Consider the following 72,089-nt stretch of genomic DNA (forward strand, 5'->3'; position numbering starts at 1 on the left):
TTTAAAATATCAATTCTGCTATATTTTAACCTATTTTTTCTTAATTGGTAAATATCTTGTAAATATCTGGGAGGCCTTTAATAAAGTCTATGCTTAAATGATTACTGCAACCCTTCAAATTTTCTTAGTAAGTTTAATTTACATTGAATCTTCTGGAAGGACTAGCGGGGTCAGTTTTTGTCCGAATTTAAATCTGAAAATTTCTAGCCCAGGGTTAGCTGTGCTTAAGATTCCAAATCTACCAATATTTGCCACTTTTGGACAATTCTACATTGCTTTTTCAATAATCATATCAGTTTGATTAAGCTTTATACAATCTTTAAGGTTTCAAAAACTGGAAACCTTACAATCACCCCAACTTAAGAATTTGAGATGCCCTCATCTCAACCGAAATTGGGAAAATCTTTGAGAAGAGAAATTCATCCTCCCAAGTGGCATCTTCGAAGGAATAACCTGTCCACTTTACCAAATGTTACTGATTACTCTAAGAGTTCTTTCTAGTTTCTGGTTGGAGTTGCTTGCTAGTCAATTTTTCCTCAAGAAACTCTTAGTGTTGAGCCCATCTTAAAAACCTTTACAAACCATTCGTATCATCTCAAAAACCAGGTTAAATCAATTCCATAAAAGATCCATATATCCATCTTGTCAACATGAACGCACTCGGTCTAACTGACCATTCAGAGCAATCAGTGTTCGACAAGTATTATGTATTTCAGCTTTGCCAATCTGAACACGCTCGGTGTGTTCTTGCCATTCTGAGCAATCTGTGTTCGGCACAAGCTCCCACCATTGCACCAGAGGTACCCCCTCTATGCTCTAACCTGGTTGACCAACAATATGTAAAGGTTTTTGAGAAGTATCATACCAAGAGTTATTTTCGACTTCCTATTAGTCTCGTACCTTAATACTTTCATATCTAGGTCATTTTCCAAGGAAGGTTATCGTGTGCACAAGAATGTGAGTTGGTTTCTTGATACTATCTCATTCTCAAAATTCAAATTCTTTTCATACTATCGGGAACCTCTGTCTCATTTGCTAGATCAATCCTTAATTTCTTGATTGAATACTAACTTAACTTTAGATTTCTTAAGTAATTTTAGAAAAGAAAATCATGTATACAATTATAATATATAAGTAACTCAAATTTTTTCATTATTGATTTTTAGTGATTTACAAAGCTCTAGGATTGCTAACTATGGCCAAGCGAGTGGCTCTTTTATCTTCCTCATTCATAAGGTTGGTTCTCCATGATTGCATAAGATCTGGCTCCTCTTGCTCTTCCTCTACCTCGTCCTCCAGTTCTACCTCCTCTTAGATTATCTCCTTGATTTTGAGGAATGGCTCTAGCAGTAGTTTGAGGGTTTTTCTCTTCAGGACAGTTATTTCTATAGTGCCCCATTTGATTGCATCCATAGCACCTAACATTTGGGAAGTTCTGCTCCAAGTTCACTACTGTGGCTAGTCCACGTTGTTGGTATCATTGGTTGAAAGTTACCCTGGCTCTTCCCCCAAAGTTATTAAATCCATTATAGTTCCTTATGGAGTTGGTTCCTTCTGCTACAAGAGGCTTAGCCCTAAGAAGGGCATCCTGTATTGATGTAGGCCTCATGGCTTCGAGACGTGTACTCAGGTGTTTGTTGAGGCCTTGATAGAAACGGGCAATTTGTTGCTCCATGGTCATCTGAGGAGCATAGCGTCGTAAAGACACAAACTTGGTGTAGTACTCCTCTAATGAAATTTCTAGCTGGCATAGACCAAAGAACTCGTTCATCTTGAAGCGTGATGTACAGGAGGGAGATAACGTTCTTTGATTGCCTGTTTCATTTTCTCCCAAGATGGCCTACTCGTGGGATTATCTCTGCAATGTTGCTTCCACCAAAGTTTGGCATCTCCGTTGAGACAGAACATACCCAACATTGTTTGGTTTTCTAGAGCAGTTCCTGCAAGCAGCTTTGAAATAGTCATCCATAGCATCTAGCCACACTTCGGCATCTTGCTCTAAATTGGGTCCCTCTCCCTTGAAAGTAGGGAGTTGAACTTGCTTTAGTAGTAATTTTTTCTCTTTACTAACAGTGTAAAGGCTATTTACACGAGTATTTCCCTGAGATTGAATTAGTGGAATTTAGTACCATATGAAATCTTTCTTACTTATACTTGTAACTTATCTCCTACTCAAGACTTTTGCACATAGGATGAAGACAATTGCCAAACCATAAACAAAACTACTTATAGCATACCCATGAGAACCATAGTATGTACAAGAGTTAATACAATTCATGAAGATCCTACTATGTACAAAGGTGACGATAGTCCTATACTAAAATCTTGAGGACTTTGGGTGGATCAGATATAGGATCAAAATATACAACATCTTTTGGTCCACTAAAACTAGGGCCTATTCCTATGGGCCTAATTCTACCTAGGTAGATTACTTTAGACACCTAATCAAACACCCATTGATTTTGTGATACTTGGACATCATCTATTACAAGGGTTTCTTCTGGATTCTCCATCCCAATGAAAAAGTATACTTCAATCACTTGAAGATCTTCGGTCCATTTGAGTCTCTTCATATTTAGTTCTAAACCTTCTAACTCTCTCGCATCAATGAAGGAAAATCCACCAGATCCTGACCACTTGATTCTCTAAGTGGAAGGAGAAAATCTATTATCTAGCCATTTCATCACGGTTTTTCGCATTGAATAGTCTCGGGATAGGCAAGCCCTTATAAACCTAATGTTGAAATTCATGAGTTTGAAGTAGGCCTGATGGAAATTTTCCTGCAAGGATGGGGATAATTCTCTCTCTTCCTTTCACTCCCTCTTTTTAATTAAAGATCTCTTTAATTGAATTCTTCAAGATCACTTATTTCAACCTAACACCTTAACTTTTCCCTAGGTCCAAGACTTTAGTTAACACATGCTCTGATACCACTTGTGACGACCCCAAACCCACCGATACCAAAAAGCGGAATGGGATCCTTGACAGGTCTATAGGTCTGATAAAAATCAGAGTCTCTAAACAAGAAAAATCCAAGGAATAGACCTTTACCATTGACAATGGCTTGGGTCTATAGCCTTAGAAGAAGACTTAGTTCTGTCTCGCAGCGAAAACGGGACAACGTATTAAAAGTCCAAAAAACTATTTCGGCCCTATAACTTCCATAAATTTGGGCTAAGGTATCCTCAACCAACGCTTTTTCCCCCCTAACAAATGTGAGGGCACAGCCGCTGGTGGACTCCTCTTCCAAGTGAAGAAGTTTTCTAAACGTTTTAGTGCGCAGGGATGGATAGTTACCTGACTAATCAGGTCCCCCTGTCCATGATTGACAACCTTAGTCAATCCCCACTTACCACCCCGCACTCACACATGATTCTTTTGTTATTTAATTACTACCACATTCTTATCACAATTAAAATAATGATTCCTTTTATTTTTCATAACAGGATTTTATTAAAACAGCCCTTGAAAACAGTGTTGAAAACATTCTTTTAGCAAACAGACATCTTTAAAACTTAAGACATGGTACTGTCAATCAAAACATTGTCCATAATAACTATGACCAGTACTCTTCTTGTCTCAAGACCACCTAAGGGTGAAAAAATGATACCCATTCCTTATTCATAATCCGGAGTGGAGAAACCCCCACCCAAGGTTCTGGGTGCCCATACACCAAACCAGTTAAAAAAAAAAAAAGGACTTTTGGTCAATTATAATTTCTTGACCTCACTAATTAACTATGGTATAATTACCACAAGTAGATAAGGATATTTTTTACCTTTGGTAATTATCTTATTATTTTTCAACTTAATTATATAATTTCCATCTTCAATTTTCAACTAATTAGGATAATTTGACTTCAATAAATATTTATACTACTTTTCTAACCTTGACATAATTATCACGGCCTTTTTATCATATAATCGAGCTCTGATAAATAGCATGTAATCATATAGTATGATTTACTAATTTTTCCCTTTAGTTTTTAGCTAGAATTAGTATAGTTTGACTTAGATAAATATTTATACAACTTTTTTAACCTTGACATAATTATCACGGCCTTTTATCGTATAATCTAGCTCTGATAAATAGCACATGATTTACTAATTTACCCTCAATAATAATGGTTTTCTACTAGGATAATTATCTAAAATAATTATCTGTGGTTAGGATAATTATCACGGGTTACTTCAAATGTAATTCACCTCTGATAATTATCTCAAAGCTTTTTGGGTTACTTCGCTAATTTCCCCTTTTTATTTTTTCCAAAAAACAGTGTAATTCTACTAAGCTAATTAGTTAAACTATCTATCTCAGGTTAAGATAATTATCATGGGTTTTATAAGATGTATTCTACCTCTGATAAATAACTCAAAGAATTTAGAAACAATTTGCTATTTTTTCCCTTTTAATTTGTGCAAAAAACAGTGTAATTTTGTTAAGATAATTAGGTAAACTAACTATCTGACATTAAAATAAATTAAGTAGGATTTCTAAGATGTGATTAACCTCTGATAAGTATCTTAAAGCATTTTGAATCAATTTTCTATTTTCCCCTTTTTAATTTGTCCTAAAAATAGTGTAATTTTGCTAAGATAATTAATTAAACTAATTATCTGAGGTTAAGATAATTTTCACGGGTTCCCTAAGATGTGATTAACCTCTGATAATTATCTTAAAGCATTTTGAATCAATGTCCTATATTATCTCTTTTAATTTGTCCTAAAAATAGTGTAATTTTACTAAGATAATTATATAAACTACGTATCTGAGGTGAACATAATTGTCATGGGTTCCTTAAGATGTAATTAATCTTTGATAATTATACTAAATCATTTTGAACCAATTTTTTATTTTCCCCCTTTTAATTTGTCCTAAAAACAATATAATTCTTCTAAGATAATTAGGTAAACTAATTATCTGATGTTAAAATAATTATCACAAGTTTCCTAAGATGTGATTAACCTTTGATAAATAATTCAAATAATTTTGAATCAATTTGATATTTTCTCCCTTTTAATTTGTCCAGAAAACAATGTAATACTGCTAAAATAATTAGGTAAACTAATTATCTGAGGTTAACATAATTATCACAGGTTCTCTAAGATGTGATTAACCTCTGATAGTTATCTTAAAGAATTTTGAATCAATTTGATCATTTTTCCCTTTATTTTTCTGTCTAAAACAATGTAATTCTGCTTAATTAATTATGAAAATTACTCAAAAAGTTATAAGATAATTTTCCTAGCATAATGACAGTCTAATACAGCTCTGATAATTATCTCAACGTAATCTAAATTTAATTAGTATAATTCCCATTAATTTATGGTTAAAATGTATAATTTCAGCCCTAATATGATATAATATTTAATTTGCTTAATATCCCTAAGCTTAATCACAATAATCAGAAGAGAATATTTAATTAAGAGAGGATTTTTTAGTATACATAGGATAAATCTTTAATTTATTAAGAAAATAGGTTAACCTAGCTTTGCTAATTAAGAAGGATTAGGCTAATTACTGTTTAATTAACCAATTAGAGCTTGATCTCTAGTGATTTCTGCGTAGCGATCTCTCTAGATGAGAGAGAGTGTGCCAAGGCTGCGAGTCTGCCCCAAATTGTGAAGCAAGGGGTCCTATTTATAGTTTTCTGGCACTCATAAGCTCTCACAGGCTGGAAAAAGAAATTTCTTGCAGCTCAAGCAGCCCTACAGCTCCAGATGGCACCCCTTGCTGCTAAATGATTCCCTAGCAGGTCAGTGATGACCCTCCCATTACCTGCCAGCTTTTAAAATATCAATTCTGCTATATTTTGACCTATTTCTGCTTAATTGGTAAATATCTTGCAAATATCTGGGAGGCCTTTAATAAAGTCTATGCTTAAATGATTACTACAACCCTTCAATTTTTCTTAATAATTTAATTTACATTGAATCTTCCGGAAGGACTAGCAGGTTTTGTCCGAATTTAAATCTGAAAATTTCTAGCCCGGGGTTAGCTGTGCTTAAGATGCCAAAAATACCAATATTTGCCACGGTCGGACAATCCTACATTGCTTTTTCGCTAATCATATCAGTTTGATTAAGCTTTATACAATCTTTAAGGTTTCAGAAACTGGAAACCTTACAAATTTCTCATTTGTGTGTGTGTGTGTGTGTGTGTGTGTGTGTGTGTGTGTGTGTGTGTGTGTGTGTGTGTGTGTGTGTGTGTGTGTGTGTGTGTGTGTGTGTGTGTGTGTGTGTGAGAGAGAGAGAGAGAGAGAGAGAGAGAGAGAGAGAGAGAGAGAGAGAGAAATGAAATGAACTTAAATGTTATATTAACGTCTTCAAAAGGCCAAAATGGTCTATGAGACCAGAAAAGTTACAATTGGTGAATCTGATACCATGTCTGAGTACGAAAATTACAAAGTTACAAAGAACTAACGCTAAGACGCTAAGGAGAAAGGAAAGGGGGGGGGGGGGGGGGGGGGGGGGGGGGGGGGGGGGGGGGGGGGGGGGGTGGTTTGTGGGTTCAGATGAAATTTCTCATTAGTCGTTGTCCGATCTCATCGACCTCCTCCATGGTCAGTACTCTGGTAGGGCGTCTTGCATGTTGAGCTAGAGTGATCTATATCTTTTGTTGCAGCCTTCGTCTGTAGTGGGAGGCCCCCGGAGGTCGTGGACGTCTGGATCTGCCAAGTTCCGTGGCTCGATCAAGTAGTGTACCTCTAGTATGAGTAGGATCTGAGATTTGTTGTAATGACTGCTTTGTTGTCTCTCCAGTGGCTGGTAAAAAGAAATCTATGATTCGTCTCTGAGACTGTCTTTCCTCTGATGTTCTCAGCAAGCTCTCCCTAAGTTTTCACAGCTCTAGCAGGAACAATCCAAGACACCTCTGATCCTTGTATCTCATGACTCTAGAAAATGGTCCAAACCCTTCTCTGAACAGGCAGTGGAAGCGGTCGCGTATCTCATAGTATGTCGAGCAGTGACGTGTAGTGCAGCTCTATCTCTGGCTCTAAGTTGCATAGGTGACATATCCTAGCTCCTGCCGACACCCCTCGAAATCGGCCAGTCTCGATTTGGAGCTGATGTCAGGATGTGCGTATCTGTCCAATAGCGCATCTTATCCCATGAGATAAGTGTGTGTCCATGTATGCAGGCCTAGTCACAAAGCCGTCCTCCGTGAGTTGGAGAAGATGCTCTCTGTAGAAGGCCATCTTCGTGCCCAACTCCTGTGTCGGCTGTATCCATGTGCTCCTGGTATTTAGCTGAATCAGATCCTGACGTATAAGTCTTGTGATCTTTGTCCGTGTGAGAGACAAGGAGGGTGCATCCAAAGAGAATTTAAGTGGAGGTAATCTATCCATCTTGAGACCATGCGACCGAAACCATCCTGTCATCCGCCCATACCAACATGCTGTATTGCCTTGTAGAGCTAGTTGTCGAGATGACTCCAGGGAAAGCCGAACGTATCTGTCCCTAGGGAGATCCCATAGACCGTGCATAAAAGAAACTGATCTCGTCAAAGACTCCACGACGAGGAGGGGGGGGGGGGGGGGGGGCTAGCTCGGCTCGGATAATCTCATGTGGTACTAAGGCCTTAGCCCGAATCATCCAAGCGATCATAGATACCAGAGGCCTCTCCATACATCTCCATCCATCTGTGTTGCCAGATCTCCCATGGTGGTCTACTGAGGGTCCCCATACCTGAACTCCATAGAGCATAGCTGGAGTCACTAGAGTGTCAAAAAGCCAAAGCTTTGTTCGCGGTTCCTGAAACTGAACCTGCGAACACATCCTCTCCAGTCCTCTCAAAGCTGTATATGCTCTCGTCAGTCTAGTCTCTGATGCCCTCCTTAGTGAAAACACCGGTCCACCGCAGACTACCCCAAGATAAGTATATGCATCTGTGTACTCCACAGTCTCCTGACCATACATAAATGTGGGTGCCGACCTCGGGTGCCCACCTCCTGACCCACTGTGGTGTGGTGTTGAACACCATAACCTTGGTTTTCCCCAGATTGACAGACAATCCATTGTCACAATCAAATGTATGCAAAGCATCCAAGTGACGTTGCATCCCCTCTGGTGAGTCAGAGATCAGCACAATATCATCAGCATATAGTAACAGCGGAATCCATGTCCCTGCTAGTTGAGCTCCCCTGTCCCCCTGATGCTCTACATAGTCCGAAAACTCATCCACATACATCCCAAAAAGAGTCGGGGATAGGGAGCATCCCTGCTTTACTCCAATATTGGAGAGGACCATGTCCGACATTCCCTCAGTGGTGCATACCCGCCCCATCACTGTCCTGTATAGAGCCAGAATCGCCCAAATCAGCTCTGTAGGCACACCCATGTCCTGTAATTTGCGTATGAGTTTGTCTCTCGGCACTGTGTTGAAAGCTTTGCAAAAATCCACAAAGCAACAATAGATCCTCTTGCCATGGTGTCTACCCTCCTCAATAATAGCTCTGAGTGTCAGAATCTGGTCAAGAGTGGAGAAACCTCTACTGAAACCTACTTGCCTTGGTGCTCTTATGCCCTCTCGCTCTGCCCATCTACTCAGCTCTTGTTCAAGAATGGATGCATACAGCCTAGCTCCTGGGGCGGTCACTTTTTAGAATGTGTATGATATCACGTGAGTTAACCGGAGAGGATTATTAAAAGACCAAAATGTATAAAAATGTATACATACAGAGGGGGGTGGGGGTTTTTTTAATAGGCTCACGGTGTAAGTATAGTATGTATATTGGGTTATTATTAATTACCTCTTGAGCGCACGTGATATAGGGGTCTTTTGATAAGTGACTGCCCCGAGGCCTAGCTAATGTGTGCCCAACCATGATGGTGCGATAATTCATGGGAATCATGGGATCTCCTGACTTAAAAATAGGCACAATCGTGGGCATACTCCAAGTCTTAGGGAAGCCTTCATACATGCCTCGATTAAACATCATAGCCAGGAGCATATCCCTGGCATGGATGAAGTGCTCTGCTACTAGACCATCATGATCATGTGTTCTCCTTGTCTTCATTCTGTCAATAGCTTTCCTTACCCTCTCGACAGTAAAGAAAGAGCATGTCTCTAGTGGGTCCGATAGAGGTGGTTGTCCTGGTGATGTGTAGAGAGATGTGGCATATTCCCCCCATGTCTCGGTGGAGGTGACCGCTGGTGGTGGTGAATGTTCATGGAATAGCCTCCATGCTTCACCCGAGTCGTGACTTATAAATAACTGATACAGATCTTGCTCTAGCTGGGATAAATAAGCCCGCACTAGGCGACGAAAGATAATCCGTGATTGTCTATGTGTGGTAATACCCATGAGCACTTCCCTCTGTAACTTGATCCTCATCTCTCTACACTCCTCATCATACCAATTGTTCTTGGGCATTTTTCCAGATCGTCTCCGTGTAGGCTGGTTGTGGGGGTATGCTTCGGATGTTGCATCATGGAGCGTCTCTGTCAGTATCTGAGTGAGTTCATCTAGTGGCCGTCCTGGCTCGTGGGTGCATAGCTTCCTGTATATCTCATCCATATACACAAAGTCCGTCTCCCTCATGAAGGTATATCGGATGTGTGTAGGGACCTCTCCTAATGGAGCTGTGCTGAACTGAAACGCCAGGGTGAAGGACAAGATAGCATGATCAACTGCTACTCCAACTAGCCTAGTGCCCACTATGAAATCTTGAAAGAATGGAATGAGACCTGGCTAGGCCATAACATAATCCACTGTGATGGCACCATGTCGGTGTGGAAAGCAAGTAAAACCTCCAGCTGTCGAAAATCTTTGTAGGCCATTCAAAATGGCCAATCTATGTGCCGTTCCCATATCTATCAAGTATCTACCATATTCCGTGTATTCCTCATCTTATGATAATCTGGATAGACCCAGCTCTATATCGTCCAACTCCCTAAGCATTTCCTAAATATCTACCATATTCCGTGTATTCCTCATCTTATGATAATCTGGATAGACCCAGCTCTATATCGTCCAACTCCCTAAGCATTTCCTCGAAAGTATCATAAAATATTGTCTGGTGGTGGGCAGTCCTAGCATTGAAATCCCTTAGTATTATAATGTCACCATCCTTAGAAAACTCCCATATGTCATTATCCAAAATAGCAAAGGGAGATTGTCCCCTAGGTGATGCATATAGTGACGTACTAGGAGGAAAGTAACAGAGAGCAATGTAGAGGTATTTGCCCGTCTCTGCCCTAAGCCTCACCCACATGTACCTAGCATGCTCATCCCTTAGCGCTATATATATCAATGGCTGCAACTCCTCCCTAAATAAAACTGCCACTCCCCTTGAGCCTCATCCTCGATGCTCCGATCTGGTCTCTTGTCTGCAGGCTGTCTCCCATCTATATCCGCTCACCTGTGGCATGGATTGCCCAGGGGCTTGATACGTCTCCGAGTAGAAGATGATGTCTCTCCCTGTGAAGCTATCCTCAAAGGCTCCTACATCAAGACGAAGTGAACCGTTACAATTCCTGGTTGCCATCTTTAGTGTGGTCCCATGAGTCTCGCACCGTCATGCGGGACGTCGCTCCAATATCACCACCTTTCCATCTCTATAAAAAGCAATCTTCCCCTTTTCCCTTGCGGCTCTAATTTCCGGCATTACTTCTTGCATATGAGCAATCTGCGAGAGGGTGAGGTCATCTCCAAGAAAGATGCCAGTCTTCTTTAGAGTCGGTCTCTTCTTCAGGAAATCCTTCTTCGCTTCCATGGATGGGAAGCGGAGAATGAGTGCCCTTTCCTTCGAGGTTTCTCCATTGCTTCCACTTTTCTTTGTGCCCACTCTCCAAGCCCTCGTATGCGTCTGTTCGTTGACCACCATTAGAGTCATGAGTTCTTTCACCTCTTCCTCCACATTATCTTGGTTTCTGAGGCCACATATCCTTACGTGTGAGGCCCGCACACGTCTCCTTTGCTCCTCTTCTAGTGTCAAGTTGATGATGGTTGGTGTGGGGGTGGGGATTATTTCCTTGCCTTTCCCTTTCTTGACAATTTCGATCCATTTTTTGGCCTTTTCTGCTTTTTGTTGGGTCTTTGTGATGACATCTACCACGAGGTCGTCATTTCTTTTTGTTGCTCCCCACCTTCTTTGATGGCCCGCACTTGTTCTTTAATCGTGTTAAGCTCTTCAATTGCTGAGGGCTGAAGCTCTCCCTCTTCGAGGACATTCTGCGATCGCACCTCTGCAAGCTCTTTCTTGAGTAGTGCGATTTCCTCATCTTGAGCCTTCACGCGATCCTCGAGTGTATTTATCGTGTTTTCCTGTGATGCCACGCGCATGTCGAGTATGTTGATAGTACCTAGGAGGTGGCGGTTGATCATGCTAATGGACTTGCTTAGTTCTTCTTTGCATTTTTGGATGGCATCCTCCACCGGGTCATCTTTGCCACTCTGCTTCCTCATGGTCGGAAGGCCGCCCCAGGAGAGGTAGAAAGTCTCCCCGCGGCTAAGATTTTTTTTTCCCCTCTCTCTACTCGGCTAAGTCTCTCTTTCTCTCTCTACGTGGCTAACTCTCTTTTTTGCTTTCTCTCTCTATGCGGCTAAGTCTCTCTTTCTCTCTCTACGCTTCTCACCTCTCTCTCTCTCTACGCTTGAAAAAAAATCCTCTCTTTCTCTCTCTACGCTTTTCTGTTTCTCTCTCTCTACGGAAGTTTCCCCCCTTCTTTCTCTCTCTATGCTAGGTTAGGGAGTTGCGGAGAGAGCGTGAGGGAGCAGGGGCAGGGGCAACACAGCACGAGGGGGGGGGGGGACAGCAGGGGGGGCGAGGGGTAGGGGCGAGCGAGAGAGAGAGAGGGTGCGAGAGCAGCAGGGGAGCGCGAGGGGCGGGCAGGGGGCGCGAGGGGCAGCAGGGAGCACGAGGGTGCGGGAGCAGCAGGGAGTGCGAGGGTGCACGGGGGAGAGAGAGAGAGAGAGAGAGAGAGAGAGAGAGAGAGAACAAGAGGAAGAAGAGAATTTTAACATTGTAGGAAACTATCCCAAAAGACCTAGCCAATGAGGAGAGTAGAACTCAAGACCTGGTATTCAAGAGGGAAATGGCATAACCAATCTTCCACACTTGGGTGATAGAAAGGTTATACCATTTTTCCCTTTTTGTTACCACACATATCCACACTCGCACACACACACAAACTCGAGAAAAAGAGAATTTTAACATCGTAGAAAAATATCCCAAGAGACCTGAGAGAGAGAGAGAGAGAGAGAGAGAGAGAGAGAGAGAGGGAGAGAGACTCCATGAGGAGAATTTCTAATATAAAAAACCTCAGGGAACTTAAAGATATATTTGACAAGTCGAACTCAACATTTGTCACTCAAAACGAGAGAGAGAGAGAGAGAGAGAGAGAGAGAGAGAGAGAGAGAACGCTCCTATATAGACAACTATATAAAAATATATATCAATATATAAGGTTTCTCCCATCTGCATCTCTCACACACACACTTCTTTTTGTAGTAATGTCCCTCACACACACACATGTAAATGTGTGTATGTATGTATTTATGTGTGTGTGTGTAATACATATACATACATACATATGTACATATTTGTAAGTGGGACTACACTAAAGCTAGGTTTTTTCAAGCATTAGAGGAGAGTTAAGCATTGCTTCTAATTAGTCGTAGAGGAGAGTTAAGCATTGCTTTTAATTAGCCGCAGCAACGCGCGAGTCACACACTAGTCCCTTTAAACAAAGGTATCTGTTTCACAAAGGCATCCCTTTCTTTGTTCTGCAAGACAAAACAAAAAAACAAGGACCCTTTTAGCTATCTGTTTCACAAAGGCATCTCATAATCATAAGTTAATGAAAGTCCGTCATGCACACAGACATTTTGTGTCTCTCTCTCTCTCTCTCTTCCCTCCACGTGCCCTTTGGACTTTTACTACTCCATTCACTTTACTTGCAAGAAAACAAAGCATCCTCTAAGATTCTCATTAATACAACCCCCAAAAAAGATTTCGGCCACCTATTTTTGACAGCTTTGATTTGTATGACAAGCTCCATGAAAAGACTAAAGAATCGATAGATGGCTCCTTAAATCGATAGAGTAATTTATTCCATCGTTTTGTTTGCCTTAAGCCATCTATTCTCTCACACTCCACCCAAAACATCTACCTCCCACTCTCCTCCACTAATGACTTTCCTTATTTTTCCCTTCAAACTTTCAAAGTCACGGCAGCATCTACGCTTTTCCTCTTCAATCCCCAAAATATAGCATCTTCTTCGATTCCCTCTAAAAACAAATGAAAAAGTCGTTTTGGCGACCTATTCTCTCACTTTTAAGTTTTATCTCTTGGCTTATAGACATTAGGGTTTTGGTTGCTTATAGGTTGAGGAACCTAGTTCCATTGTCTTTCACTGAGTTCAACTGAAGTCGTAGCACAAATCTCCCTTCAAAGCTGCTTTAGCTTTTTTCTAAAGCTCTCTGATGCTTCGCATCAACTAGTTTTATGGGATTGCAGCCACATCCGCACATCGCAAGGGTAGAACGATAGTGGACACGCTTTGAGCCCCTTGCCTTAACCACTAGGCCAACTCCCCTTGACAAGTTGCTTTAGCTTTTTTTTTTTTTAAAGAAAAACTCACAATTGTGAGTGAATTATATTGAACAGCCCAAAAAATTACAAGGTCTTGTCATGCTCATGTAAAGCCATGACAACATCTAGGGACCATAATTACATCGGCTATCAGGGAAGCCACCCCTACCAACCTGCCCCCTCATCCTTGATACACAAGGTCCATAATCTTGTCATTTTGAGATCTTTTATTTACTGATGGCCAAGATTTGCCCCCATCCTAGGCATTCTATCTGCTGACAACAAGGCACAAGTAGTCTTAAACCAATCCTCCGAGTGTTGCTTTAGCTTTTTAATATCCCTCTATTAAACTAGCAAAGAATTCCTTGCCTAGTGAAGCACACCTTTACTATTGCTGATTTGCAAGAAGTATTGAAGGGTAGAGTTCTGATCACATGGAGACATTAGAAGAGAAAACATGTTGGTTAATCCTCTTTTTTGGTCTAAGCAAAGATTAATTATTAGCCAATTGTGTTTTTTCATAGGCAAGCTGTGTTTTTTGGGCTAAGCAAAGATTCAACATTAGCCAGTTGTGTTAAATACCAACGCTAAGTGATCAATCAAAAAGCTCAATATTATAATTCCATGTTGGTATAAACTAAGTTATCAATCAGAAAGCCCTATAATTCCATGCTCGTATAAAGCATAACAAGATAAAGAGGCACGAAGGCCTGCTAAGTTAAGGGGAAAACGAGATTTACGGAAAGTAAGTTTAAATAATGTCTACAATCACATGAAATTTTTATTGTGTTTTAATATAAAGTTATATTATCCATTATACTTATATAATCACAAATGGTTTATATATTAGAAAAGGTTTCACATAAGTAATAAGGTGAAGATGCACATTGCACATTATCACTTGAAAACAAATAAAATGAAAAAATAAAAATAAAAATAAAAATATACATTGTATTATTCATTATACATACATTATGAATACACAAACTAGATTCACAAGAGTCAGCAGCAAAAACCTCGTAATCTTTCTTTCACCTCTCTCTTTTTGGCTTTCTAAAAGGTTTCAACCATGAAAGAGGTCAAAAGTGTCCCGACTCAAAAGTTCCTTCTGAGGAAACGGGAGAGAAAATGGGCTCAGCGCAAGGGTTCAAACTCGAGGTAAAAACCATCAAACACGGGGCTCCTCAGGGTCCCATCTGTGCGAATGTAAGTAAAGCGTCAAGTGCATCGGCTACTTGCAGGCCAAGTATATCATTTGCTAGCATACTCAAGGGACCTAACTCTTGGGATTTTGAAAAGGCTCAGTAGGAGGGATGTCAAGTGAAGAAGATATCAAAAACCTGCAGAATGCAAAAGCGAAACTTCAACAAGAGCTCTTGGAAGTCAACAAAATGATTGAGGCCGGCCCTAACAACAAAAGAACTTGCTCCCATTCAGAATTCAGTGGGCTCGTAAAAGACGGGTTGGCAGATCGAGCCTTCTCTGCTTTAAAAAAGTCTTTGCCACAGCAGGTGGAGGTTGCCAAGGCTATTACTGTAGCGATTCCACCAGCACTTATAAAAAAACAGCTAGCCAAACAAGCAAACGATATACCTGGCCTGCAAGTAGCTGATGCCTGGCGTCAAGCATTCAGTGGAAGAATCCCAAACAGGTTTGAGATGATCCAATGGCTTCAGGGCCCTCAAATTCTTCGTCATGGAGGAGCAGTTGAAAGTACTTCCTACCTAGCTAAAGGTCTTTCCTCAATGAGATTCAAAGAGGCCTCCGATGTGGAAAAGATCCTTGACAAAGGGCCCCTAGTATTTAATAGGACTACGGTGTGTGTGGTGCCTTAGGAGCCAGTGTTCGACTCACCTGAATCTTTGCAAGCGTTTCATCCGGTCTGGGTTGAGTTTGTGGGACTGCCTAGCTGGCTATGGGATAATCTCAAGATGCTTACTAGCCAACTGGGCACTCCCTTATTTATACCTAGCAAGAGAGGGTTTGGCAGAACCTCAAACAGGGTTTGTATAGGATGGGATGCGTCTAGAACGCCACCCAAAAGCATGGTTATCAATGTCGAGGATGGGCTTGTTACCATTCTGCTAAACTTTGGAACATACTTTGGGGCATGTTTTAAATGCAACAACTTTGGAACATACTTTGGGGCATGTTTTAAATGCAACAACTTTGGTCACTTCGCCAAGGATTGCCCCTTGAATTCTAATGGTACTGCAGCTCTGGCAGCACAGGCCCCCAATGAAATGGAATCCCCGATGGGAGGGCTGGAGAAGCAAGGAGACTATAACGAAGGGACAAATACAGGGAAGGATGAAGGAGGGATGGTATGTGAGAAAATGGATACAAAGATGCAGGAAAAGATTGTGGAGGAATCGATTCCCATACAACGAGCTTTTGAAGGTACATGCAATAATAATAGGATCATTACTCTCGCTGCTACCCCCAAATTTATGACAGTGACAACGGCGACGGCTGTCCAAGTCCCTGGTCTAAAAAGAGCCAAAAGAGTGAAGGCAGTGGCGAGAGATTCCAAAGTGCTACAAGTTGTCAGAACACTGGAGGTGAAAGGATCTCATTCATCCTCCACCCCTTCGAAAGGAGGGGGGTTCATTGTCCCTCTGCACAATCCATTTGCAACACTGCAAGAAAAGAAATCCTCTGACTTGGAACCCCCGGATTCTCCTGAGACCAAGGAGAAGGGGGGGGAGGGGAATGATTGGGATGCTGAAGAATTCGTTCCTCTATCCCAATGAACCCCGTATTAATGATGGAGTCTCTCACTATCCATTCTTGGAACATAAAGGGGTTGAAAAACCGTAAGAAGAGTACCCTATTCTGGGAGGAAATAATAAAGGAGAAGACAGTCAACTTTTGGGCCATCCAGGAGCACCACCTAGATGCCCATAGCAAGAGAAAGCAGGTGCTAGGAAAGAAACTGGTATTTTATGGAGAAGGAAATAACGGCTTCAGTGGCGTCCTCAACATTGTGGACAGAGAATTGGAGCCAAAGTTGGTTCTTAACCACCCATCTGGCACAATCCTGGGGATTAGAATCAGATGGGAGGGCATCCCCTCACCATTGTGAATGTGTACGGCCCTTGCAATGCAAAAGATAGAGCTAAACTATGGATGCATCTCAGAGATACCCCTATTGAAGGGGAGTGGTTGTTGGTTGGCGACTTTAATATGGTAGAAAAGAGCAGGGATAGAACAGGATCCTCCAGTGTGTTGGTTGGCTCAGAAAGGTCTAAATGGCAAATTTTGTGCAAAAAGTGGGCAATGATCGACTTATGGGAAGTTGGCCCATGGAACAGCACGCTTGGGTTCACCTACACAAGCCTTTAGTACGCCCGCATTGCTTCTAGACTGGACATATGCTATTGCTCGTACCAAGCTGACTGGATACTAATGTTGATGGAAATGAAGGTAGTCCCAACAACAATCCTCTTGGATCACACTCCTTTGCACATACATTTTAAGAAGAATAAAGAGGAGGAGCAAGCCCCAAGAGGTGAAAAAAAACTGTTGGTAGCAGGGGCACACCTATTCAAAGACCCTCTTTTCAGGAATCTAGCCAAGAAAGCACTGGGTAAGCTAAAGAAAGATGGCGTCCTCAACAAACACAATGCGTGGGACCTCTTTGCTCGGAGTATCCAGGAAGCAATCAAAACCTCGGGCCCCCGAATCAAGAAAACTAGGGAGGATCACCTTTTGCGTCTTACAACGGAGGTACAAAATCTTACCGCTATAAAAGCCAATGGGCATGCTACTGAGGTCAAACACAAACGATGGCTTGAAGCCAAATTGAACCTTGCTAATGAGCAGTTAGAAGATATCAAATAGGCTAGACTTCTCTCTAGGGAGACTCTTTTGCAACTGGAAGCCTCCAATCAAGCTCAGTTTTTTAGGGCTTTAAAAATCAAGAAGAGCCGGGGCCACGTCCAATCGCTCAATGATGAGAAAGGGACAATAGTTCATAACCAGGATGAAATGGCTGGTCTGATGCTGAGATATCTCAGTCAAATCATTGGACGGCCGGAGACCCAGTGCCAAGAAGTGGAAGAAGCCAGAGGGACCTTACTTCAGAGTGTCAAGAAGGAAATTCCCCACTCAGAAGCTAATAACTTGGAACAGACATTTCTGAAGAAAAATGTTCACTAGCATTGCAAGCCCTTGGCAAGGAAAAGTCCCCTGGTTGGGATGGGATGACAGTGGAATTCTATAGAGAATTTTGGGATGATCTCAAGGCCCCAATCACAAGTTTGGCCAATAAAGCCATGGTCGAAGGGTCGTTGGAGACAAGTGTGAAGAGAGGGCTTATCAAGCCGATCCCTAAACAGATCTGCTGCTCTAAACTGAAACATTGGCACCCTATAAGGATGATGTCGGTGGCCTACAAAATTATAGCTAAAGTAGTGGCCCTCAGACTAGCCCCCTTACTAACCAAGATCACCTCCCCCCATCAACATGGTTTCATGAAAGGAAGGTCCATTTACGATAACATCTTGGTAGCAATGGTGGGCATAGAATACGCAGTTGTCACCAAGCAGGAGTGCATTCTGCTGGACTTGTACTTGGACAAGGCCTATGATAGAATAACATGGACATATATAGAAGCCGTCATGGAAGCTCTAGGCTTTGGGCCGCGCCTCTGTCGACTGGTTCGTGTAATGGGGGCTGGAAGCCAGTCAGAGCTCCTATTCAACGATAGAATTGTGGGCTCTTTTGAGGTCAAAAGGTCTATTAAATAGGGATGCCCTCTCGCCCCCCTACTTTTTGCCATAGGATCACATCCTCTAATCATGACGCTCGAAGCTAGTGCTGAACGAGGGGAGGTACAAAGGCCTTGTTCTACCAGGAAATAGACAACTCTTGGCAAAACTATTTGCAGACGATTCTCTCCTCTTCTTGAAGGCGTGGCCCCCAAGTCATTTGAAAAGCTCTGGAGATTGTACAAATGTTCTGAGTAGCTTCAGGGTCCCAGTGTAATATGGAGAAGTCAAGGATGATTTCCCTATCGAAAAATGACTCATTTGACCCTTTGGTCTGGTCCGGGGAGATTGTCACAAAAGGGAATATCTTTAGACGTTTGGGAGCCCCCTTGGGGGTGGATGTAACTCACAAGAAAAGATTCGAGTGGGTGCTTGAAAAAATCAAAACAAAAATGAGTAGGTGGGAGTATGCTCTTCTCCCATTCCGAAGTCGGATAAAAGTGATGAATGCCTTTATGATTCCTTATATTGCCTTCACTAGCCCGCTTCTCAAGATGGCTAAGTGTCACTGGAAAGAGTTCTTAAAACCAGTAAAAACATTTTTATGAAAAAATAACACGAAATCTTCCAGGCCATGGCAATGGGCCAGTTGGGAATCAGTTGCTCGTCCGGGGAATCAAGGAGGCCTCGGGATTCTCAACCCTGTGGCCCATGCAGAAGCTTGTTGCGCCAAATTTGTTGTTTCCTTGGCTAAACAGGATCAAGTTTGGGCTGTCATGATCAGAGATATGATAGAAGTAGCTAAACTTGGCTCAAAGGGTGGAACGTGGAGAGGGGTGGAGGTTCATGACAAACTATTAGCCCCGGCGTGGTCTACCTTAAAACTCGGGGGGAGCTCAGGAGAATTAGTAAGAAAATTCAATAGAGGAGCAAGAGTCTTAAAGTGGGGAGAAGAAGCCAGATACTTCAAGAACTCCATCCTGCATTGGTCCCCCTGGCTCTCCAAAGTTGTAGATCCACCACCAACTCCCTATTGGATTGAGACAGCCAGGAAGATGAATAATAAGGGTCTGAACCGACTTGAGCATTTCTGGGACAGTGTCAACAAGAGTTGGAAAACCATTGACCTTATGGTTGCCCAGTACCAACTTAATAGCTTGGAGGTCTTACTTGTCTACAAAGTGATGAAAGAGCTTGACAATCTAGTGATGCCAATCTGTGATTCGGAGTTGGACTGGAATGCCTGGAAATGGCCCGGAAGCAATCTCTTGTGGAAACCCCATACTAAAATCATTTATCAGACAATGATGCAAAAGGAGAATTGGTCTAGCCCCCTTAACAAGCTATGGAAAAAGCAATGGCCGGAGGAAAGATGGGAGCATGTAATGGAGAACATATGGAAGCCAATGGTTCCGCAGTACATGAAGGTTTTCTATGGAAGGTTATTTGGGGTGCTCTACCAACGGGGGTGAAGATTCAGAAGAGAGGGATTGGGTCAGATCGATGCTTGGGGTGCAGGTTAGCTAGTGAAGATCTAGCCCACCTATTCATGGACTGCCTAACTATAAAAGGCCTTGCAGGGAAAGTATCCAAGTGGGTCTAGAGAACATGGAAAATTAGTTTTTTCAAGACTGACCTATGCCTTGGAGGTAAAAATTCAGGTAGTCATGCACTCCTCGTCAGCACTCAGATCGTCAGATACTTCTTCTTTCATAAAGTATGGCAGACAAGGAACCGCCGTGTGTTTGAAGGAGGATTTGAGGTGGCAAGCTTCACAAAAATTATACAAGAAAGCAAAGTGCTAATATGGGCACTTGGACGCAAGCATCATTCGGAGGATTGGTTTAGGACTACTTGTGCCTTATTGTCAGCAGATGGAATGCCTAGGAAATAAAAGATCTCAGAATGATGGCCCTTGTGTATCAAGGATGTGGAGGCGAGGTGGTAGGGGTGGTTGCCCTGATAGCCGTTGTAATTATGATCCCCGGATGTTGTCATGGCTTAACATGAGCATGATAAAACCTTGTAATTTTTTGGGCTACTCAATATAATTCACTCACAATTGTGAGTTTTGCCAAAAAAAAAAAAAAAACCCCTTAGTGTTGGGTTGGGTTAGGGGGACTTTCATAGTTTTCGGTGCATGATGGAGGCTTACTTTTCATTTCACAACCTGTCTTTACTTTTCTTACATTCTATTGTTTTGCTAAAGAGAAGTTTCACCTTGCATAATTTTAGTAAATTTTACACACACACACACACACATATGTTTTTTTTGCATTCTATTGTTTTAGAATACTAAAGTGAAGCTTCACTTACATAATTCTAATAAATTCTACAAACACACATATTAATTAGTTCTTTTTATTTCACCTTTCATTTCACAACTTCACATGGATTTACATTTGTTGCATTTTATAGCTTGATTCCAGTTAGTGTTAAAGTCTCTTTTATTAAGCGACTGAGTGATCAAGTTTCCTCCTCACAAAGAAAAAAATCAAAAATACTAGCAGAAATTTTGAGATTTGCAAAATGTTTAGACAACTTTCTCACATATTTCATTCGTTTTTCTTTCGTTTACTATGGTTTGCAGCTAGTTATTCTCGATTTTCAATCGGTTCAAGACTAAGCTGGTGCAATCCTTTCCCAAACACTGATACCAATTTAAACAATTTTATCACTTTCTTATTGTTTTTGAAAATTGTCATGACCCTTTCACTTGTTTCACAAGGGATGGAGGTAGCTCTATAAAATTTAATATGTACGATTTTGACCTCCAATGAGCTATAGTGTAGTGGTAGTGTCCAATCACACCAATTCACATTTTATATTGAAAAGTAGATAGTAGAAATGCTCGGGGGAGGGAGGGGGGGGGGGGGTGGGAGGTGGGGGGAAGGGAAGGCTTGCTAATTTTTTTGGGGTCCAGAGAAATATAATTTCATATTGTTTATATATTAGAAAAGGTTTCATTCAAATAATAAGGTGAAAGGTGTACATTACACATTATTATTAAATAAAAACAATAAAATAAAAACATATTAAAAACTAAAATAGAATATATTAATTCTTTTATTAAAAAAGATAGATTTAATAAGCTAGAGAAAAAGAATCAATTTAATAATTTAATAAAATGAATCTTTGTGAAGTCTTTAAATAAAATGACTCTTTACCAGTGAGAGTATAAAATTATATATATATTGAATCAATGCTTCACATTATGGATCAAACCCCTATGAATACTCTTTAAGTTTGTTTTGAAAAAAAACTATGAATCAAACTCCTATTCTTTAATCCTTTGTTCTTTGAAGTCTTTTTTTAACATGCCAAAAAAAAAAAAGCAACTTTGGAAAATAGCTTTCATTTTTTAAAGAGACAAATGTCAAGCAAACAAATTTGAACGACCTTCACCTATATGGATACTAAGGCCTTGAGCAAGCCAAAAAGTCCATTACCTCAATGCTTTTGCTGTGAAGAGGTGGTTTTTAGTGTATGTATGTCTACTTGATTGCATTGATCGCATTCAATTTTTTTTTTAGTATTTTCATTGGTATTTATCTTTAGATTTTTGTAATGTGTATGTGTGTGTGTGTGTGTTTTTTTTTTTTTTCCTTTGCTTTGATAATTGCAATATAATGTGTGTTAGAGATGATTGAGTTATGTAGCACGTGGTCTTTGTGTTTTTCTTTAAGTTTTTGGAGGCTTGCTCATGTATCTTACTATCTTACTACTTACTAAAGCACGTTGCACTGTCATGTGCCACGTGGCACAAGTTAACAGAAGGAGTATTAGATAAAGAGAAGAGAAAGAGATAGCGGGAATAAAAAAAGAGAGAGTGGCGGCCAATGCAGAAACAAATTACTCTCCCGCTCCCTTGTCTCTCTCTTCACTCTCTATTTGTCTCTGCTTACTTGCTGTTATATCACAGTGCATACCATTGCGTCACCCTGCACCTTTGCGAGCACCTTTGTCTCTCACAATCCTTCTCCATGTGCGTTCTCTTACTGCCTATCTCTCTCTTGAGAGTGTTGCTACCACCCTATCTCTCTCTCCACCGTGGTGTTGGTTTACATTGCCGATAGCTATATCGGAGCGCTTGGAGGTGAAGCCGTTGCACTGCATCGGAGGTGCATCGTGAGCCATGGAAGTTCTTTGGAGTGTCAAGTACTACAGGTGAGCCCTCTCACCGATGCTTATCTGTGATTATGAGAGAGAGAGAGAGAGAGAGAGAGAGAGAGAGGACGTAGTTGTGTGTAGTGTTTTGTTATGTATTCATTTGTAAATATGAGCGTCTTGCTTTTTTTTTTGAAATCTTTTATAAAGAGAGAGAGAGAGAGAGAGAGAATGTAGCTGCGTGTAATGTAGTGTTATGTATTCATTTGTAAATTGTAAATATGAGCGTCTTGGTTTTTTCTTTGAATTCTTTTGTAAATTTCAATGTCTTGCATACCAGTACATGCCTATGCACAAGAATTCTTTTGCACATATCAACGTTTTATATGGTGTCACACGTCTTCAAAACACATGCATAGGTGATTGAAACTAGAGAGATGCTCTTTGTTGGTATTTATTGAAAATAGCCCAAAGCTTCATGGTGTTGCCACTGCTGGGCATTGAAAGTCAATGCACTTCAAAAGACGACGTTCTGAGTAACAGCTCCCGAAGCACTTTTTGTGCTTTGTAAAGTGCACCACATTCCGCGTACATGGCAGCAAAGGCAATGCTAGCATTATGCATTTAATGTTTTTGTGAGAGAGAAATGAATGAAACGATATACTAAATCTTCTAAGGGCCATATTGACCTATGCACAAGACCAAAAGTATAGTTGATTTCGGTTCAGACGACCAAGGCAATGCTAAGCATTATGTTTTTAGTGTTTGTGTGAGAGAGAAACCAATGAAATGTGATGCTAAAGTCTTCTAGGGGTCATATTGACCTATGAGAAGAAAAGTTACATCATCATGGTGAATTTGATACAAGGGGAGAGAGAAAGAGAGAGATGTGCCGGAATGTCACCTTTTTTTTCATGGTGTATCAAAGGCTTAAGTGAGAATGTGAGCCGGTAAGTGTTTGTACTTGAATATAGGGAACAACTTCAATAATGTTAAGGCTTTGGTGTATCCGTTGCGCTAGGAAATTTTACATAGTGTATCAAAGACTTAAAAGCACTATTATACAGAAGAAACTAGAATATGATCCTGAAAATCCTAGGCCTTTTGTCCTTACGGGTACCTAACCAAGTCTTCTATGCCTCTTGAGTGCAACCTCTTAATGAGATAGTTGGTATCTCCTTTGCCTCCTTTTGAGTTTGAAAGGGAGTGCCACAGCTTAATATTCCTATTGTCAGAATGATTTTTCCTTTCTCTCCTTTTAGGTTGACTCTTGCAGGATAAGAGTCTTATGGCAAGAGCTTCGTCTCCTTCGTTTTTGAAATTTTAATGAAACCCTTCCCTCTTATATTACACTTTAAGTGTGATTTCATATAGAGAGATGCCCTCACTTTGCATTCTTTGAAAAAAGCCCAGTTCTTTGTGGCCCTACCCCTATTGGGCATCGCTAGAAATCAGTGCACTCTAGGAGACTCATCTCACATAGGCGGGTCCTTAAGCATCTTGAATGGTGCCTCACACCTTAAAGATGCATGTGCAAGTGATTGTATCTAGAGAGATGGCCTAGCTTTGCATCCGCTAAAAACATTCGAAAGCTTCCTAGGTTGCATCAATCAATGTATTCCAAGAGACAATATCCTGGATAGGTATCTCCTTAAACACTATCTATGCTTTTTGATATACACCACATTTGGCAAACATATCAACCAAGGCATTGCCAAGCATGACCTTGACTAATAATATCATTGTGAATTATTTTGTCAATATCAGTTCTTGTGTAGTGCCACATGCCTTCAAAATGCAAGAGTAGGCAATTGCATTTGGCCTCACTTTGCATCCTCTGAAACAACCCATAGCTTCTTCACATTGGCCCCATTGGGCATATCCAATATTCAGAACACTGGAGGAGAGGGCATACATGACATACAACTTCTCAAGCACTTTTTGCGGTTTTTGAAGTAGTCGGCATTTGGTATACATGTCGATCAGGGCATTGCAAAGCACAACGGTTTCTTTTTTCAATAGCCCCAGACTAACAACATGATCATGAATTCTTTTGCTCATGTCAATGTATTGCGTAGTGTCTGTCAGCAGCTCCTGAGTAGCTAATATTATCTAGAATTCCTTTGCCAAGATCAACATCTTGAGTGATGCCACATGCTTTCAAGATGAAAGCGTAAGTGATTGCACTTGGAGAGCTGTCCTTGCTTTACATCCACTGAAAGTGGCCCAGAGCTTCTTGGCCTCAGGGGGGTTCACCTTTCAATAACCCCCTATATAACGTGCATTCATGGGGTATTAAAAAACCCCCTCTTTTAACATGTTTGAATGAATAAAATGACCCTTATTTTAAGATTTTTTTCCAAAACTGAATATAAACCCCCTTATTTTAATGTATCTCTGTTAAATTGGCTTTTAAAAAAAAAAAAAAAACCCTCCCTTTGAACTCACGTTATACATTAACATGATTACATAGTGCACCACCGAGGTTCTTGGTCTTTCCACGGTTTGGCATATCCATGAATCTCAGGAGACAACATCCTGGACAGGTAGCTCCTATAGCGTTTTTTGCGTTTTGCAAAGCACAACATTTTGTTTCAACGGATGCAACTAACAATATCATTGTAAATTCTTTTGCGGATATCAGTGTATTGCCTAGTGCCACATGCATTCAAACTGCAAGGGTAGACAATTCTCTATGGCGAGATAGCCTCACCTTGCATCCTCTAAAACCAGCCTTGAGCTTCTTGGCATTGCCTCTGTTGTGGCATATATCTCGCATTCATAGTACTGTAAGAGAGGGTATCGCGATAGCTAGCTCCTGAAGCACATTTTGTGATTTTTAAACTAAACATGTTGACCAAGGCATTACAGAGCATGATATTTTCTTTCAACAACCCTTGACTAGCAATATGATTGTGAATTCTTTTGCCCATATCAGTGTACTACGTAGTGGCACATGCGTTCAAGTTGAAAGCGCAATTGATTTCATCCAGGTTTTCTTTCATCATCCTCTGACTAACAATATCATCATAAATTCTTTTGCTCCGATATGCATCTTGAGTGGTTCCACACGCCTTCTAAATGCAAGAATAAGTGATTGCATCTGGAGAGATGCCCTCGCTTTGAATCCACTGAAAATAGCCCGAAGCTTGCTAGCATTGCCCTTGTTAGGCATATTGTGCAATCAATGAAGTCCAAGAGACAACATATTGGACAAATAGCTCCTCGAGCACTTTCTCTACTTTTTGAAGTGCACTACATTTGATACATGTCAACAGAGGCATTGGACTCACTTTGCATCCCCTAAAAATAGCCTAGGGCTTCTTGAAGCATCCCTTGATTGGCATATCTCACAATCAAAAAACTACAACAGAGGACATCTTGGATAGGCAGCTCCTCAGGAACCTTTTGTGCTTTTTGACGTAGACAATATTTGGCATACATGTTAAACAAGGCATGCCAAGCACAATGTTTTAACAATATGATTGTGAGTTCTTTATCAGTGCCTTGCGTAGTGCCACATGTCTTCAAGAAGAAAGTGTAGGTTATTTTATCTACATTTTCTTTTAGCATCCCATGACTAACAATATTATCATGGATTCTTTTGTCCCGATCAACATCTTGAGCGATGCCACATTTCTTCAAGAGGAAAATGTAAGCAACTGCATCTGAAGAGATGCCCTCGCTTTGCATCCACTGCTTAAAATAACCAAAAGCTTCTTGGTCTTGTCCCTGTTTGACCTATCCTACAATCAATGAATTCCATAAGACAACATCTCAAACAGGTAGCTCCTCAAGCATTGTTTGTGCTTTCTAATGTACACCACATTTGGCATAAATATCCACCAAGGCATTTCCAAGCATGACGTTTTATTTCAACAGCCCTTGACTAACAATATCATTGTGAATTTTCTCCTCGATATCAATGTCTTGCATAGTGACACATGCCTTAAAAACACAAGCGTAGGTAATTTCATCTAGAGGGATTGTCTCACTTTGCATCCTTGAAAATAGCCCAGAGCTTCATGACACTACCCCTTTTGGGCATACCCCACAATCAAAACACTCCAAGAGAGTGCATACAGGACAAGCAGCTCCTCAAGTACTTTTTGTGATCTCTAAAGTAGATGACATTTGGCATACGTGTTGACTAGGGCATTTTCAAGCAGGAAATTTTCTTTCAACAACCCCTCTAGTGAAAAATCCTCTCACAACTACACTGCAAGAATGATAGCACTGACAAATCTAGTAGCAACCAAGGTAGATGAGTCCAGTGGATCCAAAGAAAATGAAGCCAGCACAAGTGTTGGAGGTACTGGTACTGGCAAAGTCAAATACTATGGGAGCATTGGCAGGGGTAGAGGACAAGGAAATTTTGAAAAGCAAAGCCTCAATTGCTATACATGCAGCAAATACGAACATTTTGCAGCTCAGTGCCTAGAAGGTTCAAAGACAAGACTAGTGACCAGAATGCACCCGAACTAGTACTTGTCAGTGTGGTAACTAGAAGAAAGGGGGTCATCATAGAAGAGATCCAAGGATGAGAATGAGGGAAAAGTAGAGTGCAAAAACCCAAAAGTGGGAGCAACAACGGGCAATTTGGAAGGCTAAGGGCAAGGAAAAGGCAGTGAACAAATGGTAGGAGCAGAGAGAGCTTGCAAAAAAAATCACTGAGAATTTGTCTAAGAAGCCTCCAAAAAAACCAGAATGTTTTGAGGCTCACACAATTCAAAGCTACCGTCTCAATCTTCAGAATAACAGAAAGATCAGAATGATTAGGCATCATCTGGACCAAGTGAGTCTATGATTGCTGCAATACAAAGTCTAGAGAATGAGGCAAGGCAAATTAGATTAAACTTGGTCAAAGCTGAAAACACTGGTCTAATGAAGAATCCATCAGAGAATCCATCTCAAAGTGGAAGTAATGAACAAGATGAGATATATGTGAAAGGATACAAAAAGTTAATGGTCGAACTCGCTACGAAGTTCATTAGGAAGAAGAGAAAGCCAGAGCAGTGGTCCTAGAAGCTATCCTAGAGATGATGAGATTCCAACTTTCTAGGTGGACTACAAGCCAAGGAAGCACTGGGAACCATTGCCATGAGTTATACTAAATGATGGTGATGGTGTAAATATCCTAGGGGAACATCTAAGACAAAAGCTGGGAATCACAGATGTAAACACAGCACCATTCAAAGTGAGGATGGCTTATCACAAAGTACTTCAAACTATAGAACTAGTGGAGAACATGCAAATTAGAGTGGACAAGGAGAAATTTAACAGTAACTTTCTAGTGTTGGATGTGCAAGGAGCATATAGTATGCTGCTAGGTAAACCTTGGCTCAGAACTATTGGTGTTATACATGATTATGTAAGTCAGACATTAACTATCCAGGGGGGTAGTAGAAGGATTCATATCAAAACTGAAAACACCAGAAGCTAGAAGAAGGCTTTGAGTCCTGAGAAATAATGCAAGAAGTATGGGACCAGGAAAATTGCATCAAACCTGGCATGAGGTGTGCCAGCATAGGATACCACTGAAGCCAGACGCTAGACCAATTAGATTACAAAGGTACATAATGAATCCCAATTACACTAAGAGAGTGAAAGAGGAGGTAGATAATCCTCTCAAATCTGGGTTCATCACATAAGTTTCAAATAGTGATTGGTTCGTTTCCATCCTTTTTCACTTTTGTTTATAGATATGATGCTAGATGAGATTGTAGTACATAAGCCCACTCGCCCAACCCCGCAGGGCCGACCTTTTGATGAGCAAGCGAGCTTGATGGCCGAGGTGGAATGTTAACAAGCCACCTCGGTTATGTGCAAGATCATTGGTACTCGACCCTACGGTGGCAAGGTTCCTGATTTGCTTCAGGCCCAACTCCTCTCCGATGTGGGCAAGATCATCGATATCAAGATCCTTTGGAGAGGATACTACTAGATAGAGTTCGAGTCTCCAGAGATGACGGCCATGGCAATTTTGATGAGCCTGCTAGGTATTTAAGCAGCTCAAGCATACTTTAGACGATGGACTCATGGTTTTGACCCTGCCTATAGTTGTGCTTGAGAAGGAGGCTGACTTGACTTGCCTATCTTAGTCTGCTTCCTAGGCTTGAGGCGGCGAGAGTACCTCCCTCTTCTCCCCAGGATTGGTTTCACGTTTGGGATAGTTCTGGAGTCTGCACACATTGTTGCTTCAATGTGGCCATGGCCGCAAGTCTACCTATTGTGCATGTTCTTGTTGAAGACACACACTCCCTCCGAAAGGTGATACTATTGCCTCAGGTGAGTGAGGGCTAGATCAAACAGAGTGTGGAGTATTCGGGCATCCCGAATCAGTGCTTCATTTGTAGACAGATGAGGCACTTAGCAAAGGCCTATCCTCACACGAGAACACGACCCATAGTGCATGCGCAGCCTCTCAATGCTAAGCAGCAGACAGCTCCCAAGACACACATGATGGTACCTCGACAAAGGACAACGATCAAACAACTGATCATTGGCAGTGTGTGCCTAGCTATCATCGATAGGGACGAGCTAGGCACAATGCTCCCCCTGGTGGACGACCCCTGCAGGTCAATAGCATTGGATTCAGGTAATGATTTGTACTCCCTATGACTACTAGTAAATTACTTAATCCCACTTGTGAATCATAATGATGAATTGGTAGAAAATTGCTACGATGTATCATTGGACATTGAACCATGGTCATTAAATCCATTGAGAATTGCCACAATGTACCCATTTGAGAACCATGATGTGTTAAATCCAGTGAGAACTGCCATGATGTATCATGTAGATGAATCGTCTTATTTTAGGAGTACACCATGACAAAAACACATGAAGTCTTTGTAAAACCCCAAGTTTGGCTTAAGCGGGTGATTGTTAGGGTAAACCCAACTTGTGGCACCACATGGGAAAGCCCTATAGCCACCTAAGAAAGATGATATGATGACATGGACCCATAGAAAAAGGATACAACCTCTCTAGCCAATGGATGTAAAGCACTAAACCTACTTAAGAGGTTGTTTTCAAATGAATCATTGCACTTTGAACTCTATCATTGTGTCTATAATCTTGCCTTTATGCTCTTGCAATTGGAGCAACCTAACCCTAATCTCCATCTCTCCAACCCTAATCGTAACACTACAGCTAAGCTAAGGCTTCACCCACCATAGCCTAATACTAACCACTGGTTATTAGGGAGTACGCTTTCACATCAACTAACTTGACACGGATTACATCCTACTTGTCCACCAGCTATGCATTACAAGTGGGTGGTGGATTTTATTACAATGCCAGTAGGTGTTTAGAAGATAAGATATATTTTTCTTGCTAAAGAAGATCTCACTAATCAATCGTTATGCCTATTATGCTTAAAATTTTTTATAGGTTGGTTGCCACATAGTTTTGTTAGAGGTTTTATGAAATTTGAGTTAATGTATGGACAAAAACCTATTATGCCTACAAAGGAACCTATTTGTAAAAAGATTTGAGGTAGGCCTAGTAGTTTTTGAACCTATTTTGGACTATATTTCCATGAGAATAGATATGTCTACAAAAGATTTACTTGCTTCACGTATTCGCCAACTTGAGCGGCATCATGGCTGTATTAAGCAAGCCAAAGAGAATCTCAAAGAAGCACGATTGAAAAATAAATTAGCATTTGATGAGAAGCATATGTTGCGACCTTATGCTATGAAAGATGGAGATTTGGTGCTTGTTTTCGATAGTAGCTTGGAAAACCAATATACTGCTATCCAAAAGATGGTCAAGCATTGGTTTGGACCGTATATGGTACTTCATGCTTATAACAATGCGACTTACAAACTATCTGAATTCGATGGCATTAAGATTAGAGTGCCTATTCCAACGAAAAAAAATAAATTATTCTAGAAATAGGAGGGTAAGTTCATTCTTGAAGATCAAAGCTCCGATCAACCGCTAGGGATTGATGATATGCATGCTCCAGACAATGTGTTTGATAATGCAAATTAATGAAGGGTAAGAGCCGTTGACACATGCGAAAGAATATGCAGATTCGGAGAGAGTGAATGTCGTGTTACTCAGATTCCACGAGTGGAAACATGGTTAAAAGATGCAAACCAAATTCAATTGAAGTGTACATGTTAATTGGGCAATGTAGGGATTTGATGCTTAAAATAAAAAGATTGTTATGGGAAAATCCTCTTATAACATGCAAGGCAAATTGGGTACTTGTAGGCCAATGTGGTCCATGGTAGAAAGAAAAGTGGATGAGAAACTAAATGTACTGCTTGAGGGAGGATGAAAATTCCTATCCTGAAATCTTTTTACAAAAGTCGTTTTCTATGAAAATGGGCAATAAGAAACAAGAAAAACGCCATTTTCAGCATTTTTGTGTCTCACGCACATAAGCCAATTCTACACCACTTGGAAGATATTGAAATTTTTATACTCCACTACTTTCAAGAGGGCGGCAAGAAGAAACAGGAGAAGAGAAGGGAAAAGAAAAAGCAAAGGAGGAGGGGATGTGATCTCTCTTTCTCTCTCCATATACCTAAGCGTCCATAGCTTTAAGCTCTCTCTTTCTCTCTCCATATACTTAAGCTTCCATAGCTCTAAGCTCTCTCTCTCTCTCTCTCTCTCTCTCTCTCCATATGCATAAACTCCCATAGCTCTAAGCTCTCTCTACCTCACCCTATTCAAGAGGCATAAGCTCTCTCCCATATACCTAAGCTTATATAAGTCGTGCTCTGGGCCTCATAATTAAGCTCCATAGCTTACTCTTTCACACACCCTCATAAAGCCATAATTCTTTTGATCTCTCTCAGTTTTTAAAGGAGCATCGCGGAAGGCATAAAGGAGGACATGAAGAAAAGCATTAAGGAGCAAGGCAATACGTGTTAAGAAGGGAATTATTAGTTTTATTCCGTTCTCAATTATGATGAAGAAATCAAAACACACTATTGTGTTCACACTTAATTTTTATATTTGACCTCTGAGGACGTTAACAATTTATATTATGTTTCCAATACATTATTTGTGCATACTTTCTTGCTTTGTGCATCTCCCTCTCTCTTTATCCACAGCCAAAGGCTCCATGCCTTCCTGGCTCACCTCTCAAAAACCCTATCCCCCAACAACATTGGCAAGCTAGTGTGCTAACCACGCGTCCATGTGGGCTTGGTTGTCCAACACTCCATTTTGTAATATGATAAAGCGAACATGCACAAGTAAAGTAAACTTGGCCCTAAAAAGTAAATTTGACCACCATCCAACGGATGTCCGTTTTCACGAAAACCGTGCTCGTGTTCACTATCGTCGATCCTTCCTCTTAGACATCATTCAAGACCCCGTGTGATATAGTGTTGAGGATCCACCACTAAACTCTATCCACCATGATGAAAAAAAAATCCTCCTAATAATCTTGAAAAATCTAAATCTAATCATGGTTAGTAATCATAGAAAGTTGTCAACTTCTTTTCATTTAATAGAAAATTTTCACATTAAATAAAAGACAAAATTAAAGCTTCTAATTTTCATTAGCAAAAAGAGTAGCTGTCTTTGAGGACTTAGACTAACTTTATATGACCCGCGAAGAAAACTCCAAAGGAGCATTAGGGTAGAAGTCCCTATTTAGAGACGAATAGATTGGGAATGCTGGTGTGGGCCCAATATGTGCCCAAATGTAAATGTTAGGTGCTGACTTGGAGCGCTACGTGGAGCTCTACACGTGGCACTAAGTTGGTGATGTGGCGCTTACTGATGTGGCGTTGGGGAGCATTGGAACAAATTGTGTGTAATTTTTTTGAGGGTGAGTGGAGGTATGAGCCCGCCCTTGCACGTGCGTGGTAACTGCCCAAGAAAAGTTTTGGCAGTTACCAGTACCACGAATGGTGCTCCTCCATAAAGGCCCCTGATTGTGCCACTTCAGAGACGTGCGCCCTCTCAATGCATGCCCTGTGTGTGTAGGTACACGCTACGAATTCTTGGTGCGCCAGTGGCTAGGTCTTGCTGTGCCAACCTGTTGGTCTCTCCTTATGGCTGTCGGATAAAAGTCAGGTAGAGCACAAGCTTGAGATTGCCAAAAGCAAGCTACATCAAGGGTATCAGCAAGCTGAAAATGGTGAGTGTATGTCTCGCGATTTTGTTACTTCTTTTAGCATTAGCATTTGGTTCGGGGATGGATCAAGGGACTTTTTTTAGTTAACATTCTTGTGCTGCCTCAGCAAAAAAGCAGAGGACCGTGCAATTGCTAGACTTTCCAGACCATCCCAAGATCTCTGAGGTGCGGGGGAAGGAGAATCCAACTTTGGCACGTAGAGCTGGCTCGCAAGCTGAGCACTGGAGTCAAATTAAGAGGCTGCGTTGATACTGGCTTCTGCTGGTTACTTCAACTTCTGAGACCCGAGGAATCACAATCCTCATTATAATGCCGTGCGACTTCTGTTCAAAACAGCTGTTGGGCTCATCTTTGGAACCATCTACTGGAGACTAGGTCAGAAAACGTAAGTTTTAGTGTACAACACTCTGTACAAGCTAATGTATGTCACCATATAAGCTTCGCTAATTCTTAATGTGTGCCTACAGGAGCACAACCTCTGACTTGTTTAACATCTTTGGGGCTATGTATTCAATCTCTACGTTCATGTGCTATCAAAATGCAAATACTGTCCAGCCAGTTGTTGCTATTGAAAGAATATCTATGCCAGCTTCATGTGCTCTTGCCACCACTTCGAGGGAAACATGACTTCCATGACCATCAAGAACTAAAAGGTGTCTGCTGTCAAATCCAATGTCTTGTATGATGAACTTTCGTAAGTGCTCTAGCCAAGCTTGGAAGAGCTCGCCTGTCATCCATGCTTTCTTTTGCATGGCCATTGCAGCCCCTGCTTCACAGTCTTCGATGTATCTGTCACTCATTCTACTTCCCTTGAATATATAGTATGAAGGGATTGCATGGCCAACTGCATTAACACAGCATAATACTGTCATCCATTCTCTAGAATCACATGTAATACCATACACTGATTTAGTTCCCTTCTTTGCAAGGATCTTCATGCCTTTGTCCCTTGACCCTTGAAATCCAGTCTCGTCTGCATTCCAGATATTAGAAGGTGGGTACTTATTTTCATCATACAACATTCGAAGATTCTCGTGAAGAGTCTTGACAATTTCCGGTCTGAACCTTATTGCTCTTGACTGATCTAGGCCCTCATAGACACGAAAAACAAGCTGAGGGTGCCGTCGACGGAACCCTTCCCACCAACTCCTTTCGGGAATGCCATTTGTGAAGAGTGTGTGTCTTGTCTGACAAATCTCTGCCACCTTTAGCTTGACATCCAAGACAGAGACACCATGTCTTGATTCGCACTTTTGAAATATCCATTTTTGTAGTGCTTCTTCTTCACCGAAGGTGAGTGTGGTTTCCGGCCCTCTCCTCCTCTTTTGTGATCGTCCTTCTTCCCAATTTGTTATTGCAGATTTGCTCATGCCAAATTGCATGGAGCATTTTTGCAAAGAAAGTCCTTGTTCCCGCGCTGAAAGAGCTTTTGCCATGTCCTCCTCCGTCCGAGATAGCTTTGCATGCGTTTGTTTTTTGATGGCTGGTTTTGGAGTGGATCCCTTTGGTTGAAATATTGGTTCTTGACGTTGTATAACTGTGCTTGGTCTCGGAAATGTTGCCTTGGCTTGGAGCGCACGAGGAGGCTTCTTAGTTTTTTGTTGTCCATTGATTCGTCTCTTCTTGATGTCATGAGCTTGCCTAAACAACGGTGAAACAGGTGAAGTTTGGCTTGCTGATGCACTGCCTTTGTTCTTCCTCGTTGCCCTTGTACCTCTGACCATAGCCTAAATTCAAATATAAAACTGATTATTAGCTAATAAACTATGCAGTCGGTTTAAAGTAACCGTGGTGGACAACATATGTGAAATACTTAGACTTTAAATGATTATGCAGATTCGTAACAATCTTACTTGTATTGTTGGAACTCAGTCACTGATGCTCTCAAGTAGGTGAGAGTATTCCTTTAAAGAAAATGTTTTCTTCGGGGGAGGGGGAGCAGTCTTCTCTGGGCTGGCAGCTCGCTTTGCAACTTCTGTTGTTGAAGAGGACTCCTTGGATTGATGAAAGGAGCTTTCTTTCTTGGGACGCTGCACATGAAGGATGGCTTTACATGCACACGTCCACAGCAACAAGCTCGGCCACCATGTCTATGTACTAGTTGAGAAGTATACAAGAAGTCAGCCAAAACAGGGTGTCTTTCTAGCAAACATGTCTTGCACTCACATGGAGCCTTTGAACCCATCTGTGTAGAATTGCATATCTGATCAAAACTGGTTTTGAAATTGTTCTGCAAACCAAGTTTGTATGTTCTTGCTGGGATTTCTAAATGGTTGTAGTGCACACTTGCAAATTTGTCTGCTCTTGCTGGGATTTCTAAATGGTTGTAGCATGGAGTAAGATTTAAAGATAGAATTGGTTGTAGTTTGAATGGGTTGAGGCTAACAGAGTGGAGTCATGGAAACCAAAGTGAGAGCCAGGTAAGAGTGCTGGAGACAATTGCAGGGCAGAAAAGAGAGTGTTCGTGGGATGCAAGACAAGTTAAAAACAGTGGTAGAAACCGCATATTTGCATGGAGGTGTAAATCGTGACTGGGCGTAACTGTAATCTGAACGTAGAGGCTATAAATGTTTCTTTTTGTCATCACTTGGAACTTGTAGTGATTGGATTTCTACATGGATGATTCATGATTGCTGAGGTATACTGTCTTTGATTGTGTGTAGGTGTGGAGCCTGCGTTGGAGAGAGGTGGCGCCAGATTATAGAGGGCATGGAGCCTTCTCGAGAAGAGGAGACGTTCATTTTGTATTTTTAAGACACGTCTTGTAAAAGCCTTAATATTGAAACAAGAAGTTTTTTTTTTTTTGGCCCCATCATGTTTCTAAGTCTTGGCCCTAAAAAGGCCCCCGCCTTTTAACTGGTACCTCTACCCTAGTCTTGCAAGGCAGCCTACCATTGGGTTACCTCAGCCTCTTGTGAATGAGGGGGTTGGAGCTATTGAACAAAGCAATCTCTACCGATGGGCTCATGTGAACCCTCCCTTAGCCCTTTGGGTATGCGAAAAAGAGAAGGCAACCTTGGCCTATGAGGACTCCCCCATAGGCCCTCTAAAGGTTCTTTTGAGGGGCTCTTTAAATCAATCCCGAGAGGAAGGAGGAAGACCTATACACCCTTTATTTTTTCCAGAAATGTAAGGCATTTTCAAAACGCCTTTAAACTGGGGGCTCTTTCAACCTAGGGGCCACCCCCCAGATACAAAAGGGCCTTTGTTTTCAAGAAATGACTTGGTATAATAGGCGACTGGACCTTTTGACCTCCTACACTAGGTTTTCCCATTGTCCTTATTGTCCTTTTTCCAAAATGGACCCTTCAAAACGTGTCTTAACTTCCTATGGGAGTGTGTTATTTTTACAATGCAACTAATAAAAGTTTTGAGGGCCCTCCAATATAGAGAGGCTATGGGGGAGCCCTCTAAGGGCCTTTGCCCTTTGGGCATGCCAAAAGAAAATAGCTTGTATTGTGACAATGTCCCCCCAGTGTGTATGCACGACCTCAAGGCTCAACCAGATCATTTCCAGCCTTGCAACTCTAGAGATAGGGGTTGCGTGTCCGCCTTGAGTTTGAGCTCTCAGCTCCATGAGGTGAGCACTGATACAGCAGGTAATTTGGGATAGTTTCCTACGACGTTAATATTCTCTTCTTCTTCTTCTTCCTCTCTCTCTAGTTGGCAACGCAGAAAGAAGTCATAGCCTGTATGCTTGACCTTCCCATCCTCAGCTCTTTGTTTTGTGCCAACTAATTTGGTGCACTCTAACGCAGTAGAGCTGCCGTGCTGAGTATCATGGAAAATTCACAAGCCAACATTCTGCGGCATGTGGTGGCCATTCCTTACCCTGCTCAGGGCCACATCAATCCCTTGCTCCAACTCTGCCACCAGCTTGTGCCCCATGGCTTCACCTTCACCTTTGTCAACACCCATCATATTCAACAACGAGTGAACTCCGCCGAGGGTAGATCCAATGGTCGACGTACCAGTACCCGCGATAACCCGGATCTGGTCCATGATGTACAGCATGCCAATAGCCATGCTCACACCAGCAAGGGTGAAGATGATCACTGGTCTCTTGATCAAGACGGACATGCCATTGGTTTACCATATATTGACGAGGGGCAAAATACTGTACAGACTTTGCCAGATGGTAACAAGGCTCTTTGCAACCCCATCCGCATGGTCTCTATAGAAGGCAGTTGCCCACCAGAAAAGCATGCCCGCCTCGCCTCCGCACCAGAGGCATTGATCGCAGCTCAAGACATGCAAGAGCATGTTGAGCAACTCCTCTCTGACATCATGGAAGAGCAATCGGTGGCATTCATTTTGACGGACATCCTGTTAGGCTGGTCCAGTGCCACTGCCAGCAGGTTTGGCCTGCCGTGGGTTTGCTTCTGGGCGGCATCAGCGGCTTCATTTTCTACCTTCAATTATTTTGCAGATCTTGCAAGGGAGGGAAAGCACATCCCCATCGCAGGTAAAGTTGGAGCTGAAGCCCCTAGTTTTCCCGGCCCCGCAACTCTGCAAGTGCGCCGCACCTCTCTCTCTCTCTCTCTCTCTCTCTCTCTCTCTCTAACCTTGACTGCTTTTGGCAGAGAACCAACTCGATGGGAAGGTGACTGTCATTGATGACATTCCAGGGTTGCCTCCAACCCTTCTCCATGAAATGCACAAGCTTTGGGACGACGCAGGGAGGCCGACACACAGATCTGTCAAATATTTCCAGATGGCTAATCGGGCCAGCTGTCTGCTGCTGAACACATTCGCCGAGCTCGAAGAGCAAGTGCTGCAGACCATCTCCACGCGCTACCCCACACTCGCAGTAGGCCCTCTTCTTCCCTTGCACTACATGAATGAGGACATCCTGACCTGTCCGGACAAAAACGCGGACAGCCATCCCCTGCATCGGCCCAGCCTGTTCAGAGAGGACAGAGCCTGCTTGAACTGGCTTGACAGGCAAGCCCCCTCCTCGGTGCTCTTCATTTCCTTTGGGAGCATCTCTGCTCGAACTCCAGAGCAGCTGGAAGAGCTTGCTCAAGGAGTCGCTGCCAGTGGCAGCCCCTTTCTGTGGGTACAAAGGCCGGGCATTTACTCAGTTTCCACACCCGAGATTGGCGTGGGCGTCCAGCGTGGCATTAATGGCTTAGTTGTCCCCTGGGCCCCCCAGCTCGACGTGCTTTCACATCCTGCTGTAGGTGGCTTCATCACCCACTGTGGCTGGAACTCCATCATGGAGAGTGTGGCCATGGGCGTGCCCATGCTCTGTTGGGCGGACACCGGCGAAAGGCTGAGCAACCAAAGATTTGCGGTGCAATTCTGGAAGAGTGGCATGGAGATGGTATCAGATAGTCGACGATACTCTCAACACATTGACGAAGGCGCAGTGCTGGTGAGACGGCAGGAGATTGAGAAGTCTATCAGGTGCTTGATGGTGGAGGAGGCTGGTGCCCCCATTCGAGCTCGAGCTGCCCACCTTCGAAACGCTGCCATTCTAGCTTTTCGCAACTCTAGTTCGCAGTTTGGCCGCTTGGTGCACGTTTTAGCCAAAGAGGCCCCAATGATAGACATCGATTCCCCCGTCCACAAGAAGATTTAGAAATTTTCTCATGTAGGAAAAGGGATACTTTTTCAGTGTTTTTCATACAATGCATAACATCATGAGCTTTGCGCAGGAGGCACCGCATACCTAGCTAAGTTCGATTGGGGGCGGGGGACCGTCGGCCCCCCCTCCGGGCCAGCGGTCCCCCGCCCCCAATCGTACCTAGCTAGGTATGCCGTGCCTCTCTCACACAAGCTCATGATGTTGCGTTAAGTCATAATGTGAGAATTATTGTGAGAATCTGTCCAAAACCCTTGTGGTCCCCCCAAACCCAACAATTTTTAAAAAAAAAATCAAAGACAAATCTCTCTCTCTCTCTCTCTCTCTCTCTCTCTCTCTCTCTCTCTTTGAGTACCTAAAAGATACAAAGAGAATTGTGCTATTTGATAAATCCATGTGTAACAATAACAAGGGTTTAAAGATATTCCGAGTATCAACAAACTGGCAGACGCTTTAACTAGTCTTGCTTGGTTGCCCTTGCCAAGGAAATTTGTTGATATGGTTCGGTTTTGATGTGGTGGTAAGAGTCAGAGAACCGTTGTTTGCATATTGTAGATTGCACTATTGAAAAATGCAAAAAATAACGCGGACGACTAGTATGAGTACAAGTAGGCATCCTTTGAGTGTCCAAGGCCTCTAGAGAACTTTGTTTTGTCAAGCTATGTGAGAACATATGAGTGATTAATCATTTTGTCACGCAATGAGAAAATCACACAAACTAAAGACATATGTAGTGCATGTCATGCAGTAAGTGCCATACATAAGTATGGTGGAGAGTCGTCACGATCTCTCCCTAGAAATCATAAGGAATGGAAGTTGTCCCTTCCCCGTAGTCTTGTTGTGTCCAAGCAAACATGTAAACATGCAGATTTGGATGCAAATGACGAACCTATTTACTTGTTGACATAGAGATTTGTTTATTAATTTATAGATACTCTTGTTGTAAATTGGCCCCTATTCTAATGGACTACTTACAAATTTTTCCCGCGCGACCTGTCTAAGGCTAATTTATACTAGAGGTATTAGAATCCTCATATAAAGAGCCCTTTTTCATTGATATAATATTTTTCCCCTTCTTTTGGTCCACATCCCTCATGGAAGGCTAACCCCATACCTAGTCATGGAAACAACCTTAACCCATACCTTTTTATCTCTCTTCATAACATCTTTTGCTTTAGCCATCATACATGTGGCAATTTGTGATGCATGCACACTCCCTCCTTTCGATCACAAGAGCTCATGTTGTACAAAGCATCCATGATCAATGACACGTAAAATCCTACCTTGAAGAACATTGAACATCTCAATTTCTTGTGGTTGACGCCCTTTTGAAGAGCTAGAGTCTCTATCTATCATGCTCTTTGTGAGTCCTTCAATCACCTTTCCTATGGCTACAATCCCTTCTATATTCATCCTCTTTGTCATGGTCTCTTTGTCTTTCATACCTCTATCATGTTTACTGCTCATGTATTAGCAATCATACATGTGGAAATTTATTACACATGTACAATCCCTTCCTTTTGATCATGCCCATGAAAGCCCACAATCTTCACAAAGTTGTCATGATCCATGTCACATAAGACTGTACCTTCGTAAACATTGAACATCTGAAAGTCCATGTGGTTGATGCCCTTTTCAAGAGCTAGGTTTTCTATCATCATCGTCATTACTACCGTTATATCCATTGTATCTATCCTTTGTTACCATCATGCTCTCTATGTAAGCTCTTTGACCATTGCATCCTTGTGGCTATGATCCCTTCTATATTCATCCTCTTTGTCATGGTCTCTTCTTCTTTCATAGTTTCTCTCATACTGATTATGTCTACAATGATCTCCATCATTGTATCCATCATGGCTATTGCGATCTCCATCGTCTCTCCTACGACTTTGCTCTCATGCTAACTATCATGTTCACTTCTACTATCATGTCTACCATCATTAGTTATGCAACTTTGCTCTTGTGTTGAATTGTGTGCTCACTTTTGTTGTCTTGTCTACCATCACTACTCTTATATACTAAGTTGCATGGTACGTTATACGGGGTACATATAATACGCTTTAAATGGGCGTATTATATGACACCTATCTTTATTCGATCATACTATACGATGCCACATCAACAAAAACGCCGTATCGTATAATTTCTTACAATTTCGATCGAAATATAGCCCTCTATATACCGTGAAAATACATTGTTTTCCTCATTCTATTGATCTCTCTTCCTCCTTTTCTCATCTATAGGTGAGCTTTACAACATAAAAAAATAATTATATATATATATATATATATATATATATATATATAACCATCAAAAAATATAAAAAAAAACATTTTAAATTTAGTTATATGGTTTTTTTAGTAAAATTTAGAGCTTAAGATAAAAAGTTGAATTAGTTAAATTTAGTTTTTTTAGGCTTTGGAGTTTTGAGATTAGTCTTATATGCTTGCTCTGTGTGAAGTATATCTTACACTGGGAGATAAATTAAGTAAAGTGAGCTTTACAACGTCAAAAAAAATAAATATATAAAACCATTTTAAATTTAGTTATATGGTTTTTTTAGTAAAAATTTCTAGCTTAGGCTTTAGTTAAGTTAGTTAAATGTAGTTTTTTTTAACCTTTGGAGTTTTCAGTTTAGTCTTTATCTGCTCTCTGTGAAGTATATCTTACAATGGGAGGTAAATTAAGTAAAGTGGTTAGTGATTACTTGCCTTGTGTAGAGGAAACTCACACTTGCAAGTGATTTAGGATAGTTAAAGTTAGCAGTTATTTGCTTTGTGTTGAACTATGTTCACACTTAGAATTAACTTAAGTTAGGTAGTTGAAATTAGGGGTTACTTGTTGTTTGTTGAACTATGTTCACACTTAGAACTAACTTAGGTTAGATTTATCTAATGATTGATTGTCATGTGTAGAGTAATACTCACAATACAGACAATTTAGATAGATTCAATAAAAATCTCTTACTTTGTATAGAGGTATTCTCACACCTAGAAGAGATTTAGATAACTAGTGAATTTTGATTGCTTGCCATGTGGAGAGTTACAGTCACACTTGGAGGTAATTTAGGTAGGTTTTTAAAAGATATCTTGCTTTGTGTAGAGTTTACTCACACTTGAAAGTTATTGAGATGAATTAAACGATTTATTTATCATGATTCAGCTATAGAGTGAAAGCTCACACTTGATTTTTTTTATTTTTGGTATTTGTATTTAAAGAGGTTGAAAATTTATGTTTTTTTTTTTAAACGTTGACGAATAAAGTAATGTAAATGGTATTAGTGTTTGATTTTATGTGTATTTAGTAATTAGTCCTGATTGAGTTTGCAGATTTCAAGAAGATGGTGAAAGGATATGAGTGAAACTACATAGATGAATTGGTTAGTGGAAACACTACATCAAAGTTGAGGTGTAAGACATGCTACCATAAATTTAGCGGAAATGCTCATAAGATAAAAGAACATGTGTTCAAAATTCTTGGAAACATGACACTTGCAAAAACCCCCCAAGAGGTATTGAAGAAAAATTTCCCGAGTGGGCGCTCAGGGCAAAGAGAGTACATCTTGAGGGAAAAAAAAAAGGAGGTCCCAAAACGATGGCTCCATCTATGGCCAGGGACATGGAGATGACACTCGAGAATGATCAAAACCCTCCCTCGACCCCTGCTCAAGGTCAAGGAGGGTGTCATTCATCCTTTGCTAGGGCTTGTAGCTCTAATCCTACCGCAAGCTCTGGTAGCATAAGCCGAAGTAAAGCATGGAATGGAGGAGAACCTGCACCAAGTGGCCATCCTACTTTGCATCAGGCATTTGATAAACAATGGCTACTTGAACTCCATCTTAAGTGGACGCAAGCATTTGTTGCATGTGGAATTCCTTTTAATGTCATTCAAAATCCTATCTTCAAATATGCTTTAATGATCACAACAAAGAAGGGTTTTGTGGTACCTTATTATAATAAGATATGTATAGAATATTTAGATATGGTGAAAACTACATTACAAAATATTTTAAAGCACACAATTCTTGATTATGTGCCACATTGTGGATACACAATCGCTCTAGATGGTTGGACAAATTGTCAGAAGAAACCATTGATTAATGTGATGTCGATTTGTTCAAGAGATTCCATCTTTCTTGAAGCGATTGATACATCCCTGAAAGAGAAAACTAGTGGATATCTTGCTGGTGTATATGAGCGTTCGATCAGAAGAGCAGGGGGACCTAAAAATGTGACAGCCATTGCGACAGATAATATTGCATCTACTACAAAGTAGCTGAAAAAGAAATTGAAGCAAAGTATCCAGAGATTACATGGGTTCCATGTGTTGCTCACACTTTGAATCTACTCTTAAAGGACTTTGAAAAAGTTCTTTCTATTAAGCAAACTCTTCTAGATGCAAACCACTTGGTGAAGTATTTAGAACAAAGTCTCCAACAAAAAATTTACAGATTTTTTGTGTGAACCCGTTTTGCGAGAGCATATTATGTTCTCTCTACACTACAACAGGTTAAAATAGTCCTTGTTGAAACAGTGGCAGATAGAAGATGGGACATTTGGCTTGATAAATATCCCAAGTATGAACCTACTGCTTCCAAATGCTATCATCTTGGAAACTCTCCTGTTTTTGGGAGAAATGTAGACAAAATCACTCATCTGATACGATTAGTGGACAAAGAAGCCTCTATCTTTGAACGGGTTTACTAATACATGCATGAAGCCTCTCGCAAGTTAAAAGACTATATATCTTATGCAGGAAAAGAGAAAGCCATGATGATGTCGTTTATCAAAAGAGGATGGGAGCAGCTGTACACTCCTTTACATGGAGTAGGATTTGTCTTGGATCCCAAGTTCCAAATGCACAAGCAATCGTCAAACAATGAAGTGATCAGTGATTTCAAGAAAGTGTGTGCCCAACTATTAGGCAATGTGCAAGGACATGTGGCATACACACAGAAGATGGCATATACTAGCAGAGAAGGAATGTTTGGGGATTCTTGGCATATAGATGCTATCAAGACGATGAGTGCACCAGTTTTGTGGAAAAAGTATGGTGGAGAAAAAGTGAAACTTTAACATGTGGCTATGAGAGTATTGTCTGTTGCCGCCTCACGTGGTAGCTGTGAAAGAAATTGATCTTCGTTTGCTTTCATGCATTTTAAAAAGCAAAATGAATTAAGCCCTAAACAAGCTGCGAACTTGGTGTATGTATTTTGTAACATGCGACTTATGCATAAGCCAACAAAGTTAGCCACCCATTGTCAAGAAATGTGCAGTGCGACTAGGAAAGCACCAGGCCTCTGACTGTGAGGATTCGTAGCAAAATCAAGCAAGGCGTAGATGATTTGAATCTAAAAAAACATTAAAAAATAACAAAACTCCAGCCATGAAATCTGCACTTTGAAAAGGAACCAAGATTAACTCAAAACTCTTGTGTGTGTGAAGATTAGGTGTATCCTAGCTCCCAATTGCATAGATGCAGTGCTCCTTCAACATGTTAAAAAGCCTAAATTTACGCTTCGATTCTTCGTTTGACCATTTCATGGAAGATTCAATACTTCATTGGAGAAGCCCAAGTAGTTATTTGAGGAGGGGAAACCCTAATTGGAGGCTTCACAACCTCAACCATGTAGTGGAAGCAACACGGGACTGCACTAGCACCCTGTAAAGAAATGGTTGTATCTCCTCGCTCATATGCCCAAATGAGCTCATTCTTGGCTCCAAAATTTCCCACACAACTTGAGAAAAGATAGCACTGTCATTGATGTGGCATTTTGAGCTGTTTTTTACCATTTTATGCCTTTTTTAGCCCAAATATATCCCTTTTTGTTCTTTAAATGCCCAAACGAGCTGAGAAAAATCCCTAAATTTGTGGAAAAATCCCATTGGGCTCAATTTTTTTGTTGAGTCTCATTTTTCCACTTGGTAAGCACTTTGGACATGTCTTTTACGCCCGCGTATGAAACCTGCTATTTTTGGCCGAGATTGTCCGCATTGAACTTTCTAGGCAAAATGAGCATGCCACTTCAATACACTTGACATTTGTACATTTCTAAAAAAAAGGCATATATTTATGTGAAAAAACATGCCATAGTGCCACGTCTAGGGCCTGGCTCGCCCGGCAAGGTATGTACACGACTGGAACCGTGGCATCTATTTTTGCATATATCACAATATGTACATTATAGCATTCGGCCCACATAATAAAAGCATTGAGAGTAAGGTAAATATTTTAGTTTCACATTATTAATGTCCCACAGCACGACATCCACCCCCTCTAAACCTGCACTTCCTCCGACATGTGCCACAGATATCTTTTGCAGGTTCAGTCTTCATTTAAGTCAACATATATATCGATCTCATCAACACTTGCAAAAAAATCTAACGCATTATCCTCTCGTTCATCATCCACATCGATAAAATTTTCATCAGAGCCTTCATTCTGACTTTCATGTGAATCAAAGGGATCTGTATCACCTCTTCTTTTGAATAACTTGATTCTTTTCCCTGCAATGGGAATCTTCATTTTTGTCCCATCTAATTTATGCAAGTTGTAAGTCGCATTCCCATGTACATGTTGAACCACACCTTCCTCAATAGCTTTAAGTTTGAGCCTATGTCTCTTATCAAGTTTGTCTTTCTTTTTTAACCTTGTATCTTTCAATCATGCTACTGCATTCTCAATATCTTGAGTCCTTCTTTCTAACGATTGTATACGCAAAGCAAGAAGGTCTTCCCTACTCATTCCATCTTCCCAGGTAATACATTCCATGTGGGATTTACATCCTCAATTGGCATTATAGGTTTCTGACCATACATCAACTCAAAAGGCATATAACCAGTAACTGAACTATGAGTTGTACGATTAGCCCATAAAGCATAAGGCAATAACCTAGGCCACTCTCCCATTTTACCTTTGCAGGTCTTAGCCAAAGATTTAATGATAGGAGGATGTCCACGCTATGATTTACCATTTTCCTCAGGATTATCTACATTAGTAAGAGCAAGTTCAATGCCCAACCTAGAGAGAAACTCCATTTCTTTGTCAGCATCCAACTCACCCCTGTCCGCTATTATTTTCCCAACACAACCATAGCAGTTAATTAAATCATCCAAGAGGAACTTACATACCCCTTCTGTGCTTTTTGTTCTTAGAGCACGACCTTCAACTTGGTTGGTTAAGTCTTCTTGTGCGAGCACTATGCATTAGGAGATTTCAGAGGTCTTTTGGAGGGCCTTTTAGAAGAGAGAGAAAAAACCGCTCCTCCAATGAAGAAAGACCTTACATTACGTTAAAAAATAGATTGATATTAAGAAAATTATAAAAAAGTGTGAGTGTTCCTTGAAAACGGGTGCCTTTTTATTCAATGCGAAGTCTTTTTCATGAGGTAGGCGACGCTCATTTAATACGGCTGTTGTCATCATTGAAATTTTTAAAAAATCACAAAATTGTCAATTGGTGTTGGAATTTGAATCTTTTGACACCGCCAATGCATTCGGAACGTCCAAAAACCTAAAAAATACATATCTACTTGCCTCAATCTGACACACAGAGAGGGAGAAATTGCCAAAAAATCCCTAAAAAGGGGATTTTGGATCATGGCACGCGAGGGACTGTTTGGAAAATTCTAGATGACCCTCTACGTGCCGTGATCCACTTTTTTTATTTTTTGCCTCACGGTGCACAGAGGGCCATTTGAAATTTTCTAGATGGTCCCCCGCGCGCTGTGAGGCAAAATATCTTTTTTAGGGGTATTTTGATAATTTCTCCCTCTCTAGCTATCAGATTGAGGTAAGTAGATAGACATTTTTTACGTTTTTGGTCATTTTGGGTGCATTGGCGGTATCAAAAACTTTAAATTCTAGCACTAACTAATATTATTTGTGATTTTTTAAATTTCAATGATGACGAAAGCTATATTGAATGAGTGTCGTTTACTTCATGAAAACGACACACGCATTGAATGAAAATATGACCATTTTCAAGGATTTTTGAAAAGTTAGGTTCACTTGTCATAGTGTCAGTTGTCCTTTTGGACGTACGCAACAAGTACAGTATATTAAGAACATTTTCTAAAGAGAGAAATAGAATTTCTTAGAAGGCCCTCCAAATGACCTCCGAAATCTCATAATGTATCTCATTTTTCATAAACCCAATGGCATTGTAACTAGATCTACTACCCACTTGTATTGCATGGTCAATCGGTAAGTAGGGTGCAAACCATCACAATGACGTCCATTTGAATAAAGTTGACAAGTTTCACAAGACTCCACAAAGTGAGATACATCTTATACAGACCTTTCCACCAATAATACCTCTCTTTCATTTTAGTAAAGGTGGCCCATATACCTCTATGTCCAGCATAAAGACTCTCATGAAACTTTTTTGAAAGCTCATTTTAAGCGTGCTTATCATTCACGACTCTCAACAACATTCCATTTCTTTGTTTCGGGCACTTCATAAGTACCCATCTTTCAAAAAGTATCCATAGGCCTTTCTTCGTATTCTTTTGAACTCTTGATCAGTCTACCCTTCTTGCCTTGTCAAAGTGCTGAGATCACATCCAATGAGCAACTAGTCACCTTGATATAGGTCCTATGTAAATGACTCAAGTGCATTTGACAGGCAAACATGATCACCCTTGGCATGAGAGATACTATAGAACTGTGTGGCTACATCATCGCCTCGACAACCATGCATTAGGAAATTTCGGAGGTCATTTGGAGGGCCTTCTAAGAAAATGTATTTTTCGCACTCTCTCTCTAGAAAATATGGCGAATAATAGAGGCGGGTCTGTCATGATACAAGTTCAAAAAGTGTACTTTTAGTAGATTCTTTACCCTTTTGAACATTCGTCCGTAATGATTGAGGGATAATCTTCTTTTCAGTTGCATTGAATGAACCTCGTCAACGTGGAGGGAACGAGGCTAACATGGAGAGACAAAGCCGCAGCAACTACACACTTTTCATTAAACCTGCACCTTTGGCTAATGGCGCACTCCTCAAATGGCACAAATGTTACGAAGAAACGAGCCAAATATCACCTTCACATGGATTTGGACAACGAGTACCAACCAATGATTAAGCGGAGTAAAACAAACAAACATATACCTCCCGCATCCATAGACACGGTCAGAGCTCAGGGAGCTAAACACATAGATATTTGGACAAGAGGCTCTCTCTATCCTAAGAATCCAATGACTAATGCGTCTCCAACATTTGTCAATCCTACAAGCTTATTGACCTTTGCTGGTGATGGAGAAAACGGCCTTCTTGTTTTTTTGTAAATCTCTTACAAGGCAAGCTGAAACTTATAAGGGCATTCTCCAAGCTCAACAATGTGAGATTGTTCGTCTTTCACACTTGCATTCTACAAATCAGGTTACCATTTTGCAACACAAAACAGAGGTATAGGAACTGAAAGGAAAGGTACGAAGTTGTCAAATGAAGGACACCATCGTGGGTGGTCGTATCCGAAAGAAGAAATTGCGCAATCTTAAAACATTGCAGGTTGCATCCGGAGGTCTTAAGAAAAGAATCCGAGCATTAAGGTGATGCTTCTTGGTTGACTAAATAGTCTTAGTTAAGTAAATTTTCTGTTATTTACTTATGCATTGTCTTCATGTAGAGATTCAATCTATCCTGACAAGGAAAACATTGACCCCAAAGACAATATAGGAAAGAGATTGAAGCCACTTATAAGTAGAAGCCTTGCAGCAGATATAGTACATGACAAGAAGTTTAAGGTCCTACAGTGAAATGTAGTGGACCGCTTTATTTTAGAGAACTCAGTGCCTGCAAAAGAGATACAAGGGACACTTGATTCACTTGGTGTAAGCACAAGAGGATATTTGGCTATATAGAAATCTGTCTCATCCATCTTTGTTAAGAAGAGAATAAAGTCCAAACTTTTACCATCAGCCTCAAGTGTTCGGAAAGAGAGGCTTCAACTTAATGACGCACAGGGAGAATATCTTGGACAACCGTTTCACATTAAAGCAACTTACAATGGCCATGGAGCAAACATAGCATATGATGAGTTCAATAATATTTTTATGGACCTATAGATGTTGCAGAAGAGAATGGTGCAGTTTTACAACATCACATTTGAAGAGTCACGAGGGGTATGACATTTTGTGTTGAAACTGGATGAGTGTGAGCTTGTTAAAGACAAGAAGCTAGAGTGTGTTACCGTTACTTTAATGAATAGAGCCCTCTCAAAGTGTCCCACTGATGATCCTTTGTATTTTAGTGTTCAATCAGAATCTAACATATGGTGGCTTGGTGCTTTTGAGGTAAGCGAGATTCTCAGCTGAGCTCAAATGTTCACATCTACTTAAGTCTCATTTATTTTGTGTTACAGGTAAAGAAAGAAGATCATGACATTCTATATCGGGTGTTCCATCAAACTAATGTTCCAGAGGTGATTGATCGACAGACTAACCAAGGAGAGGTACTACGTCTAGATGGAAGGGGAGACTTTCAAGTTCAGTGGCATCTTGTAGGTGACCTCAAAACATTAAAGTGCATGTATAATTTTGGAATGGGTGCAATGGCAAAGTCGCCGTGTTTGTTCTGCACGGATCGTGCAAAGGTCATGGACCCAAAGTGGTGGAGAAAAGCTCCAACACGTCACATTGAGGACCCTGTTTTTCGATCGGTTTTGAAAATACCACTTGTGAATGTCCACATCTGTACAATGCATGCCCTTTGTAGAATTGTGGAGAAATTGGTCTACTTATATATCGGGTTTGCTTGGAAAATCAAGAACTTAGCAGAGCGATAAATGGCCCTGCAGTGCTTAGAATTGGTACTGTCAGATATGGGGCTTCATGGTGGCAATGTGAAAATCCAGCGGGATGAAAAGAGATCAACTGTTGAGAAGGATGTCCCATGCAAACCATCCATCATTGGGGTGAAGGTATGGAGGTTTTTATCTAAAAACCCCAAGGAATACGAGATCCGAAGCTAACAAAGCATGGAAAAATATATAACACATCTTATGTTAGCAAGGTAGAGTATCAGAGCTGGAAAAAGCTACATATTGCAGTCATATCAAGAACCAACTTCTTGTAACGCGAAGGTTGAGGTTTGGCGATCGATAGACATGCTATTTTGATGTGCGACAAAGATGAGTGGTCACAAGGTGATAAGAACAAGTTCAAGGAGAATCTCAACCTTCTCAAGAAAACATTCAAGACAGCATGTACAGACACCCAGATTACTCACTACATGGTATTACTGTGTATTTTGATTCTCTTTTATGTGTAACTATGTGAGTGTAAAACATTCTAAGTAATCTGTTTTCATATCCAACACATCATTTTCAATCATTTACCATATTTTATACAAAAGTATGGGAACCCGGCCATATGGAATAACCAAGGGATGGAAAAGTCTCATTACATGGCCAGAAATGCCTATTTCAAGCACACACGACATGGAGGCTCTCGAATCAAGGCTAACAGTTTGAGAGAACTATTTAAATGGTTCTATCGTACAATCATTCATCGAACGCAGGCAAAAGAAGTCTTGGCCTCTTCAGCAACAGCACAAGCCATCAGACATTTACAACAAAATAAAATTAAAAGATCAATTTCATACAACAACTCCAGTGCTCGTGAAGGTCAACGAAGGTGGAGAGAGACAATGGTGTATGTGAACCACAAGTGGAGAAAGATACTCTGAGTGGATAAAATTGTACAAAATTTCAATATTTCTGTAATACATGCTCTTAATACAATTTCTACTTGAAGTGTATCAAGATTTTGAAGGTTCAATTTTTTTTTTTGGCACATCACCCTTGTAACGAATCATGAGATGTTTGCCATACTCTAACAGTTCATCCGGGTTTTGTCTTCCAAGAGCTAGTGCCATTGCTGTGTAAGTGTAGTAATACGCTACCCGACCACCTGTATAGCCCGAGCAATAACCAAAACAATCTCTGGAAAACACTTTGTCCACAAGAATGAATTTATCTGCACTTTTGGGCAGCACGGGTCCACCAAAGAAGCGTGATACTGTCTTTAATGTGTAAGTTGATGTTGTACCCTCGTGTGACATTCCATGGTGAAAAAATATTATCGATGCCTCGCAAAGCTTCGAAAGGTACTGTGCTAGGGCCGCATCCCTTCCACGATACTCTCGAGTCCGCCGTCGAAGGAAGTCATCCTTGTCATCAATCCAAGACTGCACATATCATGTCTGAGTAAGTGACACACACACACACACACACACACACACACACAGAGTTACTATGAAGCTCTCATCCTGCAAAAAGAGGTTTTCCTGCCACAGGTCCACAGACGTAGTTGACTCCTGACCTGAATGGTTAAACCAATCCTCTACTTCTTTGTGACTTGTTGATGGTCTTAGGCTTTGTCTTATTGCTTGGAAGGTGGCTTCATCCAGTAGTGTCTCCTTGTATTTTTCAGCTTTCTCAAAGCAACTTTGGAGGCATTCCATTGGATTGATGGATGTTTCCATTGCCTCATCATCGCTACTATCCTCTGAAACAAATCCACTCCTCTCCTCTTGGATTCTGGAAATGATAGCCAGTGAGAAGTCCTCCCTTAAGTAAAAGATGCTTTGCACATCATGTAAAAAGATATAGGTCCTGTCTACAATCCTGAACTCAGGCACAACAGGCAACATCATCTGAGCATGCTTCTCAGTGAAGTTACTGACATCCAAGGGTAGTTTGATTTCTGTTGTTTTCACAGAGAGCATCTTACTTCTTTGAACTTCAATTGCCTCAACCTCAAGGTCGACTGTATCTTCAACCTCCTCAACTTCTCGTATGTGTGTTGTCTCCTCGTATTCTTCGTCTGGTGTTGCATCCTGCTCCTCTATCACCTCATCAGGATTCTGCATGAGGAATCCAAACAGGCTATTCAGGTAAATCATAAAGCCAAAGGATTCCTGAATAAGTTTGCACTCTTTTTGGTGCAAAGGGCAAGTTGAATGTCGGCAAGCAGGTGGTAATTCCCTATACTTCTTCAGTCCCTATCCTTTGCCACCGCAGTCATTTAAATGAACCACAACCATACTAGGCAGAACAACCCTCCCTACCTACACCATAAGTTCAAATTGATCTCTGTAGTGCTACAAGAATTCACTGTGCTGAGCTAAAAGGTCTTCAATATCAAATTTTGGGTTAAACATAGAATGAACTAGATCATATTTGTCCCCAGCACCACATGGTGCTGCAAAATCGAACAGCCTCTCATCAGCTACAGCTGGCTCTTCCAGAGAAGGCACATCCTCTTTGGCTTTACCTTTAATTGCACAAGGACTGCTTGCTGGGAGATGTGCATCATGTGAGAAGTCTATATTCCTCTTTCTTGTATTTTTCTTTGACAAGTACTGTAGAGAGTGAGGGAACCTTGTAGGGTGAGGGATCCTCTTGGCCAGCCGACCTGTCTGACTCATCTTCACAGATTGACTCTTCTTGATCAAAGTCCTGACAAAAGTCAATAGTTCTTTTGGCAGAGTCGCTAAGCAACTGAGCCTGTAAAGGTTGGAATCCTGGCACAAGCTCTGGGTCCGGTTTTAGTCTCTTCTACCTATTGTACCTTAATCCTATTCATCAGGAATCAATGTCAAGTCTTTGTTCTCTCTCTCTCCAAAACACACACACAGAAACTCTCTCTCTCTCTCTCTCTCCCTCTCTCTCCAGAGTATTGAAGGCGTGCATAGGGACTACCAAAGTGTACTTGGTTGTCTCTCTCTCTCTCTCTCTCTCTCTCTCTCTCTCTCTCTCTCTCTCTCTCTCTCTCTCTCTCTCTCTCTCTCTCTCTCTCTCTCTCTGTGTGTGTGTGTGTGTGTGCCTCTCCACAGTACTGAAGGCGTGCGTAGGGACTACCAAAATATACTCTCTCTATGTGCTAAAGGCGCATGGAGACAACCAAGTACACTTTGGTAGTCCCTACGCACGCCTTCAGTACTGTGGAGAGGCACACACACACACACACACACACACACACACACACACACACACACACACACACACACACACACACACACACACACACACACACACACACACACACACAGAGAGAGAGAGAGAGAGAGAGAGAGAGAGAGAAAGAGTAAGAGAAAGAGAGAGAGAGTGTGTGTGTGTGTGTGTCTGTGTGCGCCCCTATGTCTCTGTGTGTACGTGTGTGTGTTTTGTAGTGTGAGAGAGAGACAGAGTTTCTGTGTGTGTGTGTGTGTGTATGTTTGTGCATGTGTGTGTTCAACAGTATAGAATTGTTTGTTTCCACACACACACACACACACACACACACTCTGATAGCTATTGTTAGAAAGAGAGAGAGAGAGAGAGAGAGAGAGAGAGAGAGAGAGAGAGAGAGAGAGAGAGAGAGAGAGATGAGCTTTTTTGGGAGGAGTCTATAGAAAATCCTTGGGAGGCGTCTGCTCCGTTGCTGTGTGTGTGTGTGTGTGTGACAATAATAAGTCTCCCTCCCTCTCTCTCTCTCTCTCTCTCTCTCTCTCTCTCTCTCTCTCTCTCTCTCTCCCCTTTAGACACGTACAACCGTTAAGAGCTGGCGGCGCCCCACGTGTGTCATTAAAATAGTATCTATGGAATGATGCCCCACGTTTGGTCATTTAATGCCGCGCGATTGGTTAGTGAGTGACACCTAAAAAGTATGAGAGAGACCAAGAGTGTGCAAGAGAGTGAGAAACAGAGCAACAGAGAGAGTGAGAGTCTTCAACATAGAGTGCGTCTGCGAGACAGAGAGAAGGAGAAAGTGAGAGTGCATCTACGTCTTCTACCAAGGTTTGGCCTTCTCTCTCTCTCTCTCTCTCTCTCTCTCTCTCTCTTTCTCAAAGGTCTCCCTATCTTTCTCTCTATCACTCTCTCTCTTTCTCAAAGGTCTCTCTCTCTCTCTCTCTGTCTCTTTGTCTCTCTCTCTCTATCTCTTTCTCTCTCTCTCTTTCTCTGTCTCACAGGAAATTTTCATATCTCTCTCTCTCTTACACACACACACACACTCACACACAGAAACTCTCTCTCTCTCTCTCTCTCTCTCTATGTGTGTGTGTGTGTGTGTGTGTACTTAAGGCGCACGGAGACAGCCAACTACTCTTTGGATGTCTCTACGCACGCCTTTAGTACTGTGGAGAGGCAGAGAGAAGGAGTGAGAGAGAGGGAGAGAGTGTGTGTGTGTGTGTGTGTGTTTTGGTCTGCTTTGGAGAGAGAGAGAGAGAGAGAGAGAGAGAGAGAGAGAGAGAGAGAGAGAGAGAGAGAGAGAGAGAGAGTTTGTGTGTGTGTGTGTGTGTGTGTTATAGAGAGAGGGAGAAATAGGTGGAGACAGGGGGAGAGAGAGAGAGAGAGTGTGTTCTCTCTCTCTCTCTCTCTCTCTCTCTCTCTCTCTCTCTCTCTCTCTCTCTCTCTCTCTCTCTCTCTCTCTCTCTCTCTCTCTCTTTCCTTTTCACTAACGGCGCGCGGAGGCGTATTTTATCGTCATAAAATTCTTTCACGCGCGCTGTTAGTGATGAGATAAGCTTTAGTGAGAGACAGGGAGAGTTTTGGGGAGGGAGGGAGAACGGCGCACGGAGGCGTATTTTATCGTCATAAAATTCTTTCACGTGCGCCGTTAGTGATGAGATAAGCTTTAGAGAGAGAGAGAGAGAGAGAGAGAGAGAGAGAGAGAGAGAGAGAGAGAGAGAGAGAGAGAGAGAGAGAGAGAGAGAGAGAGAGAGAGACACTCTTCTATTTGTATACAATGGGATGGCTAGAACAAAGGCCACTGCAAGAAAGGGGGGCAAGGGACCAGGGTTAGCAGCTAAGGCAAGTAGCAGATCTGCAACCCCAAAGAAGAGACATGGAAAACAAAGTAAGATTTTGAAAGGTCCAAGGGTGAAGAAGTTACAGAGCTGCATGGGACTTTTCAGAGAAATCAGGAAGGCGCAAAAATGTGTTGATTTGTGCATACCAAAACTGCCCTTCCAGAGGATGGTGAGGTCCATTTGTGAGGAAGCGACTTGGTGCACTAAAAGGTGGAAAGTGGTTGCAATGATGGCTCTATAGGAAGCAGCAGAGGACTTCCTACTTGAATACTTTAGTGACATGACCATTGTAGCAGCCCATGCCCACAGGGTGACTGTAATGGACAAAGATAGCGAGACACTAAAAAGGGTAAGGTGGAGGTATGACAAACTCCTGGTACCCAATGACTGGAGGGATAAGAAAATGAGGGAAATTTTGCTATACCCCCCTAAACTATTTCCACAAGTCCTAGTTGTAGATGTCACACATGATGTTAATACAAGGACAAGGGCAGAGACAGTTGCTCGCCAAACAGAAGACATAAGGGAAGCAGAACTTAAGGAGAAAACAAAAGCAGCAGTGGAGTCCCATAGGCAAAGAGAATGCAATGTGACCCGATTCATAGATGCCAACAACAAAGATACTCTACTTTCAATGAAGGATGGTTTGCTTGCAGAGATACCATTTATAGATGGAGCCAGAAAGCTGGCTCTGGATACAGTGGACGTTAATATATTGTTAGATCCAGATGCTCAGATAACAGATACAATTATCTACGTTTTTCTTAAGTAAATTTTAATATTTTGCTAACTTTGAAAACTCAAATGATAGGTGTACTAAATCAGGTACACTCCTTGCAGTTTGATCAAAAGTCAACTTCCACCGCACACCCACACGGAGGTGTTTCTTCTTGATCCACAAATGTCTATGATTATTAGACAGAAGAACACTCCATCTGGCACAATCGAAAGTTGGTTTCTCCACTGTGCTATGCTGGAAGTAACCGTCATCATCTTTCCTTATGAGAACAACCATCACTAGAGTCTCATATGCCTTGATGTTGACCAGCCAGTAGTGTGGGTGTTCAATTCAATAAAAGGAACCCACCCTGACATTAGGCTGTAAGTGTTATGTATCAGAAAGTGTTTCTTATGGAATATCCATGTAAATTTGAAAGCCTCAAGCTAACATCCTAATACTCCTTTATGCAGTTGTGTAAAGAGATTATTGCTTGCTTATGGCAAGCTATGTGGAAGGTACGAACTATACAAGGCCCCAATCAAATATGTGCCTGTACCAAATCAAACCGATGCAACTTCTTGTGGCTGGAGATGTCTTCTCCATGCAAAATATGTCCTGCAAAGCTACTTTGCATTACAAACTTTCATGACTAAGGTAATGATTTGGCAATGCATTTAGTCAATTTTGGTTTTCTTTATACAAGACTTCTCACTATGTGGTCTTTCAATTTTGCAGAGTTGTGGAGAACTACACATATGATTATTTGCAAAGGTATTGGGCAAGTCTAATACAACACCTGCTCACTATGTCGAACCCCAGAGAAGCTGAAGATAGCTGCTTGGACGACCACACAGTCGATATGACAATACGTGATGAGCCACCACTACAAGCCCCTGCATCAGACACAGTGGAGCCACAACGGGCCGAGGGGGTCATACCAGCCAAAGATGAAAGGACTGAGGATGCAGAAAGGCCAAACGAGGATATGCAAGGTGCTAGTGTACAAGCAGAGGGGCTTATGGAGGAGACAATGAAAGAGGCAAGTAGGCCAATGGAGGAGCCAAAAAGCCCATGGAGGAAACCTGGATGGGGCAAGCCAGTCGCAGGAGGAGCCCCAAAAGCAAGCAAGCATGGATGAGGAAAGCAGGCCTATGGATGAGGCAATCCGGCCAATGGAGGAGCCCCAAAAGGATATGGATGAGGCAAGCCGGCCAACGGAGGGTGAGGAAAAGACCCTCGAGGAAACCATGGAAGACAAGCGAACTGATGAGGCACAAAGAGCCATGGGAGAGACCTTTGATGAAGATGAGAATGATGACTACGACAACGAAGCAAAAGCAAAGGATAGCAACAACGACAACAACACTATAGAGACCCAGTATGGACCCTTGCTACCTGTAGATACGGTTGTTCCGGTAATGTCTATTCAAGTATGGAAAAATATGTTCAGCTTCTAACTACTTATATGTACTTGTCAACTTTTGCAGAGGTTGATTATCTTGGACATCAATGGATTGCCGCTGATGCGGCTGCCTCTGGGTATAACAGACACCTACGAAGATTTGCAAACATTTTGGATGGGTACTTTTCGAGTTGTGGTTTGTCCAGGAACAAAAGAATTTATTCAGTTTCTTCTTTGGTGCTTCAGAGTTGCCGTATGGTCTTCACTGCAAAGGGAAAACTTGTTGCCACTAGTTAGAATAGTTTGCATTGTATCCGGTGCTGATATGGCAAATTTTGCCTTTTTGTATGATTAGAGCAGATGCGTTACCATCGAGGGCCACTACCACCCTGAAAAACCCAATTAAATCTTTTGTACAAACCATTCAGCCAAAGCGATGTACCCTTTGATGCAAATAATACACTACTGATTGATGATACTCCTAAAAAGGGAGACCTAAATCCACCAGGAACAACTATCTCAGCACCCTCTTTTGAAGGGCATACTTTTATTTTTACCATGAAGAGATTTTGATTCCATACTTATAAAAATTGTATCTCAGTCCATTGTTCATGGAGGAGTGTTGGACGGGAGCGACTCACACATCCATGAAGTGCATGCAAACACTACCTAGATCAACATAATGTCAATCGAGGACACAGATGACACGATAGGCACACAGAGGAAATCTCTTAAGCTTGTCAGGTTGAGACCATCCTACACATACAACACTCTGGAAGGCCAACTATACCACAATCAAGAACCTCACTGCCCTCAACTACACCACCTAGCCACATACACACATACGGAAGGTAACTCACCTAATCATGCCAGATTCGTACTAAACTTAAGGAACACCATCCCCTCAATAGGATACACCTGTCCCTAAGCTTCTACACTCAAAATCCTCACTCTAAACCCATCTGCAGAAAACGCGTAGGATGACAGAACAGAATTTTGAAAGTGCCCGAAATTAAAATTTATGAGTACCTATGCATAGCTTATGTCGCCATGATTCTATAGACTACTAGCATGCGGAAAACAAACATCGTTTGATACACTTACGGCCACGAATAGCTCGTAGATGCGTCGGCATGTGCGCTTCGTCTCGCGTGGAATTCTTGGCGTTGTCACGTAGCTCTCCTCGAGCCTACAGCATTGGTGCAGTCGGATCTCCAATGTGTTGAGCGAGTCGGGCGTAGCGAGAGGATAAAGCTCACGCTCACTCTCTTTCTCTCTCACACAGAGTAGACGGCAGCGCTAAAGTTTTGATTATGATTAAAGTCTTCCTTTACAAAACGACCTAGGTACCTTATATACTAAGGCTACCTTAGGTTTAACCAAAAATGGGGTTGAAAGGGTCAAATGGCTTTGTATTTACAATTTGGAAGTGCCATTGCACCCCGGCTTTTGAAACTAGAATAACTACTCATTACAAATGACGTTTATAGCCATAATCCGCAGCATTTCATAACTCGCAAAAGATAAGACTTTGGTACGAAACTTGAGTTATGTTGTGTTGTTGACCCAGTGGTCAACATTCCCCCCTTCCACGTTCATGTCGTCCCCGACATGACCTGATTGTCGATGGCGATGTGGTCTTTGCTGTCATTTTGTTGTTGGAAAGAAAGTATAGACTATAGCCTTTGCAATAGCTTGTCTTGTTCGTCCAATTTGATGTACATAGTCTTCACATGATTCAGGAAAATTATAATTAATGAAGAACTGTATGTCTTTCACATCCACGCTCCGAGCTGCAACATCTGTTTCTGTCATTATAGGTCTACTGCCAGATCTAAATTAAAAAAGAACCCAATGTTGTTTAACTTGACTCTTATCATCATGGATAGAGAAAGATCCATCCATCATTTGCTCCATCAAATCTGTCAATTCGGAGTATTTGTGATTCTCAGAAACAACTTCTACAATCTGTAGAATTGAGTGATTGGCTTTCTGATCTTGTGAGCCAATGACAACTTTGTAAGGATTTTGTAGAAATTGTATGGCCGGCTAAAACCTTAACTTCTTTAGGCCAAGTTGCACTCCAATGCAAAGTCTGTCTGTCAGGCCGAATCCAGGACTTAATTATTCTAATTTGAAGTTCAAAAACCTGCCGAGCATTCGATGCGCATTATCAAGGACAAGCTTTTGAGATCCTCTGATTACCCTTATGCCTGCTCTTTGTCATTGAGGACTTCTTTGTTCTTGAGTTAAGTTGTGTTGTTGACCTAGCGGTCAACACTTTGCTGTTGTTTTGGCTTCATCTATTGCACTGCTTGTATCTTTGTCGAACCACAACAAGAACTATGATCCATTAGAGCGGACATCTATCATTGTAACCATTCATCTTTTGAGATCCTCTGATTACTTTTATGTCTGCTCTTCTTCATTGGGGACTTCTTTGTTCCTGTGCAATCATGTTGTTAGTGTTGTCTGCAACTTTGTCATTGTAGGCCATTCTTCGACTCGCCATTGAGGAGAAGTATGCTATGATCTGAAATTGGTGTTCCCATTCATTTGTCAATTGATTTGAGTAGCATTTCCTTATTGTTGATGTAGAAGGAATATGTACAAGAGGATGGTGATAGGTGTCTTTAGATTAGGGTCTAAAACCTGGATGACCAAAGGGAAAAAACCCAGTGGGAAAAAAATGCCTTTGGTATACGCTCTTATTCGAGTTGAGCAGTTGAACGTGAAGTTTCCTTTATGAAAGGTGAGTGCTTGGGTGAAACACGGAAAGAGTGCCTGATGCAAGTTCCAATTATGGGACACTATATGCATATGAGAAATTTGTCAATAAAAGCATGCAATGTGAAAGAAGGAGATGATGGGTGTTTCGAGGAATAAATGTAGCACATGTGACATCAAACGATGTCTCAATAGCTTCCACCTTTCCAAGAAGGGTTTTCGATGTAGAAGTTTCTCCACTCGTATCTCACCGTGCGCAGTATGTGAGTGTCTTTTGGACCTTCACCTTCACTTCACCAGACGTAAGTACTTAGACTTCGACTCTTTTGCTCACCTATACCAGTATGAGCGACACAATGTAAATATGCTCAACTCTTCCAGCTTGAGCAGTACCTAGAATAGCTAAGATGCTTAGACCACAGAGAATATTACTTGAAGATTTGGGACTAACACCTCACTCATTTTGTGGCTTAGCTACTCGACTCTGACTTTTATGACTTGTCGGTTGCCTGTTGACACTGCTTTGTGACAAGTTCTTCGGCTGTTGTAGTGGCTGCTGAGACATACTTCGTGAAGTTTCATCGTTTCCCTATACCTTCTTCTCTTTGTAGTGCTCAGGTCTCTTGTCAGTCTTTTTTTCATGTGGATTATGGATTTTTTTATTTTTTCTTAATAATAAACAAAGAAAATCTTAAAACGAACTTAATCAAAAGAAAATTCATTCAAATAGAAATCTAAATGCTATGTACACTATACACATGTCCCTAGGGGCTCATATATGGATTTTGTCCCCATAATCCTCTGTAACACTACTATGAAGGCATATACTCTAAATTTCGTCAAAAAATTATCACAATAAAACGCAAAAATTCAATGCATCTCACAAAACATTGCCCTCTAATAGTCATAATGTTAGGTCCGCATTCAGAATGCCTCCCCCTTCCCTATTTGGAGTCATCCTTTACGAGACAGGGTATCGCAAAGGGTATGTGTTGTGCTTGGGCAATTAAAAGTTGTGCCTATGCATACCTTGTAATGTAGCCCTATTATGCATACACAGTCAATGCATGGAAAAGATTTATGTTGTGCAAGATGTGGGTATAAGCAATTTGGTTATTGGCATTTGTTGGCGAGGCTTCCTATTCTAAGCAATGTAATGGTCTTTGAAGCTACTGTATCGTTGCTTGATTGAAGCGACTTTCTCTCTTCTAACTGTACTGTAATCGTAGGAAGAATTGTAAGAATTCAAGCAGCAATGCACTGACAGCAGTTTTTTTGTTCTTCTTTGGGACCCATTTCTTTGCGATTACTGGCTGTTTTGTTGCTAGCTCTCGTTTGGGAACCCATACTTGCCCGTGCTTCGTTTTTGTTTGAAGAGACTTCTTTGGGATCCACCTTTTTGTTGTGTGAGTCAACAGTGGTCTTTGCTTCAGCCCTTGTACGCTTGGTTGGGGACGGGATTTAGGCTTTGGAAGTTGATATTGCGGTTGTTTTGGAATCCAAATGAATTTCTGACTTTTGTGTGCTTGAATCAACTTCTTTGGAGCCCAAACCTGAGTTGTGAAAGCTTGCGACTTTGTGATATTCTTACCCATTTGTGCACGCTTTCCTTGTTTTTGTTTTGGTGTTGGATCTTGTGATTTGTCATTAGAGATCTTTGTCTTCTTGATCCATATCTATTTTTGGCCGATCTGGATTTTTGGTATCCAGATTTGTCAAGCTTTTTGGCTTTGACTTGTTGTCCTGTTCTTTTGACCTGTCATGGTTGTTGTTGAAGGGGTTGGTGATAGTGATGGCCTGAGTTGATGATAGGGGACGTCGTAAGATTCATCACTATCGCTACTATCCTCAGCAAGGTTGACTTCTTGTACTTTCCCTTGATTTTTTGGCTGGTAGTGGAAAGTTACTGTCTGTTTGCTCATGGGTGGTAGTTTCTTGGAGGACTTTTCTAGCCCATTGATTAGAGCATTGTTAGCTCGTTTCTCTGGTCATATTCCTCCTAGCTGAGTCTTTGCATCCTTATTAGGAGCCATGTATGAGGATGCTTGTCCTGGTTGTGTTTTCACCGAGGACTTTGGAATCAACTTTTGATGTACATTATTCGTGTAGCGATGACATTGATTCCCGGGTCGTTGATCTTCTTGAAGCTCGAAGTGTTCTACAGAGTCATAGAACTCGTCTTCTTCTTCTTTTTTTTGATTCTCCACATTTATTTGTTTGCTCCTTATGTCGAGAGCTTGTTGATGTCTGGATCTCTTCGTTTTCCTGGATTACACTCACTGCAAAATAAGGAACGACATCGTAGCCATTTTCATCACAAAACTTTGTTGTGGGAGCATCCTCCACGACGCACACGTCCACAGTAGCCAAGATGTGTTCCCATCCAAAAGGCTCTAACTCTTCTTCAGGAAATGGTTCTGGGATATAGTCCTTATCCTCTATAACCCGCTCTAGGATACATTCCTCACGTTTCAAGCTACCACATTGTGAAGCTCCACAAATCCACAGTTCTTTAGGCTTACCTAACCAAGCTGGAAGTTCTGATCCTGCAACTGTGGTGGAATCAAACTCCTCAACCGGTGTTCTCGTCACATCCCTATAGCTATGGTCCCTCAAGTTTATCTTTGTTATGGTCTCCATATGTCTCAAGTATATACGGTCATAACCCCAATCTTGGACCATTTTCAATTGTCGCATGAATGGTCTTCCCAGAATGATGTCATAGTTGTTCTTCTTGCCAAAGTCAACAACAACAAAAGTGTGTTCATATTCAATGCCACAAGAAGTAACAAGTACTTTTTCTAGCAGTCCTAGGGGCTTTTCCTTGTGTCCGTCTGCAAGCTGCAGGGTCATTCGTGTGGATATCAAGGTAGGTTTTCCCCATTTTTTCCAAACCTCTTTGGTTGCAATGGCCACACCAGCTCCACTGTCAAGGATTGCCATGGTTTTTACATTATTGAATTCCACGGGAAGGGTGGTGTTTCCCTCTTCTCCCTCGTAATACTCGCCTACCTTGTTTAATGGCACTGGCCTAGTATTTAGTTGAGGCATTTCAAGCTCTTTGATGCCTTCCTTGATTTGAGTCATTGGGGTTTTTACACCAAATTTCTCTAGACATTTACCCACATTAGCTCACATGTTTGGTCTTATTCTGAGCAACTCGGCTAACATTATTGTACAGGTGACTGGGGTAGATAGAATATCTACTAGCCCCTTTGAATCAATGGCCTTGTTGGGAGACAGTCTCTGTGATGGGACTGAAACCACATCTGTCTTGGTCTCGTACTCTCCCATGTAGGACGGTAGTGTTCTTAGCGAATGGGGTTGACTATCCATAGATTGTACAGATCCTTTTTCGCCCCAATACGATTGCACGTCTAGATTCATTTGAGATCCAGTCTCAAATTCCTCTATTGGTGGTAGAAACACTCCTCGTTCATCACCAGTCTTATCAACTCATCTTTTTAGTTCATCGGCTTCATTGGCCTCTCTGACTTGTTTCCACAATTCATCAAGACCATCTATCTCTTTACAATCCTCAGGTATAGCTTGGTGAAATCCATCGAAAGAGTTATCAGTGGTATTCAGTACTATCCTTGGTTCTAATGCTGGGTCTTTGAGGTTTGGTCTGTGCTCATGACTAGAATCTGGCTCTTTTAGTTCCTGGTTTGGTGGGATTACTTGTGTAGGCATGACACGGATCACATCCTTAGGTTTTGCAACTGGTGGTTCTAGTAAAGCTTGGGCTGTTTGAATCATTTTCTTGCACAATTCAAACCTTTGCTTTTCTAGTTCCGCATAGGGATATGTCATCCACCTATGTTCTTGGGTTTGGTTGTTTTTGAGCCTTTCATCATAGGCTTTCAAGAGAGCATCTAATGTCTCATTAACCTTCTCTGCCAACACAGATCCTCCTGAACTAGCACTTCTTGGTTTCTCATCCGTGGATGGTTCTTCCAGAGGTTTAACCATCTATGTAAGAGAGGGTGCCTCCTTTTCCTCATGTTGTTTTATCTTCTCCTCAGCTTCCGTAAGCTTCTCAGCTAGGGATTTTTTCTCTCGTTCCTTGCGTGCTTTCATCCTAGTCTTTCTAGCTTTCCAACTATTTCGTTTGCTCTTGGTTTTCTGACTAGGTGCGTCTGTCTTTGGTCCATCATCTGCCTTTGGACTCATGTTACTTTTTGTGTTCTTTGTCTCTGGATTCTCATCAGCTTTCTTTTGAGCTTGTGCTCTTGTAACCACTTGAACTAGTACAACATTTTTATTTTCTGAGCTACTAGGTAGCTGAACAATCCCTAATACATTTGTCGTGATTTTCCTGATTTGGTTTGGTTTTTTTGGGCAATTGGGGATCAAGTGAGTGATGCCACACTCAAGACAATAGGCATTTACTTCAGTGATCTCCGTATAAGGACATTGTTTAACCAAGTGGTTGTCACGACTTTTGTGACAATCTGTCTCTGGTTGAGGAGATTCTTTTAGCATTTCCTCTAGGCTATAAGCAAGCTTTGACCTAGATAAGCCGCTATTTGCAATGAATCGCAATGTCCTTTCGTCCATTTCATACCTTCTTTCTTTTGACCGAAACCCAGGAGGTGGAGGTTGTACCGGCCTCACCACTCCATGTGTTTCTCTCACATTTTGTTGCTCCGAAGGGTAGTACTCACTTTGGTTTCTATACCACATTGTAGCTGGTACTGGCGTTGGTTTATTTGATGCTTCCATCATTGGCATGTATCTCATGTCTACCTGCATTCTAGCACGTGGCAGCGGAGGTTGTTGTCCTAAGACAAGCTGTGGCCCTAAAACTTCTACTGGTCTTGGCGCATTCCCCGTAATGTATCTAGGTGGAGTAGGTGCTTCTGGAACAGGTTGTACATACCTTTCCCTAGCTTCTGGAACAGGTTGTACATACCTTTCCCTAGCATTTTCCATGCTATAATAGCACTCTTCCTCCGTATGGTTCATCCATTGTCTCTCAATTTCACACCACTTCGGCTCTCCCGAATCAGACCTTACAAGAGGAATCAACCTCTTGACCAAGTCGTCGATAAGCTTTTCTTGAGTCAATAGGTGCCGTTGGCTTGGCAATGGACTCACTTATCTGTGAAACACTGTGCTGAGAAGATGTGTCATCTCCTTCACTCTTTAAGTCCTTTTCTTTGTATGCCTCACAGTTATCCACTAGATAAAGAGCTTCTTTGATCAACTCGTTTAGCGTCATCCTCCTTAGCATATGCAGATCCTTCTGAAGGCCCACATGTCTCATTCCCTAGATAAAGATCAACATCAGTCGTGCTTGCGTAGGTAATTCTGCTCTCGGACAGAGCTTAGCATATCTCTTGAGCCGTAATGATGCTTTGCGTACTGATTCATTCTCTTTCTGTTTGAATCTAAGGATTTGCGAGACCGTGTTGTGAGCAATGCCTTTTGGCGATAATTCTTTAATAAACTCCTCAAACAGCTCATCCAGGGTCTCAAAATCCCATTTTCCCACCGAGTCGAACCATGTAACTGCATCATCTTCTAGAGTCAATCCAAATCCCGCAAACTGTGTCGCAAAATCGGAAACTTCCTCTGCTCTAATCACTCTTCTAAAAGCCGTTACGTGATCTCTCGGATCTTTATCTCCAGAGTATTTTCTGTTTACCCATTTTTGGACTTGGGATGGTCTAACTCGTCGATTGTCTACAAGTTTAACCAGAGACTCTCCCAATCCTTCTCTCGTTATCGCTCTTGAAGGGAATCCTGGTGGCTCTCTTCTTGGAATTCCTATAGGAATTCTCGTGTTTGGTGGAGGCATTTGTGGTCCTTCATTGACCAAATATCTACCTCTTTCTAGTACAGTCTGTGGATTTGTGCTTTCTACAACTCTGTATTCTCGTCCATACTTGTCGACAACTATAGATCTCCATTGACAGTCGACTCCGTATGTGTAGACATATAAGAGCTTGTAATCCGTTATCTCTTCTAGGTATGGATCTGAGCACCTATAAAGATTGACCTCATTGTCGTCAATGTATCTATATAGTCCTTCACTCTCATGACCAATCATCCAAACTCTCTCAACAAGATGGGTCTTTATCAATTGCAAGTTTGGAAGATCCATTGTGGGAGGATATTCCTCTATCGTTGGGATCTCCAAGCTTGTGTAAGCTGAGTTTGAATCTAGGGTAGACATGATTTCTGGGCTTAAGAGCTTTTGCTTGGTTCAAGTAGACTTAGTCCACTGTGTTCAAGTGCTTTGGTTAGGGAAAAGTCGAAACTATGTCCAAAACCACAACCGTTTAGTCACAATTCTCGCAAATTGTCGCTTTCAAACACCCCTAACTTGCGGATGTATTTTGAGGCCTCAAACGATGTTTTTTTCAAAGTTGAACTAAATGGTTGCCGCGGGCATACATTTAGCTCAAGTTCTGCTCTAAGATCTGTAGAGCCGCTCTCAGGCTACGTTTTGATATAAAAACTTTTCCAATCCGATACCGTTTGTGAAAGTTATGGCCAAAACAGTGAAATGCAGTTTAGACTGGTCAAAATGAGTCCAAATTCAATTTTGAAAAAAGATTTGGGATCTCTGTGACACTGTGAATACTCCTGTATGGTCAAAAGTACAGTTGGACCCTAAAACTGGCCTAGAGACATCTTACGCGTAGGATGTCTATATGCTCAGAATTTAATAAAATTTGGTCCAGAGACTCCCCTTAAGTCCAACAACACAATGGTATGCTCAGAATTACATTTGGACCTAAAAATGGCCTTGAGACATCCTACGCGTAGGATGTTTTTTTGCTCAGAATGACTTGAAATTTTCACCCCAGCTTCTCCTTGATGTGCTGATCATAGTGGTGTGCTCATAAGTTGGTTTGGAGTCCTGAATCAAGCTGGAGACATCCTACGCGTAGGATGTCTAACTGCTCATATTTTGTCCAAACTTGATCCCAAGATTCTCCTAGTGCTCAGCAACCCAATGGTATACTCAGAATTGAATTTGGATGCCAATAGGTCAAGATTTAGGCTGCAAGAGCTTCTAGTACACTCCAAGAGTAGGATGTTTGACAATTCTTGTCTTTGCTTGGTAAATAGGCCAAACAAGGTCCAAATTCACTTTTGAAAAAAGTTCTGGAATCCTTGAGACACTTAGAACCTCCCTATATGGCCAAAGTAGAATTTTGACGACTTTATGACCCTGGAGACATCCTACGCGTATGATGTCTTTTTGCTTTGTTTCAGCTCAAACTTGCACTGTAGCTTCCCCTTGATGTACTAAGCTCACATCTATTTTTACTTTTTGATTCTGACACCTATAGGTTGGTCAAATGATCAAGAATTTGTTCTAGAAGCCTGATGTCTGTTCTGATGAATTCCCAAGTCAAATCAACTCCAAATTCGACCAAATTTGCCTAGGAGGCTTGCCTAAGGCTATACAACACCTTGTTATGTCCACAGTTTGAATTTTGGTTTCAAAATCATGCATTAGACATCCTACGCGTAGGATGTCTAACTGCTCAGAATTGCCCCAAATTTGAACCGCAGACTCTCCTTAAGGTGTTGATCACTATGGTATGCTCAGAATTTTGTTTAGAGTCCAAAATCAAAGAGAAACATCCTACGCGTAGGATGTCTTTTTGGCCTGTTTGACCCCAGACTTGTCCCACATCTTTCCCTTGATGTCAGTAACCCAGTGGTATGCTTAGATTTTAATTTGGATGTCAAAAGACCCCAAATTTAGCTATCCTTGCCTTTTCAGTCAAAAATGCTAAAGTCTGTTCAATCTTCCTTTCACTGACCTAAATGAGATGAAATTTATCACATGCACTCAATACAACATTTAGAACATGCCTATGGAGTCATCCTATGGTTTGGTCTCAAAATTAGGCCTTGGACACAATTTGGGTAGGATGTCTGACAATTTTCGTCTTTTGGTCTTATCCTGTCAAGATATGGTCAAGTTCCCCTTTCCAAGTGAAAATAAGGTAAAACCTACCTTCTGAACACACTGGTAACCTCAGATTTTCAAAAAAATGCCCAGATCACCCTGTAGACATCCTACGCGCAGGATGTCTACTGCTGATTTTTTGAGACTGAAGTGTCCCTGATGCTTCCTTATGCTCTCAGCAAGTGCAAGTATGCTTCACAATTGCAAAAACATGCAAAAATCACTCAATTAAGCCTTTGCTGAGATTTTACGTTTTCTGACTCCGCCTTTTTGTTTTGGTCAACAAAAATAGGGAAAAACACCCAAGTCAATATGTTACTAGGGTAAAACCTACCCTCTGAACCCACTGGTGTAGTCAGAATTTTCAAATTTGGTCTCCAGTACCCCCTTGAGACATCCTACGCGTAGGATGTCTATGTTTATAGAATTGCAGGTTTTCTTCACAGAACCCTTGCAAATGCTCTTTTATATGCTCAGCATCAGTTAGTCATACAAAAATGCCCACAAAATCTTGTTTAATGCATTTTTACCCTCAAAAGCACACTTTTCCGTGATTTCAAATGCAATCAAGCACTTTAGCAAATAATTCAATGCTGAATAGCCCTAGATCAGAATCGAATCACTTACCTAAAGCTACTCCTACAAATAATATGGGGTTTTGCATCTATGAGTAGAAAAATTCTTCACTGCCACACAGGGACTAGTAAACGCTTTTATCACCTCACAAATCACTCGACCACCAACAACTACTCTAATCCACAGATCCTAACTAAACCTATCTAGTCGCAGACCCTCGACAAGACACACGCTTCCTGGCTATCCACTTGATCGCGGAATATCCTCTTCCGGATCCACTTAAGAAAAACACTTTCTTTAGCCGAAACTAAATCAAGCAACCATCACACGTGTTAGTGGGAAACCTACTTAGGTCCTTGTGTCCCCGGCAACGGCGTCAATGTTGGACGCGAGCGACTCACACACCCATGAAGTGCATGCAAACACTACCTAGATCAACATAATGTCAATCGAGGACACAGATGACACGATAGGCACACGGAGGAAATCTCTTAAGCTTGTCAAGCTGAGACCATCCTACACATACAACACTCTGGAAGGCCAACTATACCACAATCAAGAACCTCACTGCCCTCAACTACACCACCTAGCCACATACACACATATGGAAGGTAACTCACCTAATCATGCCAGATTCGTACGAAACTTAAGGAACACCATCCCCTCACTAGGATACACCTGTCCCCAAGCTTCTACACTCAAAATCCTCACTCTAAACCCATCTACAGAAAACGCGTAGGATGACAGAGCAGAATTTTGAAAGTTCCCGAAACTGAAATCTATGAGTACCTATGCATAGCTTATGTTGCCACGATTCTATAGACTACTAGCATCCAAAAAACAGACATCGTTTGATACACTTACAACCACAAATAGCTCGTAGATGCGTCGGCGTGTGCGCTTTGTCTCGCGTGGAATGCTTGGCGTTGTCGCGGAGCTCTCCTCGAGCCTACAACAATGGTGCAGTCGGATCTCCAATGTGTTGAGCGAGTCGGGCGTAGCGAGAGGATAAATCTCACGCTCACTCTCTTTCTCTCTCACACACAGTAGACGACAGCGCTAAAGTTTTGATTATGATTAAAGTCTTCCTTTACAAAATGACCTAGGTACCTTATATACTAAGGCTACCTTAGGTTTAACCAAAAATGGGGTTGAAATGGTCAAATGGCTTTGTATTTACAATCTGGAAGTGCCATTGCACCCTGGCTTCTGAAACTAGAATAACTACTCATTACAAATGACGTTTATAGCCATAATCCGCTGCATTTCATAACTCGCAAAAGATAAGACTTTGGTACGAAACTTGAGTTATGTTGTGTTGTTGACCCAGCGGTCAACAACGAGTTTGTACTTTCTAAAGAATTAAGATGACTCTTCTATCATGTCTTTGTGTTGCCTTACATTGAGAGAGAGAGAGAGAGAGAGAGAGAGAGAGAGAGAGAGAGAGAGAGAGAGAGAGATGTGACAATGGCTAAAGAAATGTATTTCAAGAACACTTATATTCACAGACTACAATTGACAAATGAGCTCAAAAAAACTTCATGTATTGAAAGTCACTCGTATACACTTGGGTTCACAAGAATCTCTGTTACATTGACACTATTTCAACCTGACCATCCAACTCTTTGCACAAAATATCTTTCTTCCTACGCCACATCAGCTTACGGCCAGCTAGGAAAAATGAAAAATCTGAAAGGTCCTTGTCCATTGACTCTTCAATTATGTCATGCAGCAACTGTAGAAGACTACATAGCTCCCTTATTGTAACCACAACATTAGGCCATGCTCTTTATCAAACACTTCCACATCCACAACAGGATTATCTTCCAAACCTGCAGAAACCTGGTCCATTCAATTATGTCGTGCAGCAACTGCATAGATCCCTTATTGTAACCACCAACATTAGGCCATGCTCTTTATCGAACACTTCCACATCCACAGCAGGATTATCTTCCAAACCTGCAGAAACCTGGTCCATATGAATGTACTTACCTCTGAGCATTTGTGATCGCATATACCAAAAGGAGACTAGCAGTGATTGGCTTGCAATCATGTACTTGACAACTAGAGTGTCAAGCGCAACCTCACACCGTATGCCAATCTCTTCCTTTACATACCATCCTCTGTGAAGAAGTTTGTCATAGGACGACTGCTGAAATGACTTGCACATGAACATAGTTTTCATAACACATATATTGTAGTTATGAAAGAACTTTATGAATAGTGCAGCAAGACAAAAGTTTGCAATTCTAACCAGTTTGGTGGGAATAGAGGTACGTAGAGACCTCTGTATATCCTTGTAGAACTTACTTCGCATTGCCTCCACCATTGTTCCCTCAGGAACTGGCCAGTCCACAGTGTTCCGGTCGGTTCTTAGAGGCACTTTCACCAACATGCCATTCTTATTCCCTGGGCAGAGTTGATAGAAGTGGTCATAGAAAAATATTCCTTCATCAGCCATGCTTTTGCTGGTTCTCCCTGAATACTGTAGAGAACCAATGTGGGCATGAACGACAAGGAAGAGGCCTATTATGCACTCCACAGGCTCCCATTGCTCATAAGAAGAGGGATAAACATCTGCAAAATATATAACAAGAGTTAAACTAAGAGTATCAATAAGTGAAAATGACAAATCTAATGTAGTTGAGATGTGAAGAATGGAGCCATTGCTCATAAGAAGAGGGATAAACGTTGCAAAATATATAACAAAAGTTAAACTGAGAGTATCAATAAGTGAAATGACAAATCAAATGCAGTTAAGATGTGGAGAATACTTACAATTAATACGTGGTTGATGTATATCTGACACATTTCCACCATTTGCTATCACGTCTGGATGGGTAAATACATACTGAACAAGAACTTCCTTTACAGATCTTTTACCGATTTCAACTTTGAAATCCAACACTCTGGCCTTCCATGTTGAGCGGTAAACATTGATAGCACTAGACCTCTTGGCTCTTCTTGGTTGCATTAGGACCCATGAACTTTTGTTTATCCTTTGTCTAGCCCATTGGTTCTCTGCACTTATTGAAGTTGATATTGTAACTGATGATATGCTACTACTTGGCCTTCTAGGCAAAGTGCAGGTGTTGCTAGTTGGTGTGAGAGACCATAAACACCTAGAGCTTCCTGGGCAGGAAGACGTGGAAGCCATAGCTCTGAGAGAAAATCTTTAGTGGAGGGAGATTCACTTTGAAAGTATCCTAATGGAGAGAAAGTGTTTTACAATTCCAATATCTTGTGCGGGCTTAATGACCACCCTCCAGTACATTAATGACCATAAGAGAATATCAGCAGTGGGACCACACATGCACCTAACAGCTCGGTAAAAGCAAAGAAGTTACGATGCCACAATCCTAGATTCGTGAAAGTTTTTAAATTATTTTCCTATTTCTTGAGTCTTTCCACGTATTTTCCTACGTAACGTAGCCCTAAAGCTCATTGGACGCGCTCTATTTTCTCTCTCTTTCATATGGCCCTCCAAATGACCTCCGAAATTTTCTAATGTCTTCTTCATTTTCATACCTTGCTCTTGAAAGAATATCCTCAACTGGATTATCTTTCCTTGCAATATGCTTAAATTCTGGATTAATGGACTTTATGTAAGCAATCCATCTCAACATAGCAATATCGGGAGTTGTACACATTAGGAAAAATATGAACCCTCTAGAGGCCCTTTGGGATTAAGATTAATTAGAGGCCAGCCAATGAGAAGAGGGTGGTGGACACACTCTATGCCCTCAAAAATGTAGGGGGATAAAGTAGTCTTACACTTCTTAATGGGCTCTTACCTAGTGAGAAGGTGGGATTGCGGGGGGAGGGGCATATAGATTTTTTTTCTCTCCTTTTTGATCCGGTTTTGAAAAAATCCGAAAGTTTTGAAAATTTTCAAAAATTTCAAAACTCAAATCTTATCTTTTTAAAACCCCCCTAAATCTATTTTATGGTCAAACAAGCATTTTTTGACCTCAAAAAGTCAAAACGTACACCCAAAAACTGTAAAATTCATTTTTTAAAAAAAACTTTTGAAAATCTCTTTTTACTATCCAAAGCCCCCCCAAAAGTAGTCCTTAGTCAAAAGGTGATTTTCCCTCTTTAAAACCCCTTTTCCAATCCCTCCTTGGTTGCAACCATCACACTCATCCTCTACTCCAACATTCTCTCTCTACACAATCTCCATTGCTGTAGCAAGGAAGCTCCTTTCTCCTCCCCTACCACCTTTTATTGCAACACCAAGCAAGGGTTATCCACCTTCTCCTCCAATTGCCACACCAAGCAAGGGTTAACCACCTTCTCCTATCACTTTATCCCACCTACATTGTAGCAACAAGCAAGGTTTTGCTCCTCCTTCTAATTTTCTTTGTTCAACCATGGCCAGCTCTACTTCGCAAAGGCGGCCAAAGGATGAGGTCACAACACTTGCATACCACAACACAAGAGGTATAGATGATGAGTGGGTGCCACAAGAGTTCACCAAAGGTGCTTGGGTATACATGCAACCATCTGCTATTGGCCCTCATCGTGTGCGAAATCGCGCAAACTTGGATCATCATTGGAAAGGAAAGCTCCTTGGATTCAAGAACCCAAAGACAAGGGGACCGTAGCCATTGTGCAACATGTTTTTTCAATGTCAAGGATGCAATTGTAACAACCACCTCGATTTCCAACACATTGTAATTACATGTTCTGAAAATACAAAGCTAGGTGTGATATCACATTTTAATGTTATTATGGATTCATACTTAAGATTTTCCATGCATTTATAGTCATATTTCCATCCACGTTGGTGGAGGAGAAGCCACTACATGGTCTCTCCGGCACATTCAATGCTATACATGTGGATATTGGAGCAACAATGTTCGCACATCTTTGCCCAA

At 41.4% G+C, this 72,089-nt stretch overlaps 2 protein-coding genes across 2 annotated transcripts; one reads left to right on the plus strand and one right to left on the minus strand.

The window, feature by feature from the left end:
• Positions 1 to 32,548: 32,548 nt before the first annotated feature.
• LOC147430090 (uncharacterized) lies at positions 32,549 to 34,189 on the minus strand. Its single transcript, XM_086495101.1, has 3 exons — positions 33,014 to 34,189; positions 32,735 to 32,836; positions 32,549 to 32,686 (listed from the first exon to the last, which is right to left on the minus strand). Exons 1-3 carry the CDS (start codon positions 34,187 to 34,189, stop codon positions 32,549 to 32,551), a joined length of 1,416 nt encoding a protein of 471 aa, XP_086351227.1.
• A 1,782-nt stretch (positions 34,190 to 35,971) lies between these two features.
• On the plus strand, positions 35,972 to 38,999 carry LOC147430091 (linamarin synthase 2-like). The gene is made up of 2 exons (XM_086496264.1): positions 35,972 to 36,930; positions 37,049 to 38,999. Exons 1-2 carry the CDS (start codon positions 36,246 to 36,248, stop codon positions 38,047 to 38,049), a joined length of 1,686 nt encoding a protein of 561 aa, XP_086352390.1. The 5' UTR covers positions 35,972 to 36,245; the 3' UTR covers positions 38,050 to 38,999.
• The last annotated feature ends 33,090 nt before the right edge of the window (positions 39,000 to 72,089 follow it).

Source organism: Adiantum capillus-veneris, chromosome 22 (assembly GCF_014529385.1).
Source record: "Adiantum capillus-veneris isolate H3 chromosome 22, ASM1452938v2, whole genome shotgun sequence".
NCBI lineage: Eukaryota > Viridiplantae > Streptophyta > Polypodiopsida > Polypodiales > Pteridaceae > Adiantum > Adiantum capillus-veneris.

What these genes read in the sequence shown, in the direction of transcription:
- LOC147430090 (XM_086495101.1), bottom strand. Translation starts at nt 34,189, where the DNA reads ATGGTCAGAGGTACAAGGGCAACGAGGAAGAACAAAGGCAGTGCATCA. An exon ending in TAGCAACAACTGGCTGGACA is followed by an intron (nt 32,837 to 33,013) that starts GTATTTGCATTT and finishes TTTCTGACCTAG; the next exon opens with TCTCCAGTAGATGGTTCCAA. An exon ending in CTCGGGTCTCAGAAGTTGAA is followed by an intron (nt 32,687 to 32,734) that starts GTAACCAGCAGA and finishes ATTTGACTCCAG; the next exon opens with TGCTCAGCTTGCGAGCCAGC.
- LOC147430091 (XM_086496264.1), top strand. Translation starts at nt 36,246, where the DNA reads ATGGAAAATTCACAAGCCAACATTCTGCGGCATGTGGTGGCCATTCCT. An exon ending in AAAGCACATCCCCATCGCAG is followed by an intron (nt 36,931 to 37,048) that starts GTAAAGTTGGAG and finishes TGCTTTTGGCAG; the next exon opens with AGAACCAACTCGATGGGAAG.